General features: G+C 36.6%; 2 protein-coding genes and 1 long non-coding RNA gene across 7 annotated transcripts; all 3 read right to left on the bottom strand.

The window, feature by feature from the left end:
* Positions 1 to 730: 730 nt before the first annotated feature.
* LOC133516851 (uncharacterized) lies at positions 731 to 37,511 on the bottom strand. 5 transcript variants are annotated; one of them, XM_061849844.1, is made up of 9 exons: positions 29,539 to 29,657; positions 24,729 to 24,906; positions 21,824 to 21,958; positions 15,393 to 15,572; positions 12,664 to 12,923; positions 8,730 to 11,253; positions 8,441 to 8,647; positions 6,888 to 7,012; positions 731 to 1,929 (listed from the first exon to the last, which is right to left on the bottom strand). In XM_061849844.1, exons 1-9 carry the CDS (start codon positions 29,578 to 29,580, stop codon positions 1,123 to 1,125), a joined length of 4,458 nt encoding a protein of 1,485 aa, XP_061705828.1. In that variant the 5' UTR covers positions 29,581 to 29,657; the 3' UTR covers positions 731 to 1,122. The 5 variants fall into 5 exon arrangements, with proteins under 5 accessions (XP_061705828.1, XP_061705830.1, XP_061705829.1 ...); XM_061849846.1 differs by lacking the exons at positions 24,729 to 24,906; positions 29,539 to 29,657 and adding an exon at positions 37,324 to 37,511; XM_061849845.1 differs by lacking the exon at positions 15,393 to 15,572 and having other exon boundaries at positions 29,539 to 29,654.
* A 4,083-nt stretch (positions 37,512 to 41,594) lies between these two features.
* Positions 41,595 to 43,138, bottom strand: LOC133517509 (uncharacterized). The gene is made up of 2 exons (XR_009799374.1): positions 42,679 to 43,138; positions 41,595 to 42,370 (listed from the first exon to the last, which is right to left on the bottom strand). It is a non-coding gene; the product is annotated as an uncharacterized LOC133517509 (long non-coding RNA).
* A 213-nt stretch (positions 43,139 to 43,351) lies between these two features.
* Positions 43,352 to 57,926, bottom strand: LOC133516848 (uncharacterized). The gene is made up of 10 exons (XM_061849840.1): positions 57,242 to 57,926; positions 56,494 to 56,688; positions 55,121 to 55,225; positions 54,636 to 54,891; positions 53,472 to 53,599; positions 49,187 to 49,381; positions 48,134 to 48,417; positions 46,364 to 46,439; positions 43,870 to 44,037; positions 43,352 to 43,592 (listed from the first exon to the last, which is right to left on the bottom strand). The coding sequence occupies exons 1-10, from the start codon at positions 57,257 to 57,259 to the stop codon at positions 43,425 to 43,427; spliced, it is 1,593 nt and encodes a 530-aa protein (XP_061705824.1). The 5' UTR covers positions 57,260 to 57,926; the 3' UTR covers positions 43,352 to 43,424.
* Positions 57,927 to 58,657: the final 731 nt, after the last annotated feature.

The raw sequence follows: 58,657 nt of genomic DNA, 5'->3' as shown, positions 1-58,657 counted from the left end.
GTCCGAGGCGAATATACGTTATTATTTATATGGTACTTACTTAAATATATAAATACATAGAAAACATCACTCACCCGGGAACAGAAATGTTCGTATACTCATCACATCACACACAATTCTCCTACCTGTTGACGACCGGTCTGGCTCTGGCCTAGTGGGTAGTAAACCTGCCTATGAAGCTGATTTGATTACTGATACATTACTGCATTACTGTAGGAAAAAAAATCCATACAAATTTTAAATAAATAAATATTATAGGACATTATTACACAAATTGACTAAGTCCCACAGTAAGCTCAATAAGGCTCGTGTTGAGGGTACTTAGACAACAATATACATATATAATATATAATTTTTTATAAATACTTAAATACATAGAAAACACCCAAGACTCAGGAACAAATATCCATGCTCATCACACAAATACATGCCCTTACCAGGATTTGAACCCGGGACCAACAGCTTCGTAGGCAGGGTCACTACCCACTAGGCCAAACCGGTCGTCAAAAATGCTCCTAAAACTCTTCTAAATTCTAAAACTCTTAAAATTAAAAAACCGACAAATTCAAACTGTGGGGCATATAAGTGTGGTTGATGTCCATCATCATCATCATCAAAATGTTTTCAATAATGTTAACATCTAGAGAGGAAGATGGAAACTATGTATGGAAAGACATTTTCAAAATATTTCAATGCTCAGTTGGAGTAAGTAAGGAAATAAATGAAGTAGTTAAAATTATTAAAAACTTTATTATAAATAAATTTGCGATTTTTTAAAATAAATTTATAATTTTAGTAAGAATTTGTGAGTATAAAGACATAAAATGTTTAAATGTACGGACTATAATTCGACAAAGTATATCATTAGGTAAGGTTTGCCTTTTAAACAAAAAAAGTAAGTAAATTATTTTCTATGACAATGTTGACAAATTAGATAAAATTACATTCATTTTACTTAACAATTAAGGGATATTCTTAGTTTTAACTTTAGGAGCTCTTTTACGATGCAAGCGAACATAAAGTTAATTTATAAATGTTGAATTTAAATAATTTAGTGGCGGTTTCCTCGTTAAATCTGTTTTCTATAAAAAGACATAGGAAGCAATCTAGCAGTAAGTTGCGTTACTTAGCGCCGACGTCACGCGACGTCACTGCAGTCGCAGTGCGTGTGACTGTGGTCGTGGCTTTCGCCGTTTTCGCAGCCGCACCCACTTTTCTAACGGTTGTGGTGGTAGTGGTTTTGGCGATGCCCCCGTTTGGGAGGTGTTTCACCTCAGTACCCTGTCGTACCTCCTCGGTAGACGTTTGAGTTTTCTCATGTGCGCTCTCGTCCCTCACATTCTTTTGCATGGTCTGTTCGAAACCATCTCTCTTAATCACCGCTTGGCTTGTCTCCTGTGTGCAGGATGCTCCGCGCTCCCCACTCGCGGCAGTTTTCCGCACGCCATTTTCCACCGGTACGACGTCACTATGCTGGTAATGCTCCAGAAATCCAGATCCATCCGATTTATCAATCGTGTAAGAGTTTCGACGAATAGGTTTTTCCGGTACCCATACAATTTCCTGCGTCAGGGTCTCTACAACGGGCTCTGGAGTGACTGTAGAACTTCGAATATCAGTTTCTGTTCGGATTTGAGTCACCGGGGTTCGTGTTCGTTGAATGTATGTGTTAACTTCGTGCGATTCGTTTATGTTTTGTAACGAATTGACATCCGATTCGTTTTGTATAAAATTTCGTGTTTTTTGTACGTCGTTATTTTCGTTAATATTATTCTGGAACGTTGTAGTTTTTACTTCAACAGTTCTAGAAGTTTGTTGTAGATTCTGTATGTCGCTTGTATCACGAATTGACTGTATTGGTTTCAATTGTCCCAGTAATGGGGAATGTTTTATTCCAAAGGTTATTTGTGGCGTTCTGTTCAACTGCACCTAAAAATAAGTTAATGTAAATTAATTTAAGCAGTAAATAGTCGGATACCGGGACATACTCGTAATGCACCTACATATTTTTTCTAGGATAAAATTGACAACCATATGGAATTATGTATACTTATGTGGTTGTACATTTTAATAGGTTGATGTGTACTATTATATTACGTGATATAATAGTGCATTACATAAAAATACGTACATTGGATAAAAGATCTATATATCTTTTTTTTTATATCTATACAAGTATAGTTAGTATCTTCAGAAGATCGTTCGTAAGACCTTAATAACTGCTGCGGTACTACTTGACTGGCAATACCCACCGCCTGATGTTATTTTAACACACAATTTACCGGTGATGTTTTTTTGATCCCAATAATATTCAAAGGCACTTTTACTCAACGCAAAAGGATCTTTGATTGAATAAGATGTGTAAAGTACAAAACTAATTTTAAAAAATCATGTCCTCTAACTCTAACTCTTGACATCTGAAGAAGATATATATTGCTATACGCACCGTATAACTGAATTTTCAAACGTTAACTTTTGACTCTCAGAGTTACCGCAAAGTGTACATTCAGCTGCAGAGATAATTGACCCCACCTGCTAACAATTTTTATGCAGTTATCTGAGTCTAAAGGGCGGCCGATGGATGCAATATGGTGACGAAAGCATAAGATGGATAAGACTTAATAAGTTTCGAGTTATATTTATGTATAAAAATGTATGCATTTTTTGTTATTATATCAGTAAGTTCCAAATAATGATGAAGTATCACTTTACGAATACGCACCTCTTACATCTGTAGATGTAGAGAGGTCATTTCCTCTGTATAAGTGTATAGTGAACTATACAAGGAATGGACTGAAAATATCGAATAAAGAAAAATTATGATTAATTATTTCAAGAATAAAACACTATAACTTTTTTGAAATTATGTTGTCTTTATTTAAATCGATTGTAGTCGTATTCATATTACGTATATCGTTCAACATTATTTTGACGTAATTTGCATCCGTCAGCCGCCCACTCTTACCTCTGCAGCTGAGTGTACCTACGGATCCGTACAGCGCCATCTATATTTGGGGTTAATTCGAAGAACGTACTTTCTTAAGACTTTATTCACATCTTATACAATCAATTTCTGTTTAGCAGAAACCGGAATTATTGTGGCATTTTTTTTTAAACTGTCATAGGGAGTTCTCATTATCGACTTTCGATACACATGTCGATACAACGTATAAGACAAAATATTAAAAAGTTATAACAGTTAATGGATATTTGACTGCAAAAAAGTAATTTAAGGTGGTTCGACTAGGTTACCCAAAGCTTAAACCTCACCAGATGGCGCCACAATTGCAAATTTTGAGTTTTAATTTTTTTGTGGAGTAGTCTTGGTATTTCTATACTGTAAATTATGTTTAGCGCACTCTTTAAATAAATATTGAACTATTACAACAAACATTGAACACTTCATTGTACAAAAACTACCCCTTAATGTCGACAGAATGTTTCTTGACTCTATTTCTAAGTATCACTCACACATTCAAACAGTCTTACTGGGATCCTTGTAGTAGACAATTTGGCACAGCGTGAGTAGGCTTCAATAGCGTTGCGGTATGTACGTGGAAATACATTCAAGAGGATGTGGGTTCGAGACTCATTAATTTTTTTTTGTTATCAGTATTATCAAGTAGGTACCTATTATTAATAAATTATTTTATGAGAAATATGAGCGTTTTCCATAAAAAATATTAAAAATCTGATTCTCACACATCATGATATTTTTGGGTTCTTCCAACTCAGAATCACTAGCATAATCAATCCTCGTGCTAAAAAAACCCGAAAATTTGTATTGAAATTTTAGTTTTACATTGAAATTTCTTTCACACTAAAATGTGACGTAATGGTATGGATATTTTAGGATATCTTTTTTTAATGCTAGGGTGGCGAAGATTCTAAGTAGAATGAACCTAAGAAAGTCCAAATTTGTAAGTCACATTTTCCGGTATTTTTTTCAAAAAAAAACGCTGTTTTGTTCTAAAATTAAAGCAATTCCTTACTGCCCAGCCTTTAAAAAAGTAGGTACTATTTTACAGTAGAATTAAAACATTTTTTTTACGATACATTTAATTAAATTACAGCTTCGAAACCAGGCTTGAGTTGTTTTTGCCTTATGTGCAGGAGCTGAGTCCTGTTCAAAGATCCATGGCTGGTTTTGAAATAGGGTGTGGCTTAAGGGCTTCACTATTGGTTCGAGAACGGTTTCCAGTTTCCGGTTTTCACACCTTTTTCACAGAAATGAATCTGTGTTAGCCCTGAGTATGACACACCCAAAATCATGTTTGGCGGGTGCCCACATTTGTGCAACGCAATAGGGTTGTTTCCATCTACAAATCTTAGGGCATAATTGTATCCCAAAAATTTTTTTGGATTATAAGAACATGTTAAACTACTTTTAGGGGACCTGTAATGACCATATTTTTGTAAATATTGAATTTAAAATATCTTTTGGCACACGTCACGTGACCAAACTCGAAACGTCATTGAAGATTCTGATGACGTCACAACTCTCGGATTGACACTGTTGACAGTTAGGCGATTAACAACAAATGACAAATATCAGTTGACAGTTCGTATCTTCTACGTGTGTATGTAGTTATGTGTCAAACCATAAACTGTGACGTCACACAATTTTCAAACAGCGTTTTGGGCGCGAAAGCATCTGTCAAAATATATTTTGTTAATTTAACATATTTAAAGCCGTTTTTAGTATAAAAGCTGAATTTTAAGGCAACTTTTAGTTAATATAGAAAGTAATACAAGCGTTTCAAAAAATTGGAATACGATTCTCTTTTAGGTCCCAATTCATTATAGATACGACGAGATAAGCGTTATGTGTGGTATATAATTATAGCTCACAAATCCACCACATTATGTCATTTTTTTATTGTTTCGGTAGCATTTGTTTTAACGGAAATAAAGAGGTTGCAAATCGAGTAACAGAACTTCAGAACAGATATCATTTGATATTTACCAGTCGCTTTTCGGTGAAGGAAAACATCGTGAGGAAACTGGACTAATCCCAACAAGGCTTAGTTTTACCCTCTGGGTAAGAAGGTCAGATGGCAGTGGCTTTCGTAAAAACTAGTGCCTACGCCAAATCTTGGGATTAGTTGTCAAAGCGGACCCCAAGCTCCATTGAGCCGTGGCAATATGCTGGGACAACGCTAGGAAGAAAGAAAGAAATCGAGTAACAGAACTTAGTAACCAACTAGGTATAATAGTTATGATGTAAATGTCCATATCATGTTGGAGTCATATATGTATTAGCCAACTAATTATTCAAGATCAATACACTTAGCTCCCTTAGGTATTCGCCTGAGTACAATCTCGGGCAAAATTGAGTTTTATAAAAGTGAACTAGTTTCTAGGTCTAGGTCATATTTTCTATGAATTGGTCATTTTTCAGTTACACTTTTCCTGGTTTTTCGCGGACCAGAATATCGATGATTTTTGTAACTTGATTTAGACGTTGCTATCATTTTCAATCCAAAAACACATAAAATCACAATTCAGAACCTGCGGCAGCTTTGTTTTCTATCAAGTACCTCAAGCACCAGGGCGGCTACCGGGAAAATCGAAATTCGTTAATTTCGGGCATTTTTCTCTGTCACTCTAATTACGTCTTAGTGAGAGTAAAAGAGAAAGATCCCCGCAATTTGCGAATTTAGGTTTTCGCGGTAGGCCCCCAGGTCCTGTCAAGTTTCAGCAGTGTTGCCAGGTGAGCGGAAGAGAATTATCGTACTTGAGTGTCAATATTATTGTACCGTTGAAAAAAATATCGTACGCCAATCAAAAAGGCAGCCCCTAAAAATGTCTTGCAAAATAAGCTTAAACTTCCAATTAATAATAAAAAAAAGACAATTTTCGTCTAAATTGCGCAAAAAATCTGTTTATGTTTGTGTATTTTTGGGATAGACTCAAACGGTATACAGGAAATTGTGACATTTTAAACTTTAAACTTACACCAAGGAGCCGAACACCCAAAAGATACTAATTTTAGCCTATTTCTGAGAGAAAGTGTCATATTTTGCTTCAAATTACTAGACTTTTAAGGTGGCATCATCCAAGGGTTGAAATTGTAGTACTTTAGTGTACGATAATGCTCTTTGGAACATTACGTCATACCGGGGCCCAAATTATCGTACATGTACGACAATTATCGTACGCCTGGTCACACTGAGTGTCAGTGTCGACAGAGTCAGCTAAAAACGCGTCAAACATCGCAACGTCGCGCCGATGCATGGAGTGGCAACGCCGCAATGTATTTGTACACGACATTTGTCACACACACATGAGTAAAATTTATAAAAATATAACGTTGATTATTGCATGATTTCTGTATGAAACAAAGTTTTTCTATTAATTTAGCGCAAATGAATATTCGAAAGTAGATAGATGCGCAACTATTTATGTAATAATATTGTGTAATTAATTAATAAATAGCGATTGTTTTTTGTATGAAAATCGAACCACCTTAAGCGGATAATATGGAAAAAGATTACTACTTATTTATTTTATAAAGGAACGAATTTAATATTAGTCAGCATTAAAACAGACTTTGAACGTGAAATTTAAAAAATCACGGGACTGTAGTAATTAAATCTGAAACTATAATTATTACATTTTTATTGTATTTATTGCACATCTTTATTTCGCTTTTTCAACTACTCAAAAGTTATCTGGAAGAGATCTGTCTTCAGTAATAAAACCGTTTGTTATTTACCTGTGGTTTTGATCTTTTTCAATATGTTGTATGTATTCTAAATTGTATCGATATAGGTAGGTATATCGAAAGTCGATAAATGAGAATCTAATAACAATTCAAACTGCCACGAGAATTCCGGCCTCTCCCGATTAGCTTGTTCTAACTAATTATTCTGAGTGATTCGTACCTTTTCCGGTGAATACGTGCCAGGCGCGGGAACTCGGACTCTGTCATCGACCGGAACCTTATGACGGCCCGATATCGTGTACACGGGAGCGTCTAGTACGGATGGTATTCGGTAACTGTTAGGTGCTGAAAATACCAAAAGATAACAAATAAAATCGGCATTTAACCATACATTCGTTTACAATACAGAATGTATTCTGTACCTAATAGTATTATATATAGGTGTACCTAATACTATTTTATACAGAATGGGCGTCTTGGCTCAAATGAATTACCTCAACCCGGGACGGCACGCTGCCTGTGGGCTGAATCGGCTCTCATTAACATAGAAACCAAATTTGTTATTTTCAATTATTTTGATTTTAAATAAATTTTGCCTAGTATTATTATAGTAACTTTTGAATTTGGGATAATTAGGCATACAGAGTGTCGAGTTATAAATATTTTCGAAAAAAATGTATGGAGCAGTAACACAATATCGATTTCTTTCAAAAGAACCCACGGGTCATCGGCCCGACTTACTATGAACACCTTCCTGCCGATCTGAGAAACGAGCCGTGGGATGAAACATTTTAGCGTAAATTGAGAAACCTTTTGTTGGATAACCCTTTGTACTCTGTAAATGAGTACATGGAATTGAATTTGTAACGACATATGTAATTTTATTTATTATTGAATTGTGTGCATTTGTATTTTAATAATGACATATTGTACTTTTTGTAATATTTTTATCTTTAATTGACATTTTTACGACAATTCCAAATTAATATTAAGTTGGTTTATATTCAATTTTTTTGAATATTTTTCTTTGCACATGACGATCCTTATTGGGAGACACAATTAATTTTAATTTTATTATTTTTAATTTATAATGTAATATTTCACGATCATGATGAGAAAATAAACATACTTTTGACGAATGTAGCAAATTTATAGTGTAATTTTCATCGTGAAATAAAGAAATCTAAATCTAAATCAATGTAAGAAGCAGGTACACAAAATCAATATAATTCAGGAACCACAAAAAGTACCACGAATTATTTGTGATTTTTTTAGCTTATTTCATTTTACCTCAACGGGTGCGGTTTAAAAAAAAGTTATAATTTGAAGATTTTTTTGTTGAAGTGGGTTTTTACGAGCATTTTATGCTAACCTATGAATTTTATACGATGCAACATGAAAAAATTTTTTTTATCTAAATATGTATGGAGAAGGTTAAAGATTTCTCGAGAACTGCAAACGTAATCTTAATATGCTCGCAGATGGTTGTACAACGAATTAAGTGTGATTTTTTTGAAATACTACTTATTATTATAACGCTGCGTTTTTGTAAAAAAAAAAAAAAGAAAATAATCATAACTTGAAACTATGTATACCAAATCATTTGAAATTCAGAGTTTAAAATTACAAATTTGGTTTTTGTGTCTTTCCCATAGAAACATTAAACAATTTTTTATTAAAAAGACCGCACCCGTTTCAGAAATATGAAGTACTTATGCCGAAAAATTACATATTTTTTTTGTATTATAACCAAATGCGATTTTGAATACCTACCGGGAGTTTCGGCGAACTTAGACGTTTGAATCTTTACTCCAAATGTGTATTGGGGCGAGTAGGTCAGGACAAATTTGGTCGCTTTTTCCGGGCTATAAGCGCCGGGGGCAGGAACCTTCAAACGCTCATCTATTGGCTCCTTGTGCCTGCCTGATATAGTGTACAACGGTGTTTTCACCGGGGTCGGGATTGTGTACACATTCGGAGCTGTAACAATATTTATAGACTTTAATATTTTGAATATATTAGAAAATCGTAGGTGAAAAACTTAAATTAAAAATATGTCTACCTGGTGTGTCAGGAATTTTCAAGGCGTCCGTTTTAATCCTAAAGGTGTACTGAGGAGCGCTAGGTTTCAACAAATTAGTGGCCTTGTCTGGGTTATATGCATTAGGGGCGGGAACATTTTCGGTCTTATGCGGATTGGTCTTAATGCGGAAAGAATACCTTGGCGCATTGTCTAGTAAAACTTTGTCAGCTTTCTCAGGATTGTAAGCAGCAGGACCAGGAGTATCCATAATTTTTCCATTCTCGACTTTAGGTCTAAAGGTATAAGATGGTGATGTTTCGTGCAATATTTTATCAGCCTTATCTGGGTTATAGGCATTTGGAGCAGGAACGTCATCATGCTTTTCTGCAGGTCCTTTAGTACCAAATGTATACCTTGGCACACCATCCAACATGTAGTGATATTTGCTCGGATCGTAGGCATTAGGCGCCGGAGTATTTTCTGGTATATGAAAGGGTTGCTTGTCTCTAAAGGTGTATGAGGGTGAACTTTCAAATACTGTGTTGTTGCCTTTATCGGGGTGGTAGAAATTAGGCGCCGGAGTATTGTCTGGTAAATGAAGGGGTTGCTTGTCTCTAAAGGTGTATGAGGGTGAGCTTTCAAATAATAAGTTATTGGCTTTATCGGGGTGGTAGAAATTAGGGGCTGGATTGTTGTCACTTTTCCCTGGTTTACCTTTCGGAGCCATCGTATATTTAGGCGTTTCGTTTAAGATTTGAGGGTCATACGCATTTGGAGCGGGCACATCAGAAGTCTTTGTATCGTGACCTTTGCCGGTCATTGTAAACTTAGGGGAGTTATGTGGCAAGTTAGGGTCGTATGCGTTAGGCCCAGGAGTGTTGGAAATTTTTCCTTCCGGTCCCTTGCCGGATATTGTATACTTTGGAGAATTACTAAGTAAATGTGGGTCATAATTATTGGGAGCAGGTGTATCCGATATTTTTCCGTCCGGACCTTTACCGGATATAGTGTACATTGGAGAATTCCTTGGTAAATGTGGGTTGTAGTTATTTGGGCCTGGCGTATCAGACACTCTTGCGTCCGGACCCTTACCGGATATAGTATACATTGGAGAATTACTTGGTAAGTGTGGGTTGTAATTATTTGGGCCTGGCGTATCTGACACTTTTCCATCCGGGCCCTTGCCGGATATTGTATATTTTGGAGCATTACTAGGTAAGTGTGGGTCATAGCAATTCGGACCAGGCGTGTCTGATGGCTTCCCGTCTATTCCCTTGCCAGTCAAACTGAACTTAGGAGTATTAGGAAGTAAATGAGGATCATATGAATTAGGTGCTGGACCATCAAACGGTTTCCCTGAATGCCCTTTACCTGCCATTGTATATTTTGGAGTATCGTCTAGTAGGTGAGGATAGTATGTGTTCGGACCAGGTGTGTCTGGATATTTGCCATCAGGACCCTTGCCATATAAGCTGTACTTAGGTGTACCGTCCAATAAATGCGGATCATATACATTGGGTGCCGGTGTATCACTGGGTCGGTCCATAACAGGCTTCGGTCTAAATGAATAAGCAGGAGAAGAGTCGTGAAGAAGCTTATCTGCTTTATCAGGGTTGTACGTATTTGGAGCCGGAATATTATCATGTTTTGGAGAGGCACCTTTCCCTGCAATAGTATACTTTGGAGATGCATCCAACATATGCATTGATTTTTCAGGAGCATAAGCATTTGGAGCAGGTACATCGTCGGTTATTCGCGCCTGATCTTTAACTCTGAATGTAAATGCAGGAGATGACTCGTGAAGCAATTTATCTGCTTTATCTGGACAGTAAGCTGTTGGGCCAGGAGTGTTTTCAATTTTGCTTTCTGGGCCTTTCCCACTTATGGTATATTTAGGAGTTCCATTTAACATCTGCATTGACTTCTCTGGGGCATAAACATTAGGAGCGGGAGATTCACTGCGGATAACCATTTCTTCTTTTATTCTAAACGAATAAGCAGGTGAGCTCTCATGTAACACTTTGTCTGCTTTTTCTGGAGTGTAGGAGTTAGGAGCTGGTGTTTCAGGAAGTTTGGCATTAGGTCCTTTTCCCGATATGGTATATTTAGGTCCTCCATTCAGCATATGTATAGAATTTTCCGGGGCATAAACATTAGGGGCCGGTGTTTGTTCAATTTTATCCACAACGTCTTTAGAACGCATAGTGTAAGAAGGAGAACTTTCGTGCATGATTCTGTCAGCTTTTTGAGGGTTATAAGTATTGGGGGCTGGGGTGGAATCGTGCTTTTCTGCAACACCTTTTCCTGCCAATGTATATTTTGGTCCACTCTTTAGTGACTTGAGAGCTTTCTCAGGAGAATATACATTGGGTGCCGGCGCGTCACTTGAGATAGTGACCTCAGTTTTTGTCCTAAAGGAGAAGGCAGGTGATTTTGCTCTTAACAGTCTGTCGGCTTTTTCGGGCGAGTATGCATTGGGAGCAGGAACTTGATCACCATTTTTAATCTTACATCTGCTCGAAAAGGTATGCTTATATGTTTTTGCTTGTTGCTGTATAGAATCCTGAAACCATAAATATAATAAATGTGAAACATCACGTATATGTGCTACTTAAATGGTTACAGTACTATTTTTTTTTAAATACAAAATGAACTGCTACGTCAGGTTGTATGCTATGCAGCATACGCTAGCACACACACTACAATATGTAGTATCTAGTACTACATATTGTAGTGTGTGTACTATTACGTACAAAATACGAAACAACTGTACCTTTAATAATGTTCAGAGCATCTTCATTGATTCAGACTTGTAAGTAAACAATTTTTCCTTGACTGTATCATACTTAAATTTACTTTAATTAGTTATTGATAAATTAAGGTTAAAGATAAAATTTGCTAAATAAGTACATACTCGTATTAGTTTCAACTTCAACACAGATAATTTTTTAAAAATATATTAAACACATGATCTAAAATCAAGCATTTCAAAGAAAGCAAAAGCTAAATTAAACATTCACAAATGAGATTATTGACATGATTAGGTCAAGCCAGTTACGGACAGATTTAAATGACGGAGATCCCTTCAGGAGCGGGGTAGTAGGCCGCCTGGCCCATGTACTGCGAGTGCCGAATGCCGAACGTATGCGCCGGGGCCCAGGGAAGATTCACGCACACCTGCACCCAGCCCAGTGACAGATGGTTAGTGACAATGCAACATGCTCAAACTACATTCTTGCAGAGCAATTGAGAAGATATCGTTTTTTTCATCAAGCAGAAACACCTTCAAACGATAAAGGAAAAGTGGAAAATTCACTGTCTCGGACCAGATTCGCAATCGCGAGTCCGGGGTGCTAGCCCGCCGCTCTACCAATTGAGCTGCTAAATTATTCCACATTTCCTTTTTTTTCAAGGTTTTGACCTTAGAAAAAAAACTGTTTTGACAGTATTTTTTTTACCTTTCGTATGCTAGTGTACCTACAGTTTTGAGTTGAATTTAGAAATTATCTTAACGGTATGTTTTTAAGGCTGATATTGCTCTGAAGAACGCAGCTTAATGCACATGTTTTTACTACTCAAGCAAAACACGTATGTTAATTTTGTAAATACGCATATGAAGGTTGTTATTTTATCCATGCAAAATTATAACAGAATGAGTAATATTAGAAAGGATTGAACATTCAAATACCATGAACTATCTTAACACGTTAGTTATTTCAACAGGACTACATTCATCATTTTTTTCTATTTAGATTAAAAGTAGTTAATTCCCTTCTCTAAGAGATATTTCATTTAAAAAATTTAGTATCAAACCATCACCGCATGATTGGAGCAAGGTAAAGGAGAACAGTTGAAACAGAAAACGTGTTATAATAGATACTTATTAGGCCTGTTTCGCGACTTATTTCGCTGTTAATACGAGTACACGAGCAAGTATGACCAACGACATGATTTTAACCGGTGAATCAGTTACCTTCTCTGGACAATAGACTCCAGGGCCTGGTATGGCCTCAGACGGATGCCTGAGTTCTCGTCGAGGAGCCATGGTGTAAGCGGGCGGTCGCTTGGTAAGCACGTTCACTGCCCTGTCGGTGGTGTAGGTTCCCGGGCCAGGCATGGGGGTCTTGGACTCAACGTTCTTCGGGCGGCCACAGATGCTGAACGCTGGCGCTGCTTGCTTGCTGCCTTCTTTCGCCTCGCCGAGGACTGGCGGCATTGAGTAGATGTTTGGTGCTGGAATTTGAAAAAGAAATTGGTAAATATCTTAGACAAAGGGATGTTTGTTTAAACCGCGTCGGCGAAGGCGTCAGTTATGTATGCGGAGGAACATTCCTTCTTAGATTGTCCTACTTTCATGTAGATTGTCACTGTGACAAGGCAAGGAAATGAAATTCTTTGTCTGTATCAGTCAGTTCCAAATTTGGTTTACTGGTTTAATTTAGGTATACAGTGGTTTTAATATATTACGACCTTGGTTGTAGCTGCTTGGTTGTAGACATAGCCGATGTCTACATAAAATCCAAGTCCCATGAATTTTAAGTATACTTTAGTGCAAGATTCATGTGGATATAGTGACTTCGGGTGTAGCGACGATTTTTAATGAACCATTAACACATGGTACATTAAAAAAACAAGTAACAAATGGTTCATTAAAAACAAACTTAGAAATCCCATATTGCTACCGGACTCGGTCGTCAAAGGACAAAGAGCTTTACTTTCTATCTTTTGGTTACATCTACATGCAGATGGTTAGGAACTTTAATGACCTTTTGTTTATAGGTAGATGTTAGCTAGGTAGGGAAACAGCGTGAACACTCGTTCGAGACGTACTCATGTGTTGGAGTTAAATTTATACATAAGTATAATTTATACGCGTCTTTATCTGCATAACCTTTGCCTTACGTAACGTAACGACTTACGGATATAACGAGGAAATTACGGAGGTCCCTTCATCGTCGTTATATCCGAAATCCACTGTATTTGTTTATATTTCTATGTGTGAAATATTGCGCGAATATCATATTTTTCTATACTAAATTATTTATATTATAAAACAACTAACGAACATTGAAGCGACACATCCTAAAATGGACGTCAAAATGGAAGGAATTGGAACACACATAGCAACAACGACAAATAAAATAAGACAATTACGTCAACTTACTAATTTTCACCTTTCGCCTTGTCTACACATATCATATCATATTATTCATATCACGTCAAAATAGAGGCACGCAACATTGTGCACGAAGGGCTCGTTAGGTATAATAACTATAATAAGGATGTAAACGTTAATATACCACCAGGCTTTCTGTTTACTAAAAACCAAGAACAAAACAATATAAAATTTATTGCGGGGAAGACCGTCATAGGTAAAGAACTCTCGTATATGTATACATACGTCGCTCACACATTCAGAAAGGAAGAGCTTCACTCCTTCTGCTCTGCCGAACTTCTTAAGTCGAGTATGTGTGAATGCAATAGTTAAAAGCGACGAAATAACTTGTAGACGGTCTTCTCCACATTGAACTTAGCTAATAGAATATTCCACCAGATTGTCGCTTACATAACGCAACTTATTTTATTCTGAATATTTAGGGACCCCATTATGGGTTTAGCTACTTTTCTACTTATTTTAGGGGTAATAAATGTAAAGACCCCTAAGCGATTAGATGGAACACTCCTGTGCTTAAATTGCATTAAAAAGCGTACAACTGCATTCAAGCTACTGCTCATTCTTAATATAATTATTCAGACGGTTCAAGAACTTGCATGCGATTTTCGTTACATTGTAGTATTAGGTAGATGGACTGATGGACTGAATTCATTGTACAGTCGCCATCAGATATATCGGAGCGGCTAAGGTGCTCACAAATAACTGAACACGCCTTTATTGTCAAGGCATTAGGTGCATGTACAGATATTTTTGACCACCTCCGCCGTTCTAATATATCTGATGGCGACTGTATACTCTTTACAGTGGCGGGGCAAGACCGAAATTTTATGTGGGCAAGGTACATTTAGCGTGGCCCTCTGGTGGCGCAAGAAATAACGAACATTTTTACGTTGTGTCCGAGATATTATACTTATTTGAGGCGCGAGGCCCCTCGAACCGCGAGGCCGTAGGCGGAGGCCCACGTCGCCCACGCCTAACGCCGCCTCTAACTCTTTAGTTAGCAATGTTTCGAATATTGCATGCAAGTTCTTGTACCGTCTAAATGGAACTTTATAGTATCTACTGAACTTGAATTCATCCTGTTTAACCGAGCATAAAGGTTGGATATGGTTATGGATGAACTGTTTCAATACGTGACTCTGACTACCCAGTGAACTCCCTACATATAGTTGCAGGATGGAAATCCACAAGTACACTTTTTAACGGAAAGCGTATTTTTTTATGCGTAAATGCTCGTTTCAGTATGTATGGTATAATCACTTAATACACGTTCTAAATAAAAGTCAAAATTTGTAAGACTACGTCTAATAAAAAAAAAATTCCATGCATCAGTTTTAAAATGTTAAATATACCTACATTACATACCTATAACTAAACTACGACAAACAAAAACAAAAAAGTTCAGCACGGTGATGATCAATCTAAAAAACGGTAAAAAACCATAACAAAACTACTAGCTGCAAAACACAACAATCGAGCTAATATTCAAGCGTGCTATCAAACTTCAAAAGAATCTGTCGATAAACCTGGCGTTTTCGACTGTGCTTGCGGCATGCTCACGCGCAGACCGATGGAGAAGGCCGGTGCGTGATCGAGCACTGCGCGCGACGCGCGCTGAGGCTCGTAATCGCACGGCGCCGGCGTCGGAAGCAAGCGCGGCGGTGGCCAGCGCCCGTGCAGCGACGCCGCCGGACCCACCGACCGACCTGACATCCACTCCAGTAGAAACATCGAACTTTACGTACAACCGACTGCCGTTGTATTATTAGAAAAGTGGGAAAGAGACGTTTGCTTAACCCTTTTCCAGTCATAGTACGATTTATCGACCACATACGCGCCAATAGAATTTCAACTTTAGCATTCTGATTTAAGGTTCAATTTAGATTGCACTTTCGGGAAATATGACTTCTCTTCAAATGAATCATCGAAATATTTTTTTTTTTTGGGAAAACATTGTAGATTGGTGCTGCCTGGAAAAGGGTTAAACAGTATTGGATCAAAAACCTTCATAAGCGATTTCTCGCACTCAAACTACGCAAGGGCAATAATCATCGACATCATACACTGAATTTAATTGAACCTACTAATGCTTTCTTCATGCAGATCATATTAATTTTCACCATTACGTAGTTCTAAGTATGTCGAGTAATGACAGTCGGAATTGCTAAGAGTCTAACTCAGATTAAGAAATTATAAAAAATAACGGCCTAATGAACAGCAAGTCTATGTGAACGAATTCGTTGTCTTAGTGAGCTGCCGGAATCATAGGCACCCACGCGGCGTAGGCAATTTGTTGATCAATTGTCATTCAATTGCTTCCAACTACCATAGACTCTTTGTCGTCTGTTAATGTTTAATTTATTTAAGTACACCAATCCTAAAATAGAAGAAAAATCACTATAATTATAAGCTGCTAACAAATTAGTCACCAATTAACTTTAAATATAAATTGAGATAACTTTTCATATCGTTGTTTTATTTACATTTCCCGAACAAAAAAATAAATTATAACTCTAAAATATAAAAAAAGCATCATGTGATTTAAACTGACAAGATGTTTGTCACATTAACACTTTCATGTCAACTATGTAAGGAATTAAATCTCCATGTACCTACCAAAAAATGTCATCAAAAAACCTTAAATGGGTGGCGCTACAATATAATAAAGATTATAACAGTAGAAATTAATTAAATAAATAAATAAATATCGGATACAACAATATTAAGAGCCCGGTAACGATTTTAGAGCAAAAATGTAAAATTGATAGATCGTCATTGTAATATCGAAATAACAAGTATTGGTTTCTATTAGCACGTTTTTTCATGTTGAATAATGAGGTCGGAAGCGTGCGTCCCCGGTAATAGGTGACGAGAAGGGACAGTTTTTAAAAATTTGTCAAAAAATTATGGCAGTTAATTATACAAAATTATGTATAAGAACAGTTTAAGCAAATGTTGTAGATTGTTTAAGTATCAAAAGAACGTTGAAATTAAGTCGATTTTCACAGAAATTGCCACTTGTTTTGAAGTAATTTCTGGAGAAAATTGATTTCGTCTAACTTTCATTTACACTACTTCAAATTTATAATTACAAAAATGTCGTTTATTAAAGTTAAAGTACAGGATAATGTAATACTAAATTACCATTTTTAGCAGTCCAAACTTTAAGAAATTTACAAATAAGAGCGGCAAAATCACTGCTTTACGCGCATTTACCTAAACGACCATCAGTGTTTGTTTGTAAAAAAGGAATATACTCTTGTACAAACATTTAATTGCAGTGCCAACATTGTCTTTGTGGTTTTGAGTATAGCATGAAATAAAGTATGGGAAAACTTAACTCAAACTCAACCTTCCGTCCCCTAATTTAAAGAGTGGGGGGGGGGGGGGGGTGATTGACAAAAATCCTGAAATATGTATTTTATTATTTATAACAAGAAGTCCCTATACCCATTTATAGACCTCTAGCATCAACATTTGTCGAAGTTATACTAACTTGCATCCCCTAGTTTAAGGGTGTGGGTGCTAAAGGTTCCAAGTTTTATTTATATATTTTATATTTGTGAACGAATACTAGCTTATATATTAAATTTCAGCTTTCTAGGACTTCAAGAAGTACCCTAAGAATTTTGATGATCATCAGTGAGTGAGTCAATGACGATATCGGTTTTTTTAGATATTAATAAAATTTAAATAATTAGAGCTTTAATACAAGCGAAACTTTATAATTATTATGTTTAGTAAGTCCACTATTGATATATAATCCTGAGATTTTTTTTTATCTGCTATAATCCAAACCCAAGTTATGAGGGGTCAAAAACAAGAAAAAGCGCTTCGGGAAAAGGTAGATTTGCGATTCGCATGGCTCGTCTTGGCGATAAGGTACACACCACCCACGAACTGCAATAAAATTGTATCAATAGATCAATACGCTTTCCATTTGTATAATACTCATAAATACGTTGTCGCCCGCGTCAAAAAAGAAACCGATTGACTGCCGTTCCACTTGCCTCTTCTAAAATTACATACCTTTTGTTGCATCAAGTGACGTCAAGGGCATCGTTCTAACAAGTCGAGAAAAAAGTTAAAATAATGCCTATACCACTATAGCAGAACTGAATAACTAAAATCTGTTTCGACAAAATCTGTACTAACTCTTAATAAACCAAGGATAATTTTATTTATATGTAAATAAATACAATTATCCTTGAAGCAAAAATTTACCCGATATTCAATAAAAAATCGTAACCAATTATTATTAACAATATGTTTAAAACACTAGATTACCATTCAAACTCCTTATACAACCCGCGAGGTTAGCAAAACAGGTGTTTAAATCATATCAAAGCAAGCAATTTGTCAACAAAAACAGTACACTAGCACTCACACGAATAATCTCCCCACTGTGTAATCGGGTTCAACACGACACCGGTGCAGACTGAGAGTACGTGCACGGTTTGTTATTGAGACGCGACCGACTGAGACCGCATCGCAAATCCCGAATGAATCGAACCGAGCTAAAAGGCTCTATCCGCGCCTACGCAGCCTCTGACTCAGCGCCGATCACCTTCGTTCATACGGACTTATTTGGCGACATCGTTCCAATGAAACTCACTGTTATGAACACGAAACCAACCTTTTAATCTCCAAGAATAGTCAATAATATTATAATGTTTATTGCCTTTAACGACGCGGCCTCAATTTCTTTTTGAAAGCGACGACGACTACAAACGCGAGTCTTACAGGTTATGGTCGTGTTTGACTTGTAAAGTAAAACGGGATATAACCACTTGTCAACGATCAGGATACTTAAGCCATCTGCTGCAGTGAGATTCTTTATACATTTTAAATACACATATGCAATGTTAAATGCAATTGCTTCGGTGAATGAAGTATCTACCTAGCGCTAAACCGTTGTCATATATGACACGATTAAATTTGAATAATAACACAGGTGCCTAATTGGATTTTGTAAATTCAGTTACCATGAATAATGAATTAAAAGCGTATGAAATCAAACATAAAACAGCATGTTTATGTTCTATTCAACGCAAATAGAGATATCAATTGAAACCAAACCTGAAAATTGACTCAATGAATACCAATTGTCGAGCCCACGCGAGTTGTTACGATTACCAACCTAGGTTCTTCTAGTAATAACAAATGAGTGTCGTTTGAAATTCGAAGGTCTGCTGTTATTCATCTAGGTTTTTAAGTACCTTTTAAAATGAGTAATATTACCAAACCGCAGAGAAATATTTTATGTCATCATTGTTTGACACAACTGTGTCGCGATGTGATCATCGGACGTGCTTAGCCAAAGTGCGAATCGTTAGTTAACGCTCCGTAGCGTAGCGTAGTGATCTCTCTCTATCTCTCTTCCATATTAGGGCGACACGACAGTGACAGTCGCGTTTCGTTCGCTACGGATCGTTAACGATTGGCACGTTGGCTACGCACCCTGGGGTTTTTTAAACACTCAGGTGCTCCAGTGATATTTGTTCGCAAACTTCGCATATTTTACATAATATTATTCGGCTTAGATGTCATTCTAAAAATAAACCCATCTAAAACATAATAGACAATTGAATAGTTTTGCGTTGCGTTAAACCATAAACCATAAGCCATAAAATAAAAAAGTAGGTAATACTGCTTTCGCATGTAAACTATAATCATCTCAATAACTGGGAAAATGCCGGCGGCGGCGCGGCGGCATAACGCCGACGGGGCGCAAGGTCGTTTACCTAAATTAATTCAAAGGGACGAATGTAAACACTGCAGACGATGTCGTTTATGCTAATAATGCTGCAGTCGTGACCTACATTGGCGGGGTGGATGTGTGTCGCAGAATGAATCACAAATTAACGCGAAATCCATAAATAAACTTTTCAAATTCCTTAGATTTTTGTTATTCAAAGTTGCCATATGTAAAATATTATATTATAGTATATCGTGAAACATGAGAGTTGAAATATTTTTCGCTACAGTATTTAATTAGGCACAGTCAGCGGCAGAAGTTGCTAAGCAAGCGAGGTATTCAAAATAAATATAACACCATAACTTTTATTAACTATTAAGACAATAAGAAGGCGATTTCCACTTCACCCGCTTTGCTACTTCTGTTGGTGACTGTACATCACTACACCTTCACCGAGTCTGTCTGTCTGTATGACTGTATGTTTGCGATAAACTCAGAATACATAAACTATAAATAGAGTGGTTCTTGAGGAAGGTTTAAGTGTATAATCTGTTAAGGTTTTGTCTAAGCCGGGGCGGGTCGCTAGGTTATGTTAAAATTTAGTAGGTGGATAAAACATCAGTTATTTTATGATGATACATTGCTATTTCTGTACCGTGACAATACTAACTTCAAACAATGAAGCACATAGAGTAATACATAATAAGTTGTTACAATGACGCGCATTATTGTATTGCATACCTACTTATTGAGACACATAAAATCAAATTTAAAATCGCCATAGCGGTTGCACAGGCGAGGAAGCGTCTGTGGGCGGCAGACGGTGTAATTGCTTCTAGATCAGCATCTTAAATGTAATCGTAAGATTGTTATCTCGCGACGTTAACTGGAAAATTACTAAATAACTGTCAACCCACGTCAGTCAATATGTTACTTCTACATGTGGAAGTGAGAAACTGCATGCCTTCAAAAATTCAGTATTATTATAGGCAAACAAGAGATCCAAACATTTTCGAGCTGAAGAAGCAGAAGAAGAAGTAATTATATATATAGGGTGTACGGTGTACCTCTTTTCGATTATTGGTAAATTAAATTCACATGGCGAATATTAACTAATATTAATAATGACGAGGCTATGGTACAAGAATGCAGTAAACAATCACATCGGCAACGCTATAAGATGATTGCTCAATATATCACCAGCCGTCAGTAGCGAACTCGTTCACACCTCAGTGGTTCGTTGACAATCCCGACGGGTGTGGCTACCGCTGCTCACAGTAAAGTTGTTTCAACTATATCCTGGCCAGCGAGTCGTGCCTCGTGTCACGAGCGGTTTTTTGTATGGTAGCAATTTTGCCCATAAAATAAGCTGGCTCGTAATTCTTTTTAGCCAGTTTAAGGTTCTGTTTTGTGACTTCACGCTGGCCAGAGTTTATTAGTTACGGCGTCAGGAGGTATTTGACTGTCTCAAATGATAGGTATCCATTCTGCGCACAGGTCGCCCTCTACTCAATGACAATTGTATAATTGAACGTGATTGCCTTTTCAGCCTAGTGAACATAAATTTCAATTACATTTATAAAAAACGTTGTCATGAGAGTTTCGCGTCGTTTTTGATATTCATGATAACCTCTAGGTACGGAGGCCTTGCCAAGATGACAACCGTTCGCAGAGAAATGAAACGAAACGCTATCTGTCTCTATTAGAGACGATAGCGTTATGTTTCGTTTTCTGCAAACGAGTCATCTTAGCTGGTGCCCCAGGTGCCTATTTTACCACGCTGGCAATAGACACTTATAATTTTCTGTACATTTCTGGGTCAATAAGTAAGGATAGTTCGTACTAGCTGTGTACCGCGAATTGTCACTGTCAGGTGACAATTGTCACAATCAGAATGCAATCGTGAAACAGGGTCCCCAACAATAATAATGTAGTCAATATAAGTATATATCATTAATAAACAAGAAAACTACATTGCGCAAGTGTGCAGTTGCGCATCTCATCCACGAGAGTAAAGCAAGTACGCTGAGACGGTTTACTGCATGTAGTAAGAAGGTGTTAACAATGTAGCGTTAAAGACATCTTAAACGTCACGCAAGGTAGACGAGGTACTCGCTACATCGACATATTTGCTTCAATACTTTTTTGCATGTGAGTCATTTGAAGTACTTGAACTTGAGCGAAAAAGTCTTCGAACCATAAGTAGCTCTTGAGCGTCTACGATCACCTTAATTATATTATAAATAGATTACGGTTTACCTTTGGCGGTCATGCCTTCTGTGTTGTAAGAGGCCGGGCCGGGGCCTGCCTTGGAGCTGAAACCCGGCGGTTCTAGCTTGTGGCCAAAGGTGAATGCCGGCGCTCGCGCCTTCCGGGATTCCGGAGGAGGCTTACCTGAAATGCCATATTATTCGTTAAAGTGCTTAGAATTTAAATTAAGTTATAATTTGAACTCCCAAACATACTACAAGAATTCAGTATTAGTGTCGAGATTTACTAGGTTCTACTTGTAAGTATGTAAGTGCTTAACCTTAAGTACTTATTAACCTTTTAACCGCCGCAGACTGATATAATAAGATACACAATATCCAGCTCATTTTACTGCAGTCTGATAGATAAGACAAAACCTCGTATAACTTCATGTCGATAGCGACAAGAGCACGCTCGATAAAAAAAAAGCGGCCAAAAGGTTAAACATATTTGTCGCAAACATAATGCAATGCGCAATATCGGCAGTTATTTAATAACAATCTGGCAAAGGCACAAAAATACTAATGAAAACTCGAATACGCTCAATTTAGAATGATTAATAGTATCACCTTGAACAGGGTCAATGTTTATGGCCTACACTTGCTCCAAATAGCACCAATTAGGTCCCAACTACACAACTTAACCAAGCGAACTATACTGATTACACTAATATATCATCATCTTCCACCGCTAACTCGTTTTATAAATAACGCAGTTTATGGCGATTGATAAATGATCGCTGTAAAGGCCAGTTTTTTATCTTCCGAAAGGAAAGACACGTGAAGTCGGTCGAACAACATCGGCTTTGCGATGATGTCACGTTTATGTTGTTTTCAATATGTTAGAGTGCGAGGCCAGTGTGTTTGCTGTTCGCCGCGATAATCTGGGCAGCCTCCGCGGGTGATGTCAGCGGCGCGGGCTCGCGGACAATACTGTGCCAAAACTGGCGTGTACACAAAAGAAATGACCGTAAACGTAATGTACTCGTACTTGTACACAAACCGACCGAGTGTCTGAATAATTGACAGCGTATAAATCGAACAAATCATACGACGTTATGTAAAGGATTGTGCTTATTTGTCGTAGGTTCACTAAACCGTTTGGTAAAAAATAAAAGTTCAGAATAAATAGGGCTTACGGCTTGTTTCACAATGTCCAAGGAAAGTATTGGATAGCTAATTAAAAAATAAATTAACTGCTGGATAAAACTTCCTGCAAAACTTAGCTCTTTATCTAGCAGTTAAAGCTTATTTGAAGATTGTGAAACGCCAACGATGACTTTTTTCATCAGATAAGTGGCAAGTAGCTTATTCAGAACTTTACTTGGACATTTTGAAATTATAAAATGTTGAACTAGCTGTGAAATAAAATATGGAAGTAAAAAAAAGTCCAGAATAAATTATATACTATGCGTATGAATTGGCTCGATATTACCCAAGCCAAGGCTGGACGAAAATTGCCGCGGACAAAAATACATGGCACGCGATGGAGAAAGCCCATGTCCACAAATGGACATCAAAATAAATGTTTAATAAAGAAATAAATGCAATAATTAGTAACATAACTTATCTAATTCAATTATAAGAATGCATGGAACAATAATTTAAAACCAATTTTCAGTATTTATCTTTATAATTGTATATTATAAATAATTAATTGAAATATTATAAATAGACAGATTTGCTATTTACAAATATCATTACATGTTTTGAAAATTAATGTAATATTTATTGAAATAAAAGGCTCTACCACTACTACTACTACTACTACTACTACTACCAAAGTCAAAAATTGAAGTTCTACTTAAAACATACCTTAGTTATAGATATTATGATAAGAATAGAACTGGCATGGCAAAATCACCGTAGGAACATATACGAAATTGATTTATGGATATAATGTAGCGACAAAAATATTAGGGCAGCTTAATATAACTATTAAAATTAATATGAAGAAAAATATTACACTATTAAAATATATAAGAGAAAGAATAGGTTTGTGATCCTAACGCAATAACGGTACTTTTTCTATGTAATTCCATCGGGAGAAAGCGGTTTTCACTAATCTTAACAAATCACTTTGACTTTGATGTCGATCGCTCCAGCATACTTAATATATTTAAGGTTTACAGGTTTCGCTTTTTTGAAGAAAAAAATTTGTTCTGCAGTTTTTGCAAAGAAGGACAGTCTATAAACCTAGTTTTCATCGTGTCACTAATATATTAAAATATCATGGAGACTGGAAAATGTTTAGAAGTGGAAAATGATTTTTCACCACACCGACTGGTAAAGGCTCTCTTGATTATTCAAAAACTAATGAGAAAGTTGCATTTTATCCACATGTGGGGCAAAGTAATCAGATGCAAATTTTTAGTTGTTTCCTTATGTTAGCTGGTGGAATTTACTTTTAAATAATGATTTCGAATGTTACATTTTATATTACGTTCATTTGGATTTGATTTGGTTTGATTTGTTTGGTATTTCATAGTTAATATTTTCCTCGCGTTGGTGTGGTGAAAATTTTTATGTTTCATTCGGAGGCAAAGTTAGTTTAACCGTCGTGCCTTAATAACCTCGCAATGCTCAAGATTCCATTTCTAGAACCACTCGCTACGGTCGTGGTTCAATTTTGGAATCTTTCGCTTGCTCGGGTAATAATATTAGCACGAGCGGTTAAACAACAACTTTGCCCCCTTGTAAAACAAATAACTATTCCCTTTTTGTATGGACGAGTACGTGATATACTTACTTCCCTCTTAATCTATGTATTTCAAAAAACACAAGTAAATGTACAAGCGAAAATAAAACAAGACATTATAAAAAAAATTGTGCTCAACGCTACAACGAAACCAAGCTCAACGTCTTACGAAGTGCAACATAAAGAGTACCTATCTACTTGAGACCATGTTGGTTACCAATAAGAGAAGGTAAAGAAACCACAGCCGGGCCGGGACTGGCGGTCTCGGCCGCGATGGGGCCGCGGCGCTTGGTGGGGGTCCAGGGGTTCTGGCGCACGCCCATGCCCTCCTCGCACGGCAGCGACTTCCACGTCGACGAAGCCCGCTGTAGCGAACTACGCCGTCTTACGTGAACCTGGTTTTACGTTAAAGAGAATAGTAGACGACCGCTTCTCCATACGAACATATTTGTTGGTAGTTAGATTAAAAACACGAAAAAAAAGCAGCGGTTAGTCACCAAATTGGGTAAAAATATTTCTCATAATATTAATACCCAGAGAAAAAACTGGGACTACGTTTGTATGGAGAAACAGTTGCGCCCGATCGTCCACTTTCCATTTAAGGTAACGACTACAACAGATACAACAGTATGAGCAGTGGTCTCTCATTGCAGTAACAACTTAAAAAAACCGGATAAGTGCGAGTCGGACTCGCCCACCGAGGGTTCCGTACTTTTTAGTATTTGTTGTTATAGCGGCAACAGAAATACATCATCTGTGAAAATTTCAACTGTCTAGCTATCACGGTTCATGAGATACAGCCTGGTGACAGACGGACGGACGGACGGACGGACGGGCAGCGGAGTCTTAGTAATAGGGTCCCGTTTTACCCTTTGGGTACGGAACCCTAATAAAACATTCGATTATAGGCTACAGAGGTGGTTTTCTGCAAATGGTTTAGTTTTAAATCTACACAAAACCCAAGTGATGCACATAAGCCTAGGGGGTAGGCCCCCGCGCCCACTAAGTGTTAACGTGGATGGCCACGTCCTTCCTCAGGTACATAGCACTAAGTTTCTTGGCGTGACGTTAGACACGGCCTTGAAATGGAATGCCCATATTGTTGTCGTGTGTGGCAAATTATCTGGTGCCTGTTTCGCACTGAGCAGGCTGGCGCGTATATTGACACTCACATCACAATACCTATTTTACATAATTAAATATATTAGAAGTAACATACACCTATTTCCAATAAAGACATTTAAAAGTTCACGTATTACACAAAAACACAAAAATATTTTGGACTCGACATGTTGTCGAATTGCGAAATCCAACAAAACGGTATATGTTGCGGGGCCAGGTATCTATAATAAACTACCCGGCAACATAAAGAATATTGAAAATGACCTGATATTCTACAATCGAAAAAAAAATGGCTGACTACAAATGCCTTTTATGACATGTCAGAATATTATAATAATGATTTGAATTTTAATTTAATTTAATTTATTGGATGTATGAATTGTGTTGATTATTACTATTTTATATTGCTATATTTTATATTATTTAATTTGACAATTATGACATATCAGAATATTATAATAATAATTTAATTTAATTTATTGGATATTTGAATTGTTTTGATTATTTTTATACTGTTTTATTTTACTGTAATTGAATTTGATTATTATTATTTATTATCTTAATTATACTTAACTATACCTAAAAATGAATGCTTAACCCTCAGAGATCCTTAACCCTGCATGAAAGATCAATATTGATACTGAAACAAAACAAATGCCAAGCAGTTCTCTTGAAATTAACTTTTTATGACGATATGAATTCTTAACTTGGAACTTTAATTGTTTTAGTATAGGTATTGATTGAATACTTCATGCATCTAAGGATAAAAAAAGATATACTTAGGTGCATAAAATTTGTAATATATCTTATGATGAATAGAATACATAATTATATCGTTAATGGTACACACTCTAGACACCAGCAAACGGCTACAACAAGTGTCTCAAACTCCTCTAAAATGGTTTTAGCCCTAATGAAGAAGGGCTAATATCATATTATTTATTTCCGCAGGGCCCTGAAACTGTTGAGTCTAATTGGTATCGCGTATCACTCTAGCCGTATAGAGGGGTAACGGCGCCAGTACAATGGGGTCAATGCCGCAGGCCGACCTGTTGGAAGGGGTGTTCTTTTTGTGATTTACTAGGTTAGATTAATAAAAATTTTAAAAATCTACTAGGTTTCGATTGAGAACTCTGCTTTAAGATTTGATATCTTCTACGACTAAACTCTCATATTAAAACAGTCATTCAAAAGGAACCCTAATGGTGCGACTCCGGCCGTCCGTCTGTCTGTCACATCACTAAATATATCAAGAACCACTTAAGCTATCGATTTGATATTTAGAATAGTATAAACAACGCTAACCCAGACACATAGAATGTATTTTTTTTTGACTATGGAAAATGTCCAATATGAAGAGGGGGCAATATTTCAAAGTCTAGTGACTAGGTCAAGTGGGGTATCATTTGAAAGAGCTTCATTGTTCACATTCCAAAACTTTTTGTTCATATAGTGAGAAATGATTGTTGATTTATGAAGGAAAATTTGAAAAAAAATACCCTTATCTTATCTCCGAAGTTTACCAATAAAAATTATGAACATTTTACATTATATTAACAATACTTAAAGTTTACAGGAAAAATATAATCAGACCTCTATCATAGTAATTTTTTTTTAATTCATAAAAAAAATATCCGAATTCAGTTTGCAATTTAACCAACTTTACGTGTGTTTATTACACTTGAAATATATTGATTACTTTAAACCCCCTTTTTGCAAATAAATGAACAATTTTTGAAATCGGTTCATCTGATAGAGAATTATCACATACGTGCATGACATTGCGCAAATTAGTTAGACAATTTGCCTATAGATGGTGCTGTACACAATTATACTTAGTATAGGTACTTCTGATCAAAAGTCTTTCGCCTTTATAGTTTAATACACGAGATAAATTCAAAGTTTGTACGGAACCCTCGGTGCGCCAGTAAAACGAACTCGCACATGACCGGTTTTTTTCGTTTATTCACCTATTATATGTAGAATACTCGTACAATTGAAGTTTGATAAGAAATAAAAAGGTATGAGATATGAGATCAAAATAAACCATTGACACTTAATGTGACTGTCTTATATTTACGCAGATATTTCTACAGTTTATATGTATTGATGTAAAATATAAATAAATCACGTCATGCGACGTGGCGGGATCAGCATTTCCTATTTAAACGTGACGTTATAAGTTGCGTAGCTGCTATTATCGGAATAAGCTGCTAAAAAATGACTTGTTTATGCTGGCATTTAATGAAGTAGTTGTGCCGCAGGTTTTGTATCCTCATAAATATTGATTTAATTTGGTTAGATGTTCACATTGTCACAGGTAAAAAGGTATTTGATAATTGAATGTATCACACGCACTATAAGCATAAAAATATATTAATCTGTCACTAAATTATCAAAATAAAGTCTTGTAATGTGTTTAGGAATTTAAAAAATATATAAGCTTTTACAACACGGCTTTTTCCACTGTTCTCCCACTGATTTTTGATCAAGAAAACGTAACACTAGAAACATAGTCACTGGAACCGTAATAAAATGTTTTTGTAATTTCATGGACACCACAAACCTAAAAATCATTAAGAGCTACGATAACAGTTTTGAATACTACGTAATGAAATGATATATAATATTTTATTTACATATTATATTATACAGAGTGCCCGTGAGCATTGTGAGAGAATTCAACAGTATATTCCTGATCAATTTAAAAACTAAAAGGTCCTATAAACGTTTTTGGAATTCGTGTAATTTCAGGGATAAAGCCACTTACAAAAAAAAACATATTTTTATTGTTACCTACTTAATGCAAGACACCTTTTTGATGGCGAAGTTGCCGCTGTGGGACCTAGTCCAAACATCCTTATTGATAAATATCAAAAAGTTTACGTTTAAGTTACACTTTGCAAAAAACAGGTTTAACAAAAAAAAATATTTGTGAAATTGACCTTAACTCATGTATATTTTTTCCTTATTTTGAAATGCGTGGTTAAAATCTCTCGGGTTCCTCGTGGGCACCTTGTATAATGTTGTTAAGCACCAGAATCTGATACCGAACACTAAAGCATATAGTTGCGTAGGTATTGATTATAACATTACGTAAGTAGTTGTCTTGAAAATGAAAACGATTTGCACAAGGTTCAGGAGCTTATTATACTAAAAGAGTCACTCAAGCAGTATACTAAATCCCTTATCAGGGAAAATTTTTCAATGAATCGCATTGATAATTGTACCTGGTCATTTTATTATAAGAGCAAAACGAATAGGTACAGCCAACGACAAAGATATTTTTCACCTTACTCCTTAGTAGAGAAGAAAAAAAAATTAAACTATATTTGACGCCGACTGTACACTGTACGCATTAGAAACTGAAATATTGGGCTTATCATTATTTATTATGGTCTCAAGTCTTATGGCGAAGAATACGATAAAATATCGTGGTCTGTTTGAAGATGCTCTTTAATTCAAAGTTACGGAAAATGCAAGCTCAGATTTACCTATGGGGTTAAAGGTGTTGGTTAGCTTTGCTGTATCCCTCGGAGAAAAGTAGAAACTGACTACGTCCACTAGTTACCAGATACTTCGCCTTCCTTCACTCCATCTCCAACTTAGATTACCAACATACTTATTTGGTATTTTATTGTTATTGTCAGCTGGTCCACTTTTGTTTTGCAAGTGAGCAAATAAGTAAATAAACACTTTATTGTACGACACAATGATAGGTTACAGCAGATATATATTGAAAAATTCAAGAAAAAGAAAATAATTGAAAGTCAAAAGGCGAACTTATCCCCATGAGGGATCTCTACCAGCTAACCTAAAAAGTAATTAAAATACCTAAACCTCCCTAAAATAAACTTTGAAGTCTGCCTGACTACTCAGTAAGTATAGTACTTGGTAATACCAACCGATTGGGGCCCCGGCGGCGGCGCAACAACAGATCTTGACATTTTTCTTCAATTTTTAATGGTTGCCCTAAGATTACAATTTATACTAATTCAAGACCGCGTTTGAAATCCTATAAACACCAAATAAACATTTCATAAATACTAAAAACTGTATAAAAACTTGTAAAAGTATTTCTTTTGCGTTGAGTTTACGATTGACAGATTACGTCATTGCGTTTGAAGCTTGATTCGTTTTCTAAACATTTCACTAAAAAGGATTTATTTATCAAATAATACGCAAACTCTGCGTAGGGGGCGCCACTACCATAATCTATCACAATCTGAGAGTCTACCGCGAAACAAGAAAATCGAAATTTCGTTATCTAACCTCTCTATCACTCTTGCATATTCGAGCGATAAAGAGACAGATAACTACATTTCGACTTTCGCGTTTCCCGGTAGGCGCTTTGTAAACAAACCGCCTTGATATGCATTGTCATATTTTATTAACTTGTCAAAAAACAATTTAAGGCACAGTTATGGAAAGTAGAGGCAAGGAACAGAATCTCCATATGACAAAAAGTGTCCGACAAAAAACCATAAATAGGTGGCGCTACAATACCTAGAATACTTGAGAAAAAATCTAATCATAGACAGCGCACTTCACTCCGTCAATAACGCCTAGGTTCTTAGCTACGCTAGCGCTACTCTGGAGAGATTTTGAACTATTATTTATAGCTGGCACCTGGACACTTTTGCAACATTTCTGCCTAAGGAGATTCTGTTCCTTGCCTCTACCTTCCATATAGGCACAGTATAAGTTACTCTAGATATAGTTTACGATAGGTGCCAGTGCTGCACTCTGGTGGCAAGACTTTGCAGTAATACTCCGTGGCAACAAGGCAACAATGTAGCTTGTTTTACATTTAAGGACTATTCATTAGGATAAAAATAATATTCAGATTACTTACGGAGGCTGCGTAATCATTTACGAAAGGAGACTGTCCATCCGATTACGTCGTAATCACATTGACGATATCCCTGTTCGGACTTTAGAAAGCTGTTCTACCCTTTTACGGTTAATGTGACTTGTAGATACTGCCACAAGAATAAGGCCGTATTGCTACAAAATACTGGTATAAATATTTTTAATACCCTGTCAATACCAACCTCATGATTTACTTTCATTCACAGTAGGGCCTCGATAATCCGCACACAGGCTAATCTGGACGTCGTTGTAATCTGAACTGCCGGTGACCCCCTACTTTGGGCGACAAAGCCTTTGCTTGATCAATAAATAGAACCTGGCAGACTAAATTAGAAGAGTTCTTCAAATTATGTCGCATTTCACATCACAAGTAGTGTTAAGTTACTTTGTTACATTACTATAGAGGACGGGAAACGAAGGGTTGCAGGCCAAGTAGATATAGACGTCCGAGCGTAGGGAGATCGGATATGGATACGCGGCCGGCAACCCCGTTTCTCGCCGAGATTTGTATAGTGATTTTTCTCAAACTTGAATTAAATAATTAAAAAAAATAGGATGATGATGATGATGATTGTTTCATGTGATATTGTTCACACTAATGTGATAGGTTATTCAGTGCGTGGGGTATTGAAGGGGATAATGATTTTTTTTCCCCTTTGAAACACAAAAATAAAATAAAAACACAATAGACAAAAAAAAACAAAAAATATATAATGGCAGAATTTTTCTTATAGGTTTTTTATGGTTGAATGCCAAGACGTGCCATAATTTGACGTTTAAAAACAAAAGAACCCTACATTTTTTGCCTTACAGGCCTAGGTGTGTAAGGCTGTATGAAATTCCTTTACATATCATCTTCACTCATCGGCCTCATCGCACCTGATATGTAGTATTTCCGGGCCTAATTTGAAGTAAGTCATTGACTCATTTTGACATTTCATTACAAGTTTGAGAAAAATATGTTTCTTTGGTTTTATGTGTGATCACTGGCTACGCTCTAGTGCGAATTTATCACTTGCCATACCCCCCCCCCCCCCATAAGAATCGTGGATACGACGAATCTTTCGCAGTGCGTGCAGTCAGACTGTGAAATGACCTGCCTATTCCGCTCAGACAAGCACAATCGGTTGCGTCGCTCAAGGTTAGGATGAAGAAGCTGTGGTTATCTGACTGCTGACTAATTTTCCTTTTCTAGTATTTCTAGTGAATAATTACTGATTATTTTCCACTTTTTTCATTCTTTTTTAGCTTAATTCCCCTAATTCTTTTTTGTGTAATATATTTATGTTTTCACCTCAGCAGCTCGAACAAGCTTACTTTCGTCATTCCAGGGAGAGAGACAAAGTAGTTTTTTAATTTAGTGAAGGCCATGAGCACCGGAATATTTCTAGAAGCTTTCGTCGTAATGATGATGCCTTTCATTCATGAATGTAAATAAATAAATGTGGTTAACTTTACTTGATGTTGAATTTTTTATACCTTTAATATGTTCTCACTACTAAGATGAAAAGTTGTATGTGTCACACGAGAGCAAAGTTATTTTACATTTCGTGTTTTTGAGTCCCTCGCAACAAAAACCAACTTTCCTCTCTTGTTGCGCAAATAACTATTATACTATAAATTTTGTACGTATTTATATCTGATTTCTGGGACCTTGTTGTACATGTTTCTGCATTTGTCACCCTCTTCTCACTTACTCCTCTCATCTACTCAAAGGTTAACTGGAAGAGATCCCTTAAAGGGATAAGTTCGCCTTTGTACTTCGCTGTTCCTAATTGTAAGTTAGTTTTATTATGTGTTTTTTTTGCAATAACTACAGCAAGTTTTAGCCGATTTTCTTGAAATTTTGTGAGCAGTTCAATAATTCAATATAATTTTTCTGTGGATTCAGTTTTTAGATTTTTTTCAAAATGGCGGAGCCAAAGATTTATTCAGTTAAGCTGTGGTCGAGCGGTTTACAGCTTAGAGCCTACTAGTGGCTACTTGGCTAGTTACTTACTTAGGATTTACGGTGACTTTGAAAATATTTGGTTTGGCGACCGGTCTGGCCTAGTGGGCAGTGACCCTACCTTATGAAGCCTATGGTCCCGGGTTCGAATCCCAGTAAGGGCATTTATTTTTACGATTAATACAGATATTTGTTCCTGAATGTTTTCTATGTGTATACGTTTGTATTTATATATATATATAAGTATGTATATCGTCCCCATGTCCCCAAGTACACGCTTTGCTTAGTCTAGGGCTAGCTTGATTTGTGTAAGATTGTCCCCATATTTTTATCATTTATTTATAGTAAATAGGAATAGACCAGTACCCCTAGTGTAACTTTGATCGAAATCATAACGTGACGAACGCGTTTGCGTTAAGTCTCATTTTGTATAGGATTTTGAGGTTCCAAAACGTCCCGCTTGGCGCGCTCTTTCGAAATCCAATACAAAATGAGACTAAACGCAAACGCGTACGTCACGTTTGGAAATCGAATTTATTTACACTAGGGGTACAGGTATGGGTATAATTGAATAAATGCACTCATCATATACGTATCTATATGACTAATCGCAATGACATTCAGCGTCATTGGCGTTAACAGGTTCATTTTATACGTAAATGAATATAATTACTAAGGATATTAAAAATAGTTAAACACATAGGTCTTGTTTATTACTTCATTTATAAATACAGCTTAATAACAAGACTCACCACCTTCGCCACCCACAGGTGCTGATGACGCGCCATTGTCTGCCCACATTGACAAATGACGGAAACTATGATTTATTTTATACTTAGCCTTAATTTCCCCTCATCAATGATTTACTAAGGTAGAAGTACTAGTGCTCGACGCTGCACTAGTACTTGACATGAGCACTTTATGTCAAAGTGACAAGGATTAAGTTCGAATACAGAAAAATTTTCGTTTATCAAATTTAACCTATATTTCCATGAAATAAAGTGCCCATGTCGGTGACTAGTGCAGCGTCGAGCACTAGTACTTCTACCTTACTATATCTCACTTTTTCCGCCTAAGACAGGATAACAAAACTAGCTGCAATAGTTGCTAATATGACGAAGTTTTGATTGATCTGCTCTCCGTTCCTTCACACGAGATCATTCAAAGTTTGTACAGAACCCTCAGTGCGCGAGTAAAAGGAACTCGCACTTGACCGGTTTTTTCAATTCGTTTATATTGTCCGCTATGATATTTTACAGGAAGTACCTATATATAGTGCTACTTTCCCGCACTATTGAGTAATAAGCACTTTCCGTGCCTATTTCATACGCTACACGTGGCTACTCATGTCAATTTAAAACACTCTTTTCGGTCGTGCTACAATTTATCACCACTCGTTACGAATATCCTACTTTCCGCACTTGTATCGTAAATAACTATTATTATAGGTATTTTTTCAGTTCATACTGTGGATTTGTGAAATAAATAGGTAGGTAGAGCTACCTACCTAATCCTACTTCAGCTAATAAACCAAACAAAACGAAACTCCAAATTCTTTTGCTCCAGCGAATTGTGAAATGCTAATAAATACCTACATATTTATCGGCGGTAATATAACGAGGTAGCTGAAAAGCTGAAAGAAAACTTCAGTGCCAGGACGTGCGAGTCTCTGTCGCCGTGAAAAATGAATAAAATTGTATTTGGGCCATTCGAGCTGTCCCGCCGTCGAAGAATCGCGAATGTTCGTTCTATTTATAACCGAGGCTTGACAACTTGGTATTCTTATACTGAAGGCAAGAGTTTATTTCCACGATTGGTACCGATTTTCATCCCGCCTCCGCCTCTTAGCCTAGTCGGTGGCTTCCCACGGAGCTGAGGTCCCGGGTTCGAAATATCGAATCCTTGTAAGAGCATTTATTTTATTTTTATTTTATTTTATTTATTATAGTTTTTATTACAAATAATTGTTCGAGTTATTGATATTTTCTATACAGTGTGTCCCAGTGTTAGGGTATTTAGAACCAGTGTACAAAGTATCATAACAGCCGGTGTAGCGGTTTTGAAGAAATTAACAAATTACCAATTTTTACTTTGGAGCAGCCTGTATGTTAGTAGCTCCTAAGGTAATATCCTCAAAGAATAGTATGGAATCTTCTTCAATCTTTTTGATTATCTTTTTTATTTATGGCACTAATAAGCTTCTGACTTTTGAAAAATGTCATCATTGTTAAATATTTCGAACAAATTGTCAAAAACACTGCCAAAGATTAACACAGTGTGTTTCTTTTTGTTGTCGATTATTGCAAATAACTTTTGTTCGAGAAATTTATTTTTTTATCTTTTGTTCTTATTAAAGAAATATTAACGTCAGAGCATTCCTGAGAAGTAACCCTAAGTGGGATTTAAGGGTTTGTCCAATGGCTAAGGTCACCCTGTATAGATATATAAGTATTTAAAAATATATGGTCATCTAGTACCAAACACAAGAATTATTGAGCTTACTGTGGGACCAGGTCGATTTGTGTAGAATTATCCTATACTTATTTATTTATTTTGTACCTTTTAGTTTTGCGTTAAAACTTAGATGTTTTTTTTCTTTTTTGACAAAGATGTAGCTAATGATGTAGATATGTAGATTGCTTGTTGTGAATCCAAACAATATTATAACCATAAGACCATTTTTTTCTGGTGGCATTGGCATTAAAACAAAACAAACAACAAACATATGTAAAACATATTTAATATTGGTTTAACATTAATCTAACAGTTACCTGCTTTGCTAATTTCGTGCTTCGAATTCGACAGGTAAACGAGATGGCACTGTACAGATTTTGCGGTAAGCAACTCTGATTATCAAAAGGTGACGTTTCACAATTCAGTGACCGCAAAACATATAGCGCAGTACAGCGCCATCTGTTTTGAATGTCAAAATAAGAGGCACGTTTTTTTCTTAGACTTTACCTCTCTATTACAATTAATTATTTTTGCCTACATGCGACGAGTATGCTAGTGGGATAACCATCAGTTGTTGTTGTTTTAACAGCAACGCTGTTAACTGAAAATTGAAACATCCTAATTTGTTGCAATAAAAGTCGTTTTTTTGTATTTTTTTTTCTAAGATTTTGATCAAATTCGGTAAGTTTGAAGAGCCTCTCGTCTGAGCGGAATTAGGATACGAAATCCCAATTAGGGCCATAAAATTATTAAGTACTTGCGTAGGTACTTTTCTGTTGAGTTACGGAAATACCATGTTTTCATAACTTAAGGAAGATTTTGTAGAAAATACAATAAAATAGGAAACTATATACATATTCACCACATTTTATCTATTTCTGGAGAGACATAAACTACCTACTACAAAATAAAAATCGGCCCTAAGATTTACGAATGGTCAGTAGACGATGCTACCTTATTACCTATTCACACCAGAGACTTGTCATACGCTTCGCTTGAATACTATCCTATTTCTATGATTCACACATAGAGCACTTCATTTTATGCTCAGTCCGACCTTGCAGCTCTAGGTTATGGATTTGTCTAGGCGCTGCGATAACTCGGCAGTTATCTGAACAAGTGTCTCAATTGAGCTCGTTCGGCGATAACCTGCCGAGCGGCAACATATGCCGTCATCGACCATTTCGAGCGGTTGTAATGTACTCATACACTGTCCCCTTGTACTGTCAGCATCAAATACTGACGGCCAATGTGGCCAAATACATCTTAACACGCCTATATTTGTGATACTATAGGTGACCATGGAAATAAGGATGTTCCGATATATTTGGCCACTTTCGCTGTCACTGTATATTTGACGCAGTAAAGTCTTTGGTAAAGTAAATTAACTCATTATATATCAAATACCTTTTCACGAAGTTTCAAGTTCCTAGCTTTAAATAAAACTTAAGCGGTATACAAACGTTCGATGCCATTTTTAACCCCCTTAGTTTTCAAAATCATCCTTATTTCTTGTACACTTTAATAAATGCAAGTAATACATCCTAGTGTGTACAAATTTAAACTTTCTAGCGTTTGTAGTTTCGGATCTGCGTTGAGGAATCAGTCAGTCACTCAGGACAGTACACGCATTTATTGAAATAGATTGTTTTAGAGAATTTAGTGTAGCCAGATTGTCGTAACGTCGTGCAGTTAAGGGTAGAGCGTAATAGAATGTTCTCTAATGATAATTTACTAAGTATTTAAATATTGGAACGACTTTAAGAAAAAGCTGCTGCTGGCTGGAAGTGATCCCATATAGGGATACGTTTGCCTCATTTCCTGATAATTTTATGTGAGCCTGTGTTGTCGTGTACTATAAAGTGTTTAACTATTACTACTTTAGTATCGTTGACTTCGGCACCTATCAACTTTTATGTTTCTCTTTATATTCTTCATTAGTTAAATTCACCTAAATACAAGCACATTATGTTTCAGTGCCATTGACGGGAAGAACCTTCTCGGCTTGTTGGCGATTTTGATAACAAACGTTAATTGATGCAAACATAAATAAAGCAGCTCGCAAACTGATTTACATGAACATGCAAATGGGTCGAGTAAATTATTGCTTGTGGGGTACACCGGGCGACATTGTTAACGCTTGTAAATACTGCAGAGCAGACGAATGGCTACAATAACAACCAATGTAGACGATCATAAATATTTACATATAAATGTACTGTTTGAATGCGTTGACAATAATTTATATTTTTGTCACTCGATCATGCAAGTAATGTAAACATTTTAACCTCAACAAATATCGTTTTACGAATTACCATAAAACTAAAAATTACAATTTCATAGGTGAGTATAGTAAAGTAAAAGCCACAATTTAATTTCACACAAACAATAAAAACAAATAATAAACAATGCTCACCTGCTTGAATTCCCAACAGAACTGGCTCTTAACAATAAAACCGTAATCAGGTCGTGTTAATACGTTAAGGTATCGAATATTAAAAGTATTATTTATTAGATAACTTCGTGATTTCGATCAGCCGGGGCTGTCGTCGGCTCGCGAATCGCGCGGTCGTCGCGGTGCACTGCGGTCGAATGTGCCGCGACCGCCAGCTGGAAGCGAAGTCTCGGATATGCGTAGGCTCGCAGAGCTGGGCGCATAGCGACGCTGGTTCAACGGAGCCTACGGTTTGTCACATGAACACGAAATAAGTTTTTTGTCTAACATTTCATTTTTGATACCAGCTTTTATCGCTGTACTTTTCTTTCAACAGTCAATTATTATTGTTTCTATGGCCACCTTCGGTCTGTATCATTAGCAATTCGATGGTACTATAAATACTATAATATTGCTTTGTCAATTTTTTACCTACCTAGTAACTTACCTATCTACCTACCTACCTGCCTACCTACCTACTAGTGGATCTAAAGGCTGATGTGGGCCCCCCGTAGGCCAATAAAATATGATTTTTTGGGAGAATTAATCCCCAGCAATCTGGAAATCGTTTTAATACAGACGGTTGAAAAGTTGTGAATAGTATTTATCCTTATAAGGCATCGCTTGGCTATAATTTCAAATTCCAAGCTTTGGGGGCAATTTCTTGGTACACCTTTGGAAAAAAAACAACAAAATATCTGTTTTGTTTATCTATGTTTATTTGAAAAAGGAATGAAATATAGCGCTGAGACTGTACAACTACAAACATTGTCATGCAAGGCCCACACAACAAGATTTTTGTATGAACCGTGAATCTACTGAAGGTGAACCAGGTGTAAAATATCCATCCATAAGTAGTTTGTTGCAGTGAGCTATGGAGAGTAATTTAAAATAAATCACCAATCTGATGCAGGGCTTATCGGTTGTTACCATTTTCGTGTAGCAAGTACCAATATATATTTCCCCATTCATCATGTAGGTACCCCTATTAATCAATATTTTTCAAAAAAAAAACTAAATTTATTTTGAAAACTATAAATAGTTAAATTAAGACTCATACTAGAAATACAAAACTACCCGAAATATTAATTTGCTCTCTGTGTTACTTTATCAGCCTATCAGAACTTCTGCAAAGAAAAGAAATGATTTGGAGTAAATGTAACGTAATTTTTTTCAAATTTAAATAAAAGGAGAATATATTTAATCACGTCAAAGCTAAACAAGTCATTTAGACAGCACAGCGATCCTGAACCTTGGTTATAAATGGTAACGTCACGTAACGTAGGCAAATCCGGAACCAGTCAATTTGCGAACTCAGCCTCGCTCCCCCGCGCCGCCTCCACGTCTAGGTAGCTGTTGTTGTACATCCTTGTATGGCACAATACGTTAAAATGCCGGTCTGCAGCACGACGCCAATTCAAACTTATTTTTTGACATCATAATGATATCTAAATGATGTAATGAATTTTGTTCTTATTCGCAATACAGTCGAACCACATGGCCAACTAAACTTACATTCTGACTACTATACACGGTGCTCACGAGGAACCCGAAAGATTTTGACAGTGTATAAAATGTCATATAAACTTTTCTGGATTTCGCCTAGTTTCAGAGTTAATTCCAATGTAAAAAAAAACATCTTATCGTAACGTAGTGCAAAACGCCTTTTTGATCGCGATGATGCCATTATGGGGCGTAGTCTAAATATCCTTATTGATAGATGCCAAAAAAGCGACAAGAAACCTTTGCAAGAACTAGTTTTTACAAAACAAAAAAACCGTAAAAAAATATTTTCAGTGCCAGTTTTACCATAACATTGACTTTTTATGTACAAATACGTTCAAAATTTGGAAAAAAAAAAACAAAAAAAAATTTTTTTTGGCGAAATTTACTGAAACTTATATAACATTTTTTCCTTATTTTGGCCTACGTACGTACTTCTGGTACGTGGTTAAAATCTTTTGGGTTCCTCGTGAGCACCGTGTATATCTCTAAGGATAATTTGATAAACTACCTATATAATCTTTAATTACTTTTAGACACTAAGGTCCTGTTTCACAATGTCCAAGTAAAGTCCTGAATAAGCTACTTGTCACTTATCTGACGCATAACGTCATCGTTGGCGTTTAAGAATCTTCAAATGATTTTAACTGGTAGATAAAGTGCAAAGATTTACATGTAGTATCTGGCAGTTAATTTATTTGTTAACTAGCTATCCAATACTTTACTTGGACATTGTGAAACATCATCTTAAAGAGATTTACACCTCAAATATTTTTTTTGTATCTGTTTGTTTTCTTTTCATATTTTTTTGTAATTCGACAGTAATAGACTTTATATATCTCTAAGTAATTATAATACTTTATTTTGAATTGATATTTGCAGTTTGTATGTAAATTCCATTTTTACGTGTAAAAGTGCCCTTGTGGCCTATTTGCTGAATAAGGGCCAGTTGCACCATGCCCATTTGATGTACTCATCATGTGTAAAAATGGCGCTAGCGAATGCTAACTGCATATTTGGGTTGCACCACGCTATGTGTCCGTTAAAAAGTTACGCTGCCCTTAACCGGTGGTAGACCACTGGTTAACAGCAAAGTCGTTCGATAAATATGGCGGCACTTTTTGGAAATTGTCCGTATTTCACGAATTTATGTTTGATTATTAAATAATTTGAGTAAAAAAGTAATGTAAATTATTATAAATATATTTATAACAATAAAAAGGTGGAAATATTTAAACGCAAAAACGTGTGACAGTTCACATAATGGTTTTAAATGTCATTTTAGGTGCGAGACGACTTGTGTTTCGTAAAATACATTAATTTGTACTGGATATTTAAAGAAAAGGTGTGTTTTAAATTTAAATTGAGTGCAGAATGAGTTTAAGTTGAGGATAAGACCAGATTGCTGCTATTACAGGTTAACAAATACGTCCCATAAAGTGAAACTCGACGGCATGTAATGAACACTATTTATCGACACACTGGTCATTAAAATCAATTTAAAACGCTCTCTGTTTATTGGAATCAAGATAAGAATGTTATATCCCTTGGAAATACTGGTGGCCTAACCATGATATTCGAAAACAGCGAGATGACAACTAGAAACATATACAAAGTCGGCCTCTGAAAATCGTAACCCACAACAGAAGTGAACTATATTCATAACTATAAACGCACATAAAACAAGATGCTAAATATGAAATCAAGTATTATAGTGTGAAGAAAATGTATTGGACAATTCCAGACCAGTCGGCATAATAGGTTATATATAAGTGAGCAAAATGTGTAATGTAAAACTGATTATAATACTTCAATTCATACATACTTGCTTGTGTTTTATTTGCTTTTACAAAATATCTTATTCATTAACCCTAGAAACAACAACTTTGCAAGTAATGAACTAAAAATAGTTTTACTTATGGTGCTATTTATATTTAAATTCATAACAGAAATTTTGAAAAACTTGTTATAATAAACCCAGTGATTATTAACTACTACAAGTGCAATTTGAATTTGAAAATTTGTGTTTCTTCTAAATGAAAAATACCTACAGCTGTACAGTCTTTTGCATCGTCAGTTACATAGTCATGATTATATTATTTTATTTATTAGAATACTAAGTTACAATTAGATTTAACAATTCACAGGCTCCATAAATCTATATTTATTTTGTGTGTGGGCTTACCTGGGTATCTCTTATCTTCAATTATGACATTATTTATACCTATTATAGAGTCCCGTACCCGTTATCGACATGGCATGGCAGGGCGTCCTTCAGAGGCATCCGTACACATTGAGGTCTGCTTGTGAATGTCAAGGTATCCCTCTGGCATTTACAGGTTTACCACAGTGTCTTAGACACACCAAGGTGTTCTTAGCATTTGTTTGTCTGAGGGGTGCCTCGGCATGCCCTAGCATACTTACCTTGATACTAAGCCAAAGGATCTCTTACTGTGTCTAGGCAATAGTGGCCTCCGAGCCTAATAAAGTAATTCTTCTGGAAATATCGAATATACATATACATGAGAACAACTGAGTAGTTTAATAGGTATAACCTGCGGTGGCAGCATGGTTCCATTTTTATCACTTGTCACTATGCCCGTCACTTTCGCGATTACATACTTGTTAGAATGTGACAGGCGGCATGGTGACAAATGATAAAAAGCTGACCATCTTAGTTGTTTCCTGTCCTACTGGACAACATTTATAAATATAACAGCCAATACCTAGGTTAGATAAAATAATATGGCTTCTGTCACCTGAATTTTACTTGTGTTCAACCAGTCATACAGTGAAGTTGCATATAAATAAATTACAATGTAAAAATTGTATATAACCCTAGCCATGTATTGGAAATAGCATACCAGTAAATTGGTAAAAAATATAATCCATAGGTCTTAAATAGCAATAGAGCATCAGGACATACTTTAGAGAATGTGTGAACCCATTATTTTTAAATCTAACTACACAATACCCTACCTACATATTAACCTACCCAGTCCCTATAAATCATCATTCAAAACCGAACATACCTAAATAGCTCTAAATTCAGTCATAAGAAACGGCCCTCAGTTTGATTTTATTTGTTTTCCCCATACCAGTTTTTCAACAGCCCATGCATGTTTCATTAATGATTTATATCATGATCACCCCAATAAAGAATAGTTGGAATAAACAAGTTATGTCTAAGTTACCAGTATGACAGAAAATATAATAAGTAGGCACTTAAATATAATTGTGAAATAATATATTATATGTCAATGAGTTGTTGATTTCTCTCCGGATAACCTTTTACCTCCATTAGTCACTACCTAAAAAGGATTTAGTGAGGTAGAAATAAAGTAAGATAAGGTAACTAAAAATATATTTTATTGTCAAAAATGAAATACAGATAATATTTATAATACTTTATTTTTCGCAACAAGTTTTTCCAGTTAATCTAGTGTATGATTCTTGGATTTCTTGAATCGATTCACTTGTGTGTAACTTTCATCTTGTATTTCATATCAAATGGTGTATATCAAACCTGAAAAGAAAGTAACATGAAATTATTATGCATAAAAATATATTGTGATCCGTTTCAACCAATGGCAAAACCATTGAAAAATGCTTAGGTCAAGCAGGTTTAAATTAAAGTACAAAAGTAACTTGAATATCTGCTACAACCAGAACTAACAGTTATGTATTATTGTGTCAACAATATATATATGTAATTGAAAATGTTACCCCATCTGTCGGTATTTGGGTTATAATCATAGGTAGCGTAGGTAATTCCTTGTGCTTAGGGCTCTGAAAGTAGTTAGGGATACGTATTAAACTAATAAGATAACTTACCGGGCAATGCAGCTCCTTCTTTGATTCGGTTTTGCAGCTTGGAAAACACTTGGACACTGAACAATCGTAGTCAGCAGTTTCACTTTAATATGCCATTAAGATACATTGTTTTTAATATAATCATAAATATATTCAAGATTGGCATGGCATAAATTGTGTAATATTTAGATTTAAAACCTGAAAAGAAATAGAAACTAGTTCGCGCCTTCAAAAGTATTCTCGTTGTTGAAAAATTTGACAACTTTGACATTTATTGCTGGGTTGCTATATGAAAAAATAATTCTACCATAAATTTTTTGGTAGGAACGCGTTCATAGTATGGCCACACGATTAGCGACGACATTCTGTTATTTTATAGTTGGTGCAACGCATTTTATTTAGCAATCGTTAAGACCCCCACGTAAGCGTTAAAATTTAGCGAACTGTGCTTACGTTAGCAGGTGGTTTGGTGCAACTGGCCCTTAATGTTGAAATCAGTGCAAAGTTTGCCTGTCACTCAGTCCAATCAATTTTATATTATCAATTATATTGAATCAATCCAATTAATTTCATAGGTAGTTTACTTCTGGCTAGCAGTTACGCCAATTGGGAAATTAGGCAGCGGAGGGAATCCTCCAAAGCTGCTGAGGGTGCTTCAAGAAAATAAGGAGGATTGATGAATGAATACTGAACATTTAAATTATCATTTTATGTGATTACATTTTATGTAGATTTATTAGTCACTGACTTAATGCGAGCATCTGCCTCTAAATATCGAGCATTTCCTCTATACGTATCGAGTAAGGCACGTCGTGCACAGTGGTGAAGTTGACAGCATTAGAGCGCGCCACCACGTCCGACACTATTTGGTCGCGAAACTCCTGCCAGCGGCGCGCCGACACGAACTCTTTGAACAGTTGCTTCTTTGTGGGGATCTGCAAAATAATCTCTTTTTATATTTACAATAAAAAAAAACAGTTTACACTGGTACCTGGCCTATGAAATATGACTTAAAAACATTATAGTGAAATACTTGTGGTGAAAATCACATGACGATTAGCACAATAAACAACAATAATTGGCGTCGCGAGGGGGGAACCCCCTTCCCCCAAGATAATAAAAATGTTTGGCGCGCTATCTCAGCTGGCTGGCTGTTAGAAACTTGGCAAACACTTAGAACACGGTATGGCATGGATAATTATTTAAAGCCACCTTCTTCTCGAGATAGTGCTGTATGCGAGTCCAGATGTTGGCAGTGTTCCGCTGCAGCAGCCAGACCTTGGGCAGCAGCATGCAGTCGACGGGCGTGAGCGCGACGATGCGCCGGTCACGCATGTTCTCACCGAAACCAAACGTGGACCCAGGGTTGAAGATAACCACCTGCTCAAAAATAACATAAGAAATACCCACCAAAAGCATGTCGGGCCAGGCTCAGCTCGGGCCGTCAAAATAGATTTAGCAAAAACTCAAATATAGCACAACTGCCGGCCTAGCCAAGGTGACAATCGCTATCGCTTCGACAACGAAACGCTTTGTCTCTTTATCGCTCGTCCATATTAGTGCGACAGTGACAGTTGCGTTTCGATCGCTACGGAGCGTAAACGATTTGCACATTGGCTACGCGGCCTGATCATGTTCGCTATCGTTTTCCTTGAAAGTGTTTACTATGCTCTAATTTCACAATTTCGATTTTATTTTTGGACCCATGGTTCAAAAGTTAGAGGGGGGGGAGTGGCACAACTTTTTTTATTTCATAACGATTATTTCCAAAAATATTGTTTATCAAAAAAAATCATCTCCATTTTTCGTGTAGGGGAGTCTAAGTGATTACGGAACCCTAAAAAAACATTTTCATGATTTGGGTCTGTATGTAAATCACAGTGTACAAGGGCTGCCTTTTATGTCTTGTCGTTTACAAACCTTTAGTACTTAATAATAAAAAAAACAGTTATTGCAGAGCATACAGCTCTGTGTAAGAATGTTAATCTCGCGATGAATAAAAAAAAAAGAGAAAAGAGCGTACTCCCATCTTAAATGCCGGCAACGCACTTACAGCCCCTCTGTTGTTACAGGTGTCCATGGGTGGCGGTAATCGCTTACCATCAGGTAATCCGTCTTCTCGTTTGCCTCCTGTATCATAAAAAAAAGAATACCACATTTGCTGAGCGATGAGCAAAAACGGCTCTTGTTAGATGGTGTCATAAAACTGTGAATAAACGGAGAGTCAAAACACGTCTACGATATGATCAGTGGGGATGAATCTGAGATGTATGCCTATGATCCAGATTCCAAGCAGCAGTTGAGTCGACTGTTTGGGTCTTCCAAGATGAACCAAACCCAACAAAAGCCGTACGCTCTAGAAGCACTTCGAAGAAAATGGCCGCTTCGTTCGTGGCAAAGGCTGGCTACGTGCGTATTGTGCTACACTACAAGATCGTAAAATGGTTAATGATGACTGGTATACATACGACAATTTGCTTGCCACAAGTTATCGCAGAGTTTCGAAAAAAAACCGAAACGCTGAATAATACTGCACCACAACAATAGGTACAAGCTCTCGCACTTTTTACACAATTCTAGACCACCCACCGTATAGCCCTGCCGATTTTTTCACGTTCCCAAAAATCAAACAAAGTCTTCGAGGTCAACCTTCTCGCACACCCGAAGAAGCGGTGGACGCATACAAATCGGCCATTTTGGCAACCCCCACTTCAGAGTCGAATAAGTATTTTCAAAACTGGTTCGAGAGAATGCTAAAGTGTTTCAAATGTCGTGTCATGGTGAATACTTTGAAAAACAATAAATGATAATTCACTTCCAAATTGTCTATGGTTATTGCAAACGATACACCAAAGACAACCCTGGTATCTACTAGTGGGACGAGGTAAAAGGATTTTAAATAGGTATTCTTTAACTATAGCTTTATCTCGCCTGTGGTCATCTGCTGTCAATTCAGCAGTCAGCACAAGATCTGAACTCTTCAAAGTACAAATAATATATACCTAGTAAAGGGTGAGTGAATAAAGGGAAAGCTTGAAAAGATGTGCCGTTTGAATGACTTTTATACATCTTTATGAGATTCATAGACATGTTCATGTTTCTATGCAGTGTACAGTACCCCTAGTGTAAATTTGATCGACATCATAACGTGACGAACGCGTTTGCGTTAAGTCTCATTTTGTATAGGATTTTGAGTTTCCAAAACGTCCCGCTTGGCGCGCTGTTTCTAAATCCCATACAAAATGAGACTAAACGCAAACGCGTACGTCACGTTTCGCTATCGAATAAATTGACACTAGGGGCTCTGTACCCCTAGTGTAAATAAATTCGATTTTTCGAAACTCAAAATACCATACAAAATAAGACGCAAACGCGTATGTCACGTTTCGCTATCGAATAAATTTACACTACAGGGGTACAGCATACTAGGTACATGTCAGTTACTAATCGGAAACAACTTAGAACCTTATGGCGTTATTCATAATCTTCTGCAAATCTAACAAACCGTTGAAAATCGTTTCTCCTTATCCGTCATTCATCATCATCATTCGTTATTTCTGTTTGTTAGAAAGACACTAACAAAAGTTTTTAAAAGTATTTACCAGGTTAAAGTTTTATGAATAAGGGAGATACAGCGGTATTTTGAATAAGGTAGTTTTATCGACTCTTTCTTAAAGTTAAATTGATATGTCAGCGGGTACCAAACCTGCATGAAATACGTTCGCAAATTAGCTGGAGCAGGCTTCTGTGGCATTTCGAAAACTGGAATTGAATCACTTAACCTGCCAAAAAAAAAACAATAAAATAAAATACATTCACTCGAGTATTACCGTCATTTTATACTTATTTGAGTAAGAATTAAAAACATAAAAGCCTTCTTCCAGTGGCGTGGTCGTACGTAAGTATGGCAAAATGGGCATCAAATGGGCCCTGGGGGCAATAGGTCAATCAAATGTGGTTTAAAGAAAAAAATATCTCCTAAGGCGCCCAAAATGAATGAAGGTATTAAAACGATGTCTAACTTGCTGAGAATTCATTCCTCAAAACGCTTTTTATGGATCTAATTTCATTGGCCTATAAATATTAAATACCTACTTTAAGAGCTGAAATAGTAAGTAAATTGTTTAACCGATTGTTGTACTAACTAGTTTGAGTACACCTTAGCTGTTGAGTGTTGAAGACGCAGTGAATTCAGCGGTGGCAGCATGGTTGCATTTTTATCACCTGTCACTATGCCTATCACTTTCGCACTTACATACTTGTTAGAACGTGACGGGCATGGTGACTGGCAATAAAAATGCGACCGTGCTTAGCCCGCAGGTTGTTCTGTGTTCAGGTGATCGTGAGCAAGATGGGTGTGCGTGCCCGGCATCGCGGAAAATCATTGATTTAAAATAATGTAATCTATCAGTTTGATAAAAATTAAAATTGCCTATTTCTAGAAGCAATTTTCAAATTTTTAGCTTTTGTGCAAAAATTGTTAAAAATGTTTAATGGTGCGTTTTAGACCCATGTTTTTTTTCTATCGAGAAAAAGTTGTTTGATCGGGATTTTTTGATTGATATTATGATAAAATTAAAATAGCGCTACTATTTTTCAAAAATTCTACTCTGCCCACGACACTTTAATAGGCTATTTTACGTTTTTGTTTATATAATTATTAATAAATGTTCGTATAGCTTCGATAACCGACTGGTATTTTTATTTCCGGAAAATAATACCACTATAAGCAAATAAATTTTGTTTACAATTTAAACGATAAATGTTCGCGCCAAAAATGCAGCCGCCATTGTTGTGATGTCATAATAGCAGTGCAGTTTTATTTTTATACGATGTGCAATTTCAATGAAATGTTAAATGTGCAGTGCTAACTACTATTTCTGCTATAGTGACGTCACTTGCGAGAAAAAATGGTAATCGGCGTTTTCGGTTACGTGGCATACAGATAACATACAGATGGCATACAGAAAACTACGATTTTTAATTTTGAAATTAAAAAATAATCTCGTTTATTAATAACAAAGTAGTATCGAATACGTATTTCTTATAATTCGATTCGGTGTTTCCAAAATGGGCGAGGGCCCGTGTGAAAGAAGAATGCGGCGGTCAATGCCACTGTGCGAGCGGACAGCAATCTTATTATGCCCAGACGATAGAGATAGAAAATACATACATAAAAATACATACATAGGCTACGGAGACTGCTTACCCTCAGGCGAGCCGTATGCTTGTTTGCCACTGACGTAGTAATAAAAAAATGGCGTGTCAATGTCCGAAATTCTTCGTGCTTAGAGTCCTTACTTCAATGATGGAAAAGGAGTAATTTAAAAGAGTTCTACGCCTAGTTAGATACGATTATGATGACATGGGCTGATAAAACACTTTTTAAAACAATAACCGTCGATAAATGATTGCATCAAAAAACAAATTTTTGACAACTAACTTTCTTTTCTAGATAATACGAGACAATTCTAACCTTACAGAACCCCGGTGCAAAATTTCGCTAGGCGGTTTCAATACCATATTCGAGATGGCCGGTTCATCGTCATCAGTCGCTTCTATGGCCGTTTGACTCCATCCTAGTTTGATATCACTCTCTCGAGTGTCACGTCGCTGCGACGTTGTATGCTTCAGAACCCCGTGGAGTTTTGACGCTTCTTGCTGCGCTGCAGCTTCATTGGTGACGGATTTCATTACGCTGGTGCCTTTATTTCCAAACCATTTTTTTTCTAAAGAAAGTTCTTGTTCCTGCTGTGGTACCTAAAATAAATACACAGGCATAACCAGCATGGTTTTAGAGACGTACCTAACCAAGAATAAGATGTTCTACGAAAAAGTTTATTTCAAATCTTCAGCTGCGAAATCGGAATATTGTTTTTACTAAATATTTGATACTGCTTTAGATTGTTACCCAAGTGTTTTATAAGACATTTAAGTATGGAAACTTGATTCAATGTTTTCCCATAATATTTGGACAGTATGGGACTGAATCGCATACACAGAACTGTACTTGCATATATTTATTTCTCCTTAGATTTCAAAAGTAGCGTCACGTTACAGTAAAGCCGTCATTTGGTCAAAATAATAGACACTCGGCAGAAAAAGTAACTTAGCGGGCGAGAGATGTTCAAAATTATGTTATTATGTTGTACACAAACTCATAAATGTACATGACTGTTCAGTACCCCTAGTGTAACTTTGATCGACATCATAACGTGACGAACGCTTTTGCGTTAAGTCTCATTTTGTATAGGATTTTGAGGTTCCAAAACGTCCCGCTTGGCGCGCTCTTTCGAAATCCAATACAAAATGAGACTAAACGCAAACGCGTACGTCACGTTTGGAAATCGAATTTATTTACACTAGGGGTACAGGTAAGTATAATTTAGTTTAGTAGACTTAATTTTTCTAGAAAAATCGTGCGATCTCTATGAAACCTTTTTTATACAGGAAAAATATACGCAGTAGAATATCTACACCGACTAGACAGTTAGTGCCAATGTATGGCCGCGCCATACTTGGTACTAACATAGGGATCGTACAACGTATAATGGCTGCGGCCGAGGTGCGTCGTGATGTTAACTTGCAGCGACTCAATCATCTGGCAGCGCCCTGAGAGTATGAAGTACACGAAGTTGGCCACGCCCTCGCCGTCGCCGAGCAGGGTCTCGTTCGGCGCGTAAGACTTCATTTTGGCTGTTATACAACCTTCGCGTCTGGTCATCTGTAGCAATACAGATTGAAATTTTAACCACCAGCTTCCTAGTGACTTAATTGGTCACACTGAACAACTCTTAACCCTTTTCCAGGCATAGTACGATTTATCGACCACATAGAATTTCAACTTTAGCATTCCGATTTAAGGTTCAAATTAGATTACACTTTCAGGAAATATTACTTGTCTTCAAATGAATCATCAAAGCTGGATTAATTGTAATATATTTGGCTTTTTTGGGAAAACCTTGTAGATTGGTGCGGCCTGGAAAAGTGTTAATATGGGACCATGACCGAACCGCGAAAAAAAATTTGGCAGTCCTATAGAAATCAGCGGCATCAGATCAGTTGGAATGTATGAAACAGCCAAATTTTCGGGCATATCGGTATCTGATTAGGAAAATGCAGAAGTATTTTTTGACGCAAAAAATTATTGGCCTTGTATTGTATGGAGGGTTGGCCGATTTGGACGACATGCCCATAGAAAAAAAATGCGTTAAAAAACTTCTTACTACTTGTTTCCTACGACGACACACGATACCGAATATGCCATTACGTATAACCACTATTTTTATTACACCTTGCAGAAGAGCGAAAGCGCCGCGAGTGTCAAGCGCACACAATGCTTCCTTCCTCGAAATACCAGAAATACCAGATATAGACATGCAATAGGTACAAACGAGAAGTGGCAAAACTGCTTTATTAAGGAAAAGTATATTAGACATGGCGTCCAAAATATACAATTCACTACCTGAAAGCCTTAAAGTATTAGAGATCCAAAAGTTTAAAAACATATTAAAGACAGAGCTCATCAAAGGAACATACTATACCATCAATGAATTTTTATCTGACAAAAACTTTGCCCGTGACCAAAAGTATCCTTTCTATTAATTTATTTTATGTGACATAATTTCAATGTATCCGAATGTAAAATTAATTTGCTATAATGTAAATATGTAATAGGTTCTAAGCTATCTAGATAATAAGTTAGCTATAAGACTAAATATTTGTACACCTATATGGTAGATCACAGAGTACTATATCATTTCACTGTCATCTGTATTACCTGTGTTTCACAAATAAAATATTACTTACTTACTTCCTCGAAAAATATTATGAGATGCAGAGGAATAGGGCTCGTCTGACGCGAAAGGCATTAGGAAGAAATGTGGAAGGATGTAGGAGGAAAGATAATGCAAAGAAAAGGTGGATGGGCTGTGTAAGAGATTATATGAAAAAGGAAATGACGAGATTGATGAGAAGACGGACGTTAGAGAGGTAAAATACACGCTGCGCCGACCATGGGAAAAGGGCAAGCGAATGATAATGATGACTAATGAAATGGAATTCGCAAACATCAACAACGTATAGGAAGCAAATACAAAACCTTGGATCACGTCATCCATATGTTTTACGTTTTCTTTTTTTGTAACTTTGACCTCAATCGCTAATTTCAAAAAAATCTTGTGACAGAAAGAGATTAATAGTATTTTATACAATCGTGATATGATATAATAGAGAGCTTTTCAGTCGAGTACTGTGTTTTGGCAACGAAGCAAATTTGGAAGGGAGGCGAATAGGGGAATTTTCGGTAATACTCGAGCGTGGCAGTTTAAGATATGAGAGATACCTTAGACCTAATAGAACAACCTTGTAAAGTATTTAGCTCTATATGTAGTGACGCGCGCCTAGGATAGACGATCAGATTAGTAAAAAAAAATCGATAGTCTGAAATACTCGAGCGCGTCAGATTAAGATATTGGGGGTTGATTTTAGTGTTTTAAGACTAAATTTAACTAATCTGACGATAAGTCCTTGACGCCGCCGAGTTGTAGGGTCGCGAACTTGTAAAAAAACGTTAATCCGGCATTCTCGAGCGCAATTTTTATTTTTTTTTTATTTTGAAGAATATAATCTAAAACTTACTAAAAATACAAAATCTGCCGGTTTCCGCATGACCGGAAGTGTGGAGGAGCCATTTCGTTATCCGAAAAACGCGTTGCGGCATATAAGTCGCGAACGATACATTTTACAAAAAAAAAGTTTAAATAAACAAAAAAGGTAATTTTATTTTACACAAAAAAGGTCTCTTTACATTTTTGTCCAAAGTTAAAATTTTTTGACTTGAAGCATCATAAAAACTCAAACTCCCGGTTTTTTTAGTATATCTCGAAAACTGAGGGTGTTAAAAAAATTGATATGAAATAACGATGATTAAATTATGTGACTTTTATTATATCTCAAAATTTTTTTTTTCTAAAGCTTCTCGACTATTTTCGTGGACTCGGAAAAAGTTACGCGTATCTGTATACAAAAGTATTATTAACATGTACAGTTTCATGTATGTATATTATTCAATAGCCTGTTGATCCTCAAATTGTTTTTTGGACGTACCGTAAGCAAAACGAAGTGAAGAATTGAAGCAAAAAAGAGGAATTTGCCGTAAACATTTAATACAATTTTTATATCATTTCATTTTTTTATACAATAAATAGTACAATTCGTACTACATTTCATCTACATTTACGTTGGTTGCATCTATCGCTTTATTGTCATTCTTAAAATCCCCGATTTATCAAGGAGAAAGAAAGGAAAAAAAAGAAACCAAAAAACATTTTTCGGTCAGATTAAGAGAACCTACCAACATTTTTGTCAGATTAAGAAAATATGCTTTCAGGATACCGAGATAAACCTCCCCTATGAAAATCTGACGCGCTCGAGTATTTCAAAAAAACTTTTTTTTTTGCATTTTCAAAAATTCATCGTAACTTATCGTCACGCCGAAATCGTCAGTTTTTTTAAAGGGAGCTTCCTTGGGGCCTACTTAACACCCCTTCCGAAAATCTGACGCGCTCGAGCAATTTTTTTTTTGCATTTTTGACTACTTTATATTCCTACCCCCACCACGCAAACCGGCAGATTAGTATACCGTTGTTATCAGAGGCACTTGGGGCATACGTAGTATGAATATCTGACGCGCTCGAGAATGCCCAAGTAACTGTTTTTTTTAACATTTTTGAAAAACCGTACACGCCAAACCCACCGCTAAAATGGTTTTTACCATACAAAGCTCGTATTCTTATAACTTTTCGAAATTATTTTATCTTTCGATTTTGATAGGCCTCGACGGCGCCGTTGAATTACGCCATTTAGCTACCTCGCCTCCCTAACTAAAATGAGGTACGAGATTGAAAAGCTTGATTATATTACTATTGTATACAATACTTTTTCTACGAGTCAATAAAAATAATGTTTTAAACGAATAAAATCATGCAGGTAAACAAGCCAAAAGTATACAGCTATTTAAGATACGCGAGCAGCCGCGATACCTTCATACTCGTACGCGCCCCGGCCGCTGGGACCCGGCTGGGTGGTCAACGACACCTTCTCGTAACTCCTGAGGCCCTAGTACTTGCTATGGAGACTAACAAGCAATAGTAAGCGGTTTTCGTAGTCTATGGGTCTTGCTATATTAAGGGTGTCACATGTGCGTTTATGACTTATGAAGCAATTGTTTCTACTATACAACCTAAAATTAATTTTCACCACACCAACTGGCCGTCTTGATTGTTCAAAAACTAATGAGAAAGTTGCATTTTATCCACATGTGGGGCAAAGTAATCAGATGCAAATTTTGAGTCGTTTCCTTATGTAAGCTGGTAGAATTGACTTTTAAATGATGATTTTGGATGATACATTTTTAATTAAGTTCATTTGGATTTGATTTGGTTAGATTTTTTTTGATAAGTATTTCATGTTTCGTATTTTCCTCGCGTTGGTGTGGTGAAAAATGTTGTGTTTCACTCAGAGGCAAAGTTTGTTTAACCCTCGTGCCTTGAAACCCTCGCAACGCTCAAGATTCCACTTCTCGAACCACTCGCTACGCTCGCGGTTCAATTTTGAAATCTTTCGCTTGCTCGGGTATCAATATTAGCACGAGCGGTTAAACAACAACTTTGCCCCCTTAACTACAACAACAAACAAAACAATTTTTTTTTTTTTTTTTTTTTTGCAACAAATAACTATTGAGCTATCGTTTTGTTTCGTCCTCGTATACAAAAAATGAATAAGGACATACATATAAATGATTGTCATCTCACCTCGTCGAGTCCGTCGAAATAAGTGAACGCCGACATGGCGCGACGCACCTCGTCCCATTGCTTCTGCACCAACGCCTGCAGCACGTGCTTAAAGTCTCCCTTCATCAACGCTAGCAATTCGCAGTGACCTATAGTAATCAGGACATACATAGATAGATATCATGACAAAAACTAAATAGGTACGAGTATAACCAGCATGGTTTTAGAGACGTACCTAACCAAGAATAAGATGTTCTACGAAAAAGTTTATTTCAAATCTTCAGCTGCGAAATCGGAATATTGTTTTTACTAAATAATGAAGAACTTATAATTAAAATCAGGGACCGGTCGTCCGGTATCCCCTTCGAGGGTTTTGGATAGGATACGTCGATACATTCATTCGACTTTTAAAGTGCCATAATACGGGGAAGCAGTTCTCTTCGAATGATTGATACCCGTTCCTAAGCGCTAATCTCTTGAAGGGATATTCCTTATACCGCTTATGCCATTTTCAACTTTCTCTAATAAAAATAGAATCAATGTTGCTAATTTATATTTAAAGTGAAGGACTGGGTTCCTAGCGCGTCGCGTAGCGTCATAAATTTTTGAACTAGGAAGGAACCTATTATAGCGGTAGGTCTGATAGGAAAACCCCTCTAGAGCTACAAAATGAACGGATAATCAATTCAAAGAGAAAGCAAATCGTTGGGGCTATCCGATAAAGCACTAAGCCAGTTAAAAGCTTTTTTCTGAGAAGGAGTGGACGGGTCTCTGATTAAAATATAACTTAGACCTAATATCTAATTGTTATCGAGACCTGAGCATTATGTAAATGCTTGAATCCTTTGAAGAGAACTCTCATATTATGAACAAAAGTTTTTTTAAAACGTATTGTCCACATGACATTCAAGGCAACATTCAATTTACGCCTATTTCCCTTAGTTTTAATTAAAATAAAAAAAATTACGTAGTATTTGCTAAAGGCTCGAATGCTTTTAATAAGTTGCGCTTAAAACACTTAATAAAGGACTAGAATCAGAGATATAAAATACTTTAAAGATTTTAAGTGCAAAGTCGCGTAAAAACCATTAGAGTTCTTCAAATGTAAACTCAAAAGACTTCCTACCAACACCCGCTGGTGTAAAAGCGTAGTCGGAGTCTATACAACTTCCCACAGAATCCTACCGGTAGTAGTGACCGTAGCAGTTCTCGGCGTGTTGTGCAGCAGTGAGACATCTCCGAACATGTCTCCGCTGGTCATCGTGTCCACGTCCACGGACACGTACTGCTGCAGCAGGTCGTCGTAGAACAACTGGCTCACGGTCACGTCTCCGTTAACTATGAAGTACATGGCGTGGGCCTCGTGGTGCTGCCGCACGATCACGCGGTTCGGACCGTAGTACTTGAAGTAAGTCGCCGCTGCCAGCTTTCTTCTCACATTCTATGAAGAAATGTTTATGGTCCAAAACTTTCCAGGCCGATTTTTTTAAACGAATTTTGAAGCCACACTTGTTACAAAAAATATACAGTACGGTAATTTTAAATGGGACAATAAGGGTTGACTAAATATATGAACTGTATGTCAGAGACCTTCCATGATTTTTTAATTATGGCTTGTTTTTGTTGAAATGTAAACTACTGAAAATCTGGAACGAATCATGTACTCGTACCTTGGGATATCGTTTGAAGCACTTCAAGTCACCTAATTTCCGATAGAGATATTGCTGCTCCTGATGCGTACGTTCTGTCGCAGGCTTGTTCAGCAAGGCTTTATCCTAAAATTATTTGAGTTTTAATTAATATATTTAATTCTGATGGGTAGATCAAATACTTTTTCTTAAAGTACCTAAAAGCATAATCCTAGTAACTAGGTCGTTCCATGGATTTTGAAAGGGCAGCTGCTGAACTGAAACTAATGCTGTGCCGCCCAAAGCTATTGATAAGTCAGCTATACACTGTGTTTTTTTTAATTCCATTAACATCAGGGTATGGGTAAGTACGTTTAAGGAAACTAAATGGCATAGTTAATTTACAAAAAAATGTATTTTTTTTCTGTAAAAACTATTTCAAAGTTGCATATAATAGCGTTATTGTAACACGGGCATTGCATTTAACCCACCCAAACAATTGAAAACTGTGACATATGGTGACATATCAATGTCGTATCGAACATCGATCGTCCGAGATAGTACGTACGTTTAGTAGCAAATGTATAAACTCATACTAAACACTTCTTCTTCTTCCTCGCCTTGTCCCGGCATTTTGCCTCGGCTCATGGGAGCCTGGGGTCCGCTTGACAACTAATCCCAAGATTTGGCATAGGCACTAGTTTTTACGAAAGCGACTGCCATCTGACCTTCCAACCCAGAGGGTAAACTAGGCCTTGTTGGGATTAGTCCGGTTTCCTCACGATGTTTTCCTTCACCGAAAAGCGACTGGCAAATATCAAATGATATTTCGTACATAAGTTCCGAAAAACTCATTGGTACGAGCCGGGGTTCGAACCCGCGACCTCCGGATTGCTAGGCCTCTAAACTCATACTAAACACTAAGGAATATGTAAACAGGCCCTAAGGGAAGTGTACACTTTGATTATCTCCGAAATGATGTTTATTAGTATACCGGTCTTTGAGAAAGTTACTTAATTTAGCTCAGGAATGCACCCTTGAAATTAACGGGGAAAAAAACACGGTTAGAGTGGCAAACACAACTTGTCAGTGAGTAAGAACCAGGAAATTTATACTCATCCCTTTCTTTGCGCTGCTAGTATTAACGTAAGATAAAGACAGTTTCTCTCTATGTTCGAAATGAGACAGTCCGGCTAAACTATAAATTGATTCTTCTGTTGTCGCCATGACATTTTGGCTATCCCACGACGACGATCCTGGCTACATTGCGCGCGACGTACGTACGTACACGACTTACGTCATGAACAAACACGAACAAGGTTGGGGCACTTAAATAAATGTATTACCTAATAATATTGCTTGGGTATTTATTTTTCATGGCACAACTTATTCTTAAAGATTGATAAAAGCTTAACCTGTATATCTAACAACCGCTTCTTCAGTTGCTTTGTCCGGATGACTTGCGTAACCCGCCGTTGCACGTCATCCACGCCCTGGTACTCGTCAACGCCCTCTATAAGCCAGTACCGGTTCGCAAGAACGAGTCGCCCGAGCGCGCGAAACTGACATTTAGCGCGAAACTTTTTGCGCATCTGTTCCTCGGGATTTTCCTGGAATGTTCGTTGTTACTTAGTTCTACATTCTGTAAACGGTGCTCAGCAAATTTGAACATCATTTCATCTGATGGCGCATATGCCAACAGCAACCCACTTAACCGAACATTGGTAAAACTTTAAGTCGATGCAATAATGTTTACGAACGGTGACGGTGGTACGTACTTCGAACATTTAGAGAGATTCTAATTGCCTTGTAGTGTGATTATGAATCAAATAGATTGCTTATTATTGCGTAATAATTTTAAACGTAGTAACGTACATCAATGGTAGTAGGTATACAACGACACTTCTGTCAGCGTCAGGTCGGTAGATCTACCTACCGTCCCTCGTATCTTTACTAGATTTGGTGCATGATTCTGTTTTTTTTATTTATATCTCTTTGCGGGAGTGATTAATTGCATGCTCAAACATGTAACAATTGTTCATCTAAAACTAAGAATTGTATAAGTAATGAGCTGAATCACTTGTACGCCGCAAACAGACAGGGATATTGTGCGGGGTTCATGTTGACTACTGAACCAAAAAATTAATGTTTAAAATCACATACCTCCTTTTTCGGTGGCATTTTGTCGTTTGCACCTACTCTATTAGTTATAAAGAGATACCAAAACAATGTTTAGAAAAAATAACAAAAAGAGCTAAGGAAACAGTCCATGAAAAATGGAGGATGTAAACAAAGAGCATAATTATAATCACTACGTGATGTAAATAACCCGGATGACATTTGTCCTATTTCTTCTTTAAATTTTTATATTTGGCTAGCGACTAAGAAGTTTTTATGGACTAACTATGAAAACGCCGTGGCCTGACGTCAGGTTGGCGGGTGGACCTTGTTTTGTGCCTAGCTCGTTTTAGGGATAGATATACTGATTTTTATTAAAAGTTTACAGAAGTACAATGTAGGTACAATATAACTGCCTACTTTTAGTGCAGTATAATGAGTATAATGTAAGTTTTCATAGGTCCACCCGCCATCTTGACGTCAGAATGGCGGGTGGACCTTTTTTGTAAAATATCTCGTTTAAGGAAGAGGTACACTGGATTCTATTAAAGGTACACTGAGGTACACCAAAGATACAATATGTTTATAAATATTTCGTTCAAATTTGCTGAGGTCCACCCGCCATTCAGACACTAACAAAAACGCCTTCGAAGGATTGGGGAAATCTTATCATCTTATTATTTATTATTATATACCTTTAAACGAGCAATGTATTTTAATTTTATATATCAGGGATCTCGGAAAAGTCTGTAGCGATTTTTGATATGTGTGTTTCCGGGGGCGATAAATAGGTCTAGGTCTTATCTCTGGAAAAACGCGCATTTTTGAGTTTTTATATGTTTTCCCAGCAAAGCTCGGTCTCCCTGGTGAATTCTTTATTCTTTGTTGGCTTCTGCCCGTAACTTAGTCTGCGGGGAATGATGATTATGATAAAAGTATCTTAGTTCTTACGTCCTTTCATGGGCCTCAAACTACACGTCTCCATACCAAATTTCATCTAAATCGGTTCATCGGTTTAAGCATAAAGAGGTAGAGTCTGTGCTAAAAGAGAAGAGTCGTGGAATATAAGGGAAGCAATAGGACTTACATTCTATGACTATTCTCTTTCCGCGCAGACTAACAGACAGACAAAGTTACTTTCGCATCTAATAATTAATGTTATATAATAATAATTATACAACTGGTATAATAATTAGGGAATTAGGTATATTAACCATGTAAGAACGAACTTAACCTACCTTATTTTACGACAAATATGCCTACCTATATACTTACTTTACTCTTTGAATATGCCTTTGGTCATTTGGCGTATTTTTTAACATATGTAGGTCATTTTGCGACTGGTTTTTGGAAAATTTTCTTCTACAAAATACTTATTTTAACGTACTCTCTACGATAAAACAATAAAAAGTAGGTGTCATAATAACACTCCATCCATCGAAAATTTTACATCCTAGAATC

This window comes from Cydia pomonella, chromosome 4 (genome assembly GCF_033807575.1).
Source record: "Cydia pomonella isolate Wapato2018A chromosome 4, ilCydPomo1, whole genome shotgun sequence".
In the NCBI taxonomy this organism is placed as follows: Eukaryota; Metazoa; Arthropoda; class Insecta; order Lepidoptera; family Tortricidae; genus Cydia; species Cydia pomonella.
The sequence above is the reverse complement of the archived record's forward strand: the minus strand, read 5'-3'. Positions and strand labels throughout refer to the sequence as shown.

Excerpts from the sequence above, each read along its gene's own strand:
- LOC133516851 (XM_061849844.1), bottom strand. The coding sequence starts at position 29,580 with ATGTCAAGATCTGTTGTTGCGCCGCCGCCGGGGCCCCAATCG. Across the intron at positions 12,924-15,392 it reads AGCACAGTCGAAAACGCCAG|CACCAAACATCTACTCAATG; the intron begins GTTTATCGACAG and ends TTCAAATTCCAG. Across the intron at positions 7,013-8,440 it reads TAAGTTCGCCGAAACTCCCG|CACCTAACAGTTACCGAATA; the intron begins GTAGGTATTCAA and ends TGGTATTTTCAG.
- LOC133516848 (XM_061849840.1), bottom strand. Across the intron at positions 53,600-54,635 it reads TGCTACGGTCACTACTACCG|GTCACTGCGAATTGCTAGCG; the intron begins GTAGGATTCTGT and ends TGATTACTATAG. Across the intron at positions 44,038-46,363 it reads TGCGAACGTATTTCATGCAG|GTGGTTATCTTCAACCCTGG; the intron begins GTTTGGTACCCG and ends ATTTTTGAGCAG.